Source organism: Coregonus lavaretus, assembly GCF_964263955.1.
Source record: "Coregonus lavaretus genome assembly, chromosome: 18".
In the NCBI taxonomy this organism is placed as follows: domain Eukaryota; kingdom Metazoa; phylum Chordata; class Actinopteri; order Salmoniformes; family Salmonidae; genus Coregonus; species Coregonus lavaretus.
In genome coordinates this window covers 6500277-6566503 of record NC_140005.1, presented here as the reverse complement: position 1 = coordinate 6566503, position 66227 = coordinate 6500277, and the positions used below count along the sequence as shown (strand labels likewise).

The window sequence follows — 66227 nt, the reverse complement described above, 5'->3', positions numbered from 1 at the left end:
ATGGTTTTGTATCAGGGTAAACAATTGGGTGTCATGCGTCCTGTGAATATGATAAACATTTGTCCTTTTTGTGTGATTAGGAAACATCTTGAGGATTTCAGAAATGTATAATGTTGGATAGATGACGAAAGAGGTTACCGAAAATGGATCTGCAAAAAGTGTCCCAATTATTCCGAATTCACCCTACATGTCACTCACATCACACCTATCTGAGGCTGTGGTTGACAAAAATGTGGATGCATGCATGGGAAATGTACATCTTTGTATGGATACTAAATGTATTATACTTAATGACATTTCTATAAGTCTACACACTTACCCACAAGTTATAGATGGGATTAATTGCATTTTGGTTGTTCGAGTGTGTCGAATTTGCTTTCAAATAATTAAGAGAGTTTGATTCACATATCAACCTAAAAGACAATGGTCAAACTATTCAAACAATTTTCAAAATGTCTGTTGCTGGTATAGACATGGCAATCATATATGCAGCAGCCGTTGTAGAGGTTTGAGTGGGGTAAGATGGGTCAAAGTGGCTATTTTCATTAGAGGCCCGACTTTTTTATTTTTAAAATTTATTTCACCTTTATTTCACCAGGTAAGCCAGTTGAGAACAAGTTCTCATTTACAACTGCGACCTGGCCAAGATAAAGCAAAGCAGTGCGATAAAAACAACACAGAGTTACATATGGGGTAAAAAACATAAAGTCAAAAATACAACAGAAAATATATATACAGTGTGTGCAAATGTAGCAAGTTATGGAGGTAAGGCAATAAATAGGCTATAGTGCAAAATAATTACAATAGTATTAACACTGGAATGCTAGATGTGCAAGAGATTATGTGCAAATAGAGATACTGGGGTGCAAAAGAGCAAAATAAATAACAATATAGGGATGAGGTAGTTGGGTGGGCTAATTTCAGATGGGCTGTGTACAGGTGCAGTGATCGGTAAGGTGCTCTGACAACTGATGCTTAAAGTTAGTGAGGGATATAAGACTACATACACAACCGTTCAAAAGTTTGGGTTTACTTAGAAATTCCCTTGTTTTCAAAAGAAAATGAATTTTTTTTGTCCATTAAAATAACATCAACTTGATCAGATATACAGTGTAGACATTGTTAATGTTGTACATGGCTATTGTAGCTGGAAACTGCTGATTTTTAATGGAATATCTACATAGGCGTACAGAGGCCCATTATCAGCAACCATCAGTCCTGTGTTCCAATGGCACGTTGTGTTTGCTAATCCAAGTTTATCATTTTAAAAGGCTAATTGATCATTAGAAAACCGTTTTGCAATTATGTTAGCACAGCGGAAAACGGTTGTGCTGATTAAAGAAGCAATAAAACTGGCCTTCTTGAGACTAGTTGAGTATCTGGAGCATCAGCAATTGTGGGTTCGATTACAGGCTCAAAATGGCCAGAAACAAATAACTTTCTTCTGAAACTCGTCAGTCTATTCTTGTTCTGAGAAATGAAGGCTATTCCATGTGAGAAATTGCCAAGAAACTGAAGATCTCGTACAACGCTGTGTGCTACTCCCTTCACAGAACAGCGCAAACTGGCTCTAACCAGAATAGAAAGAGGAGTGGGAGGCCCCGGTGCACAACTGAGCAAGAGGACAAATACATTAGTGTCTAGTTTGAGAAACAGACGCCTCACAGGTCCTCAACTGGCAGCTTCATTAAATAGTACCCGCAAAACACCAGTCTCAACGTCAACAGTGAAGAGGCGATTCCGGGATGCTGACCTAGGCAGAGTTGCAAAGACAAAGCCATATCTCAGACTGGCCAATAAAAAGAAAAGATTAAGATGGGCAAAAGAACACACTGGACAGAGGAAGATTGGAAAAAAGTGTTAGGGACAGACAAATCGAAGTTTGAGGTGTTCGGATCACAAAGAAGAACATTTGTGAGATGCAGACCAAATGAAAAGATGCTGGAGGAGTGCTTGATGCCATCTGTCAAGCATGGTGGAGGCAATGTGATGGTCTGGGGGTGCTTTGGTGGTGGTAAAGTGGGAGATTTGTACAGGGTAAAAGGGATCTTGAAGAAGGAAGGCTATCACTCCATTTTGCAACGCCATGCCATACCCTGTGGATGGCGCTTGATTGGAGCCAATTTCCTCCTACAACAGGACAATGACCCAAAGCACAGCTCCAAACTATGCAATAACTATTTAGGGAAGAAGCAGTCAGCTGGTATTCTGTCTATAATGGAGTGGCCAGCACAGTCACCGGATCTCAACCCTACTGAGCGGTTGTGGGAGCAGCTTGACCGTAAGAAGTGCCCATCAAGCCAATCCAACTTGTGGGAGGTGCTTCAGGAAGCATGGGGTGAAATCCCTTCAGATTACCTCAACAAATTGACAACTAGAATGCCAAGGTCTGCAAGGCTGTAATTGCTGCAAATGGAGGATTCTTTGACGAAAGCAAAGTTTGAAGGACACAATTATTATTTCAATTAAAAATAATTATTTCTAACCTTGTCAATGACTACATTCCCTATTCATTTTGCTATAGTTCCTATTCAAACTCATTTCATGTATGTTTTCATGGAAAACAAGGACATTTCTAAGTGACCCCAAACTTTTGAACGGTAGTGTATACATTTTCCATATACAGTTTGTTCGGAAAGTATTCAGACCCCTTCCCTTTTCCACATTTTGTTATGTTACAGCCTTATTCTTTTTTTTAATCCTCATCAATCTACATACAATACCCCATAACGACAAAGCAAAAACAGGTTATCAGAAATGTTTGCAAATGTATTAAAAGTAAAAAACTGAAATACCTTATTTACATAGGTATTCAGACCCTTTGCTATGAGATGGGTCAAAGTAAGGTAAAATGGGTCAAAGCGGCTTGGATGAATTGTCTTGGAAGTCTTTCAAAACATTAACGTAAAAAGTAACGGTTGATATCTGGCCTAGGGGGAGTTGGACTGTTCATTAAAGGTTGAGAGGGTAACACTTTTCCAGAGCAAATAGTGGGGTGATTCATTTTAAGACTTTTGAGATCCAAACCGCCTTCAGCCATCTGGATCAGCCAGGGCTGAGTCGTTTCACCGGAGCAGAGCTGAGAGGTCGGAAATAGGAGTTACAGGAGTAGCGGAAACAAGCTGACAGTCCATGATTCGAGCACGTGCAACTCGAGTAATGGCAGCCAGTGCACTTTCTCTGTTGCAGACTGCTGAGAGATGCACTTGGAGAAGGAGCTGGTCAAAGACTTTTGTAATATGAGAGGAGAAGCCAAGGCTCAGAGGCTCCAAAGTGTAAGAGGGAGAGGCAACAATATGTAAAATGTGAAGGTAACTAGTAATTGCTGTTTCCGCTTGACACAAACAAGATTGATACTTGTTCTATCCTCTGCCTTTGTTGTATTTATAAAGTACGTAAAATAGGTGTTTCACAATATGTTTCATTGAGCTATGATATTTAAATTGGCCCCCCAAAATCATGAACTGAATTCTTATAATTTTTTGGATAGCTGCTGGCATAGAAAAAGCCCTTGTTATGTAGCATGCACAACTAAAGTAAACTGAGTGACAAGCTAAAAGTCACCACACAGGGGCAGAGGTACACCAACTTCAGACATTTCCACACCCATAAACATAACATAGGCTACATTGTAGGGCGGCAGGTAGCTTAGTGGTTAAGAGTGTTGTGCCAGTAACCGAAAGGTCGCTGGTTCTAATCCCCAAGCCGACTAGGTGGAAAAAATCTGTCGATGTGCCCTTGAGCAAGGCACTTAACCCTAATTGCTCCTGTAAGTCGCTCTGGATAAGAGCGTCTGCTAAATGACCTATTTATTATTGTTATTTCATCTTTGTAGATGCAGGGCGTTTGCTTATTACGGTGCGGTTCTTGCTCACAGAGGGGGAAGTAGGTAGCTCAGACCAAGGTTTCCCAAACTCAGTCCTGCACATTTTGGTTTTTGCCCTAGCACTACACAGCTGATTCAAATAACCAACTCGTCAAGCTTTGATTATTTTGATCAGCTGTTTAGTGCTCGGGCAAAAAAAAATACGTGTACCCAGGAGGGGCTCCAGGACCGAGTTTGGGATATCCTAGCCTAGACAAGAGGTTAGAGAGGCTGGAAGATTACATCAACAAGAAGGTTCATTTCGTTCGCAAAATGGACAACAATCAACACTGAACCAAAATATAAACTCAACATGTAAATAGTTGTTTTATGAGCTGAAATAAAAGATACCAGAAATGTTCCCTGCGCACAAAGAGCTTATTTCTCTCAAATTTTGTGCACAAATTTGTTTACATTCCTGTTAGTGAACATTTCTCCTTTGCCAAGATAATCCATCCACCTGACAGGTGTGGCATATCAAGAAGCTGATTAAACAGTATGATCATTACACAGGTGCACCTTGTGCAGGGGACAATAAAAGGCCACTCTAAAATGTGCAGTTTTGTCACAATACAATGCCACAGATGTCTCAAGTTTTGAGGGAGGGTGCAATTGGCATGCTGACTGCAGGAATGTCTACCAGAGCTGTTGCCAAAGAATTGAATGTTCATTTCTCTACCATAAGCCCCTCCAACGTCATTTTAGAGAATTTGAAATTGTTGCATGTTGCGTTTTATATATTTGTTCAGTATATATTACCGTAAGACACTAACTGGTGGTAGATTTGCATCCTACCCATTTTCTTTATTTTGTGCTTTAAAGAGGCACCCTATTGAATCCTTGCATTTTGAAGAGAAAGCAACAAGTGCAATGATACTGTGGGAAATAGACCAATGGGACAGAGAATTTTTTTTGAATGCTGCTGAGTTGAGAATATTAGCAGCATTTCCAGAGACCAAACATCAACAGAATAATCACATTTTTGAGAATTGAATGAATGTACAGACAAAGCACTGTACTGGAAATAAAATGTGGATTGTCAGTGAAGTATGAGATACATGACACAATTAGAATTCAAGATAAATTATATTTCTGATTACACATTGTGAAAATTTATTGTGAAGCTACATCATGATGCGTAGGCCAGTTTTTTTTTTGCTATTAAATTATGCCTATGTAACTTACTTTTTTCAAGGGCCAGAGTTATGTTGTTAAATGAGGATTAAGGTTTAAGTTATCTAGTAAAGTATATCTATTGTAAAGAAACTAAAGAAATGAAAGATGTTAAAAGCCATCATTCATTTTCCTACCCCATCTAATTTTGTATTATTGTCAGTATTCTGTAATTCAGCTTTTAGCTGCAAATGTATAGCCTACAAGATCAGATCAAATAAACCTTACTAAAAACCCATGTTTAAAACTATACTTTTAGAATAACTACATTACCCATAATGCTCATCGACTGAACATTCTAAATTACCATGGCAATTTTTTGTAAACCATGGCATTTATGCATCACAATAGTTATTCTATGGTATGAGGTCAGACAGAGACTAATGGCCATACAAGGTGCCACCTGTGGTAGAGAGGGGAGAAAATGGGAAGGGTCAGCTCAGGGTTTGAACTCTGGTCTCTGGCGAGGAGTCGCATAGGTGGTGAGAGCAGGGAGTGTTATCACTCCGCCACGGCGCTGCACTCCCAGTTTTATTTGTAACCAAATGATGTCAATATTGCACATATTTGGTGACATTTTGCGTGAGCAATTGGCAGTGACAAAAATAACCATAAAACATATATAGAAGGGAAGTTCTGAATAGCTTATATTACCAGCATGAATTTGTTCTTTGCAGGGTAGAAGATGTATTAATGGAGGATTCTGTGACGGAATGGCGTTGAATCAAATTAAATAAGTTCCATTGATTTACGCTGTTTATACTTCACTATATTTCAATTTCATTACTTACAAAAATACAGGAATCTGAATTCTGAGTTTTAAATAAGACATGGCCCAATTGTGCAAATTCCAAGTCATTTTTTATTCTACACAAACAGGAAACAACCAACCAACTTGGATACTTACAGTTTGACACACTTGAGGAATTAACCAAATCTCGCTGATTTGATGAGTGAACAAATCTTTATCCCCGTCAGACAATTTTTTAGTTGATTTAACCATTGAATATGTTTGCTCTTAAACGTGAAAAATGATTTCCTATAATGGAAATATCATGGTTCAGTACAAGTACATTGGTTTTGCTGACTATCTTCACTTTACATTCATTCGAGAGGATTTTCTACACAGCTCAACACCACTGAGGTAAATGGAAAGTTGTTTACAAATACTTTGAAAAAAAGAGAGCGTGACGACACAATAAAAAGATAACGCTAATTTTAAAAGTCGTTAATTGTAGCCACTTGTGTGCATAGCTATGTACCCAGGAAACACCAATGGAAGGCAACAACTAATGGAAGGGGGATATATTAATCTGAAGTTTGTCATGTTTGAAATGCTGTTGCTTGCATCACAGAGCGTACTGTATGGTTCAGTGTCAGACACACCACTGGATCTCTCCACTATTCAGACAGACTAAGGTCATTTTACTACAGGGTAGAATCAATGAAACCCTATTCAAGGTAAAAATGCCCTAAATAAATGATACAACTGTTCCTTTTAACAACATTTCCTAATATTTTATTGTATGATAAATACAGCTTCATTGGGTTGATGCCAGACGAACTAGACTACTCATCGTATCTAAAACACCGGAGGCAGAGATCCAAGTCCACACCAGACGAATCATCAATCTTGGGACCTTGAACAATGGTGCTCCTCTGGTGCTTGTTGTCCGTGACTACATCTTTAAAGAAAGCTGATATGCTGAACCATAAAGTGTTCCTCGGCTGTCCCTGTAGGAGAACCCTTTTTTCACCAAAGGGTTCTTCACCTGGAATCAATACATGGTTCTCCTACACAAGGACAGGCGAAAAGCCCTTTTTTTCTAAGAGTGTATAGTGGTATTTTGTGTAAGGCCTTTGGGTGTCGTGATCCAGTGTGTGCTTTGCTTCTCTTCAGCTTTCAAGGCCTACTTGTACATGACGAAGCCCACTTGTTATTGACGAAGCCTACTTGTTTGTACATGACGAAGTCTACTTGTACATGGCGTTGAAGGCTCGACCAATGATGAGCCTGCGCACTTCGCTGGTGCCTGCTCCAATCTCGTACAGCTTGGCGTCCCTCAGGAAACGGCCCATGGGGTAATCATTAATGTAGCCATTGCCACCTGCAGGTGGAGAAACGCAACAATGACTTGACATAAATCAACTGACAAACAAGCCCTCCACCCCCAACCCCCTAGAGAGATTATAGTTAGGATGAACGCAAGTGTAAAACAGCGGAGCATGCAGTGATAACACTAGCTACAAAGATCAACATGTTTCTATGAAGTGCACGGTGGGCTTGGTTCTTACCCAGGCACTGAATTCCATCCAGAGCGACTTGAGTGGCATTCTCAGCACAATAAAGAATGACCCCAGCACAGTCCTGCAATGACAGCCCAAGTCACTACTGTTCCATACAATATTTATTTCTATCAAATTACATTTTCATCAACACTTTCATCCAAGACGTTTTCTATTACATTACATCTATGAATTCCACATTACAATTTTATTTATTAATTAAAATGTATTTTTTGTTGTTTTACGGAGAATGCTTACCATGGAACTGCAGTGTCCCTTGTCACAGGCTCGTGCCACGTTATACAAATACTGTCTACAGGCACCAAGCCGTGTGTACATGTCGGCCATCTTGGCTTGCATCAACTGGTAGGAAGGAAAAAAAACATCAATTCCAGAAAAGGGCAAAAAAGTGGTTATACCTCATCATCATCACACCTCTTGAATGCTTTAGCATTATTAATTCTCACACATCAAATTTAGTCATTTCAAAACGTTCAAGGAAGTGGTATATGCAAGAGAAATAAGATTTTTTTTTTTTTTAAACATGTAGGTCTGTTGTAAGTTGAATCTGATTGACATAAATGCCCTTTCTTATTTGACCGCCTGAGAATGGTTTTGGTTGATGTCCCACCTGGAAGTGTCCAATCTTCTGTCCGAAAGCTTCTCTAACGTGCAGGTAGGGAACGGAAAAGTCCATCACAGACTGCATAATGCTGAAAGAGGGGAGCATTTTCTTCACTGAAGAGCATAGATATACGTAGACAGAATATGCTCATGGGCATGTGTTATAAACCCAAAAGGACCATTAGGTCCAGAATATGTATATTTACCCGACAGGTCCTGCTGCGAGCACAAGTCTCTCCAGGTCAAGCCCACTCATCATCACATAGACACCCTTGTTGAGAGGGCCCAAGATATTCTCCTCTAATCGAAAGACGATGTTGCAATTGAAATGTAATTCAGAATGATTAAAAACTATTCTGTGCATTACTGAATATACTCACATGGATGTGCACACACGCTCAGGCACATGTATACATACAATGCATTTGGAAAGTATTCAGACCCCTTGTCTTTTTCCACTTTGTTACATTACAGCCTTATTCTAAAATTGATTAAATTGTCCGCCCCCCCCCCCCCCCCCCCCCCCTCAATCTACACACAATACCCCATACTGACAAAGCAAAAACAGGTTTTAGAAAACTGAAATCTAACATTTACATAAGTATTCAGACCCTTTACTCAGTACTTTGTTAAAGCACCTTTGGCAGCGATTACAGCCTCAAGTCTTCTTGGGTATGATGCTACAAGCTTGGCACAACTGTATTTGAGGAGTTTCTCCCATTCTTCTCTGCAGATCCTCTCAAGCTCTGTCAGGTTGTATGGGGAGTGTCGCTGCACAGCTATTTTCAGGTCTCTCCAGAGATGTACGATCGGGTTCAAGTCTGGGCTCTGGCTGGGCCACTCAGGGACATTCAGAGACTTGTCCCGAAGCAGCTGCTCCGTTGTCTTGGCTGTGTGCTTAGAGTCATTGTCCTGTTGGAAGGTGAACCTTCACCCCAGTCTGAGGTCCAGACGCTCTGGAGCAGGTTTTCATCAAGGATCTCTCTGTACTTTGCTCCGTTCATCTTTCCCCTCGATCCTGACTAGTCTCCCAGTCCCTGCCGCTGAAAAACATCCCCACAGCATGATGCTGCCACCACCATGCTTCACCGTAGGGATGGTGCCAGGTTTCCTCCAGACGTGATGCTTGGCATTCAGGCCAAAGAGATCAATCTGGGTTTCATCAGACCAGAGAATCTTGTTTCTCATAGTCTGAGAGTCCTTTAGGTGCCTTTTGGCAAACTCCAAGCGGGCTGTAATGTGCCTTTTACTGAAGAGTGGCTTCCGTCTGGCCACTCTACCATAAAGGCCTGATTGGTGGAGTGCTGCAGAGATGGTCGTCCTTCTGGAAGGTTCTCCCATCTCCACAGAGGAACTCTGGAGCTCTGTCAGTGACCATCGGGTTCTTGGTCACCTCCCTGACCAAGGCCCTTCTCCCCCGATTGGTCAGTTTGGCTGAGCAGCCAGCTCTTGGAAGAGTCTTGGTGGTTCTAAACTTCTTCCATTTAAGAATGATGGAGGCCACTGTGTTCTTGGGGACCTTCAATGCTGCAGAAATTTTTTTGTACCCTTCCCCAGATCTGTGCCTTGACACAATCCTCTATGGACAATCCCTGCGACATCATGGCTTGATTTTGCTCTGACATGCACTGTCAACTGTGGGACCTTATATAGACAGGTGTGTGCCTCTCCAAATCATGTCCAATCAATTGAATTTACAACAGGTGGACTCCAATCAAGTTGTAGAAATATCTCAAGGATGATCAACGGAAACAGGATGCACCTGAGCTCAATTTCGAGTCTCATAGCAAAGGGTCTGAATACTTATGTAAATAAGGTATTTCTGTTTTAGATTTTTCATAAATGTACCCCCCCAAAAATTGAAACTTTTTCGCTTTGTCATTATGGAGTATTGCACGTAGATTGAGGAAAACAATTGATTTAAAATCCATTTTAGAATAAGGCCGTAATGTTACAAAGTGTGGAAAAAGTGAAGGGGTCTGAATACTTTGTGAATGCACTGTACACCCACACACCTGGAATCTTGCAGTCCTCAAAGATAAGTTCACAGGTGTTGGATCCCCTCATTCCCAGTTTATCCAGCTTCTGTGCCGTACTAAACCCTGGCATACCCTGTAGGAATAAACATTGGGCACAATTTACCAACATGTTCAGAATTCGGTTGCAAAATGCTAGTATCTTTCCCAAAACTCCCAGCTTTTCCAGAAATCCTGGTTAGAAGATTCCCAGAACCAGGGGGGAATAAGCAGGATATCCAGAATCCTCCAAACACGATTACTGGAAAACCTGGGAAATTTTGGGAAAGTTACCCAAAACCCTAGTACAGACCAGGTAGAGGCTAAGACTGACAGAACCATTTCCATTATTGATCATAATAAAATAAAAGTGTAAAAAGGGGCCCAGGCCCATAACTGATGAAGTGTAAACGGGTTCAGAACAATGGCTACTGCACGGGCGCACAGTAGCCCCGAGACAGCCGCGCAGAAGAAATATCAGCCCATAGAGATAAGCCCGAGATTGAACTTCACTCAACTTTCTAGAGCAGTGGTCACCAACCGGTTGATCGCGATCGACCTCCAAAAGGCATTCCTAGTCAATCGCCAAACATTTCTGTAAAAAACCCAACGATAAAGCCTTGTGTTCCTGTTTTGTTTTATTCGTCTCGGGCTGTTGACGGTAGGTGCACCAGATTATGCTGCCCTGCGCAACGGATAGGTCGAAGTATTGCCATTTTGAACCATTTCATGTGACTGAAGGTACAAACTCTGCCTTCCCGGCGGGCCCAGAGAGCAAATCAAGTGCACTATAGGCCTACCGCTGGCCAATCGGATGGCTCCGATTACTGTGTCTGCAGTAACGTAGCAGGCATAAAAGAAAGCTAAAGCAAAGTTGACACTGTGAGATTTAAAAACATTTAAAACCATGACTAGAGAGAGACTCAACGAATACAGCTAAGAGCTGCTGTTTTTATGAGTGAGTTCATGTTTACGTTCTTACTCAGCACTGTCAACACTTTGTATTCAACACTTTTATAAGCCATAAAATGAGCGTTCTTCCTATTTCCACTCAGTGCTAGAACAAGCACTGCAGCAGTAATGAATGAGTAGGAAAAGTGTAGATAAGCTTGTGTTATTATTACCAGCTTGGGTCTTTTTTAATATTGAGGAATTATTTCACTTTCTCTGTTCATAGGAGTAACATGAATTTGTAGGCAGAAATAATGCGGTGCGACTCGAGTTTCGCCATCAGCTGGAAGACGTGTCCCTTTTTGGTCAGTGTCAGTGGAGGAAAGGGAGAGCGGAGGGATGTTGAGAGGTGGACCATCAGTCTGCTGCTCTCTCCCTCCGCTGAGACTGACCATCAGATGCAGGCACAATCAGCCCAGTAAAATAAAAATAAATAAGCAAATTATTTAAAATGTATGCTCACTCAGCTGTGCCTCACAAGTAATACAACAACGGCTCTATTACCGGTGTGATCATATAGCCTACCTTCAATTTCGAAATATAATTTTAAAAACTGTCCCGGACAACAATGCATTGGCAGGGCAATTCAAGCAAAGCCAATATGCAGTGATAATGTATTGGACCGATAGCTTACTGCACAAACCTCATTGCTACAGTACTGTTTGTAATTGGTTAATGTTGCATAGGCTTCCGTTTTTTAAGTCGTGTTAAAAAAAAAAACATTCTGAGCGGTAGATCTCGACTTGCATTTTGACTCGGAAAGGGTTGGTGACCACTGTTCTAGAGTTTTCCCTGTTAACGCGCTCAACGGTTCCCTTTGCTGTGGCAATTGTGATCGAATCAACGCAATATTAGCCACTTTCAATGCAACATACCGAAAACAAAACCGAACTATGCAAGAGATTTTGTTGTAGGCAGAACGAATCGGAGTAGGATTCTATTGCATTGACACACTACTCAGCCCGTACTCTACACATACCTGTGCGGCATAACCAATCAGAGCTATAGACCATTGCCATATATGTATCTGTGCCATTTACTTTGAACTGGACTGTGTTTACAGCATGAGCGGTCGTGAGTAGATTCACTTGTTTTGAGATCAAAGCCAGAGCTGAATGTAGCCACGTGTGCACATTTAGTTCATATTCTTTGCTAGTTAGTGAGTTTTTAGCCCAGTTATAGATCATTTGTAGTCAGCAATAGGGGAGTGATTGCTTCCTACAAGAGCACAAAACGTGTACATTCCTAGACATATTTGAAAAACTAGTCAGGTAAAGAGCTTTTTTTGTCTTAAAAGGGGCAGTGTTGTATTTTGAGCCAGGCTTGAATAAGCTAAGTAGCCAATAGGCAGAGGGTACATTAATTTGTCTGATTCTCTGTAAATGGTATGAGAATAATAATGCATTTTATTTTGTAAAGTGGTTTCTTGCATCAAACACCACAACATTTTCAGTCACCTCCGTGTCTGAAGGACAAGTGGATAAACAGGTTAATGTCAAGCCCTGCATGTGTTTCTTCCAAAAGTCTCATGGAATGTAGGCCTACATTGAACACCACACATTGGCTGCTACTATAGGCTGAACGATAGAACAGCTATTTCCATGTTTAAATGTTATGGGATGCATTTTCTCCATTGTTTTTGATGGTAGGCCACTCTGGTAGGCCTACATTATGATCAAATAGCCACAGTAGCCTTCTTGGCCACTGTTAAAACTGTAACTTAAAGCGGGTACAGCCTCAGTGTTCACAGTAAACACGCACTGGAAGTTGCACAGAATTTTCTAAATGTTTCAAGTTTGCACTCAGCAGACCTGCAATTTGCTCAGTCCCCCAAAACATTTGAGGGAACACTGGCCCAGACCCATAACTGGTGAAGATTTTGTAAGCAGAATATGGAAGGTGTTTGGTTTCATTGCCTACGATAAATACTCGCCTTCTCCACAATGAAAGCTGTGATACCCTTTTGTTGAGCCTCTGGGTCTGTCTTAGCGTACACAATGAGAACGTCGGCATCTGGCCCGTTGGTGATCCAGAACTTTCCACCGTTAAGAATGTAGTGGTCACCTTCAGCAAAATAAAACCCAGAGGAGATGGACAGCAGTATCAGCAAGGATGCCATTTAAGTGGTAAGAAACTGGCTCAGTAGTTAGTGAGCTTGTGCTAATAGGGCAAGAGGAGAGTGTCCCAGAGGGCTCACCTTCTTTCTTGGCCTTCAGTTTCATGGACACCACATCGGATCCGGCGTTGGGCTCACTCATTGCCAAGGCACCCACGTGCTCTCCTGTAATGAGCTGGGGAAATTATATTAGAAAGATAATACAGTGCTTTCGGAAAGTATTCAGAACCCTTCACTTTTTCCATTTTGTTACATTACAGCCTTATTCTAAATTGATTAAATAAATTGTTTTCCCTCAATCTACACACAATACCACCTAATGACAAAGCGAACAGGTTTAAAAATGTTTGCTAATGTATATTTAAAAATAAAACTGAAATACCTTATTTACAGTATTCAGACCCTTTGCTATGAGACTCGAAACTGAGCTCAGGTGCATCTTGTTTCTATTGATCATCCTTGAGATATTTCTACAACTTGATTGGAGTCCACCTGTTGTAAATTCAATTGATTGGACATGATTTGGAGAGGCACACACCTGTCTATATTAGGTCCCACAGTTTACAGTGCATGTCAGAGCAAAAAACATGCCATGAGGTCAAAGGAATTGTCTGTAGTGCTCCGAGACAGGATTGTGTTGAGGCACAGATCTGGGGAAGGGTACCAAAACATTTCTGCAACATTGAAGGTCCCCAAGAACACCGTGGCCTCCATCATTCTTAAAATGGAAGAAGTTTGGAACCACCAAGACTCTTCCTAGAGCTGGCCGCCCAAACTGAGCAATCGGGGGAGTAGGGCCTTGGTCAGGGAGGTGACCAAGAACCCGATGGTCACTCTGACAGAGCTCCTCTGAAGCGATGGGAGAACCTTCCAGAAGGACAACCATTTCTGCAGCACTCCACCGTTCAGGCCTTTATGGTAGAGTGGCCAAATGGAAGCCACTCCTCAGTAAAAGGCACATGACAGCCCGCTTGGAGTTTTCCAAAAGGATGAGAAATAAGATTCTCTGGTCTGATGAAACCAAAATTGAACTATTTGGCCTGAATTCCAAGCGTCACGTCTGGAGGAAAGCAGGCGCCACTCATCACCTGGCCAATACCATCCATACAGTGAAGCATGGTGGTGGCAGCATCATGCTGTGGGGATGTTTTGCAGTGGCAGGGACTGGGAGACTAGTCAGGATTGAGGGAAAGATTAACAGAGAGATCCTTGATTAAAACCTGCTCCAGGGTGCTCAGGACCTCAGACTGGGGCGAAGGTTCACCTTCCAACAGGACAACGACCCTACGCACACAGCCAAGACAACGCAGAAGTGGCTTTGGGACAAGTCTCTCTCTGAATGTCCGTGAGTGGCCCAGCCAGAGCCCGGACTTAAACCTGATTGAACATCTCTGGAGAGACCTGAAAATAGCTGTGCAGTGACGCTCCCCATCCAACCTGACAGAGATTGAGAGGATCTGCAGAGAAGATTGGGAGAAACTCCCCAAATACAGGTGTGCCAAGCTTGTAACGTCATAACCAAGAAGACTCGAGGCTGTAATTGCTGCCAAAAGGGTCTGAATACTTACGTAAATGTGACATTTCCATTTTGCCAAAAATCTCTAAAAACGTGGTTTTGCTTTGTCATTATGGGGTATTGTGTGTAGATTGATGAGGAAAAAAATAGATTATCAATTTTAGAATAAGGTTGTAACGTAACAAAAAGTGAAGGGTCTGAATACTTTCTGAATGCACTGTAACATGGCTATTTCAATTTGAGACTGCCTGTATAGATCAGACACAAACATGCTCTCCTGTCATGAGCTGGGAAAAGACAACAACTGTATACATTTCATATTGGATAAATAAAAAGAACACATGGCTATTGCACTTTGAGGCTGCCTTTATACTTCAGGGTGCATTAAGCATGTATGGGACAACAAATATGATCCACACCTTGGCCATGTACTTGTCCTTCTGCTTCGTGTTGCCATGGCGCACCATCTGATTGACACAGAGGTTTGAGTGTGCCCCGTAGCTGAGGGCGACAGCTGCTGACACTCGCGACATTTCCTCCATCACAATCACATGATCTAGGTAACCCAATCCTGAACCGCCATAATCCACTGGGGGGGAGGGAAGAGTTACCATAATTATGATGCTACTTCTACATCAGAGAAACTAAACTATTTTACACCTGGCAAAATAGCAAAGAAAACAGACATGGTAATACATAAACCGAAAACAATATCCATCTCTTACACGGGGCAGTGATACCCAGAAGTCCCATGTCACCCATGTCCTTCCAGAAGTCCTGCATGAAAAAAAACAATAGGTTACCAGGTGTAAACCAGGGGTCTTACAAAGTGCCTTTTTTTAGTCGCAAAATACACACTCAATGTAGACCTACATGAGAAGAAAAAAAACGAGGTGTTAGCTCTTTATTGTAATACTGTGGTTATACAATGTCCAGTCTTTTTATGATTTAGGTCATTGTATTCTAATGATGTCTTGATATTCATTTGGGGTGGATTATCATGTTAGCAGTGCAGCCCACAGTAAGATATGCAAGTGTATGAAAATTATTCAAGAAGAATACCACACACACACTACATCCTATTATGGTAGGGCTGTCCTAGCTTACCAGCTGTTATTAGAATAGTAAAGTATATTTCATCATCTCACCCGCATCCCAACAAATTCGTTGCTCTTGTCAATCTCATTGGCAACGGGTGCCAGCTTCTCTGCTAGGAACCTCCGGATTGTCTGTCGGAGCTGGACAAAATAGGGAATGACAGAAATAACATCAAGAAAAATGAATCAACATGAATTTCAAACGGAATATGTTCACATGTATACTGTTAAAAAAAACAAATGTATCAATACAATAACTACGAGATAGTATCAACATATTGTGTTATTGTTATGCAAAAAGTCGTTTCTTCCCTTTCTGAACGGAGCAGCGTCACATGCATGCACTAACTTTCACCCAATCAAAAACTGCCCAAGAAACCCACCCCTCGTCCACACCGACGTTAGCATGTAACCTTTTTCTAGGAACATACCAGTAGCTACCAGAAGTCTGAAAGCATTGTTTGCCCCGTGCATACGTTTACACTGAACCGACTAGTAGTGAGTTACAGCTGGTAGCCTAACAACGAGCGTCTCGATGTCCAGACAACATAGGTAGCTACAACCAGAGCCATCTAAATACGACTCTCGCCACAACAGTTGTCATAACAGTCAGTCATTTTGGCCGCTAACACTAGCTAGCTATGCGTCCTTGACACCTTTCTGTTTCGTACCTTCATAAAAATCCACAATGCAGACTTTCAACTGAGCTTGTTGACTGTATGTCAGCTGTCTTTGGCCGTTAGCTAGCTAGGTAAAAGTTCACTGAAGTAGCTATCTAACGTTACCTGTATCTGCTCCTCAGTAAGGCCGTTGACGACATCATCCACTGGAAGACCCGCAGCGCATCCTCGTCTTGAAACCGCAGTGATTCTTGCTCCCAGGCGGAATGCACTCCTGACTGCAAACATTGTTAAACTGCGGTACTAGACTGTATGCTCCTAAACAGTCAAGATCAGAGCAAGGTCGGATAATTATACAATTACTGCGTAATGTCCGACGTGCTACTGCAATCCACAAACCAGGGATGTATTCATCACGTCTTCTTCTTCTTCAGTGGGGTTTATCGGCGGTTGGCATCCAACGTTATGGTGCATTACCGCCACCTACCGTACCGGAATGTGGGCCAGAGACAGGGAGAAACTAAATCCTACCTGCCAACCCAGTTTCTCTTAAAAAAGATAAAATATTTGAGACTATATCTAATGACGTTCTGCTCAATATACTCTTTAAAATAATTTCCTGTATCCCCTTCTCCCTCATACTAGATCTCATCCTCTCTCTTTCCCTCTGATACTGCCCACACTGTAGCAATACATGCTCCACAGTCTCTATTTCCTGACAATAATCACACTTTCCTGTTGGATGCTTTCCTATCACGTTTACTGTCTTATTCAACTGGCTGTGTCCCACCCTTAATCTTGTAAAAATAGCCTCCTCTCTTCTGTCCCTTCCTGCCGTCCTCCCCTCCCCGACTTCCCTCTGTACTTGAAATAAATGCCTTCCCTTATTATCTCTATTCCACTGCAACTGCCATCTCTGCACCATCACTGTATATATCAGTCTTTTTGCCTCTGCCTTGCTCATTGACACTTCAACATCAACATCCCCACTACTAAGTGCTTGTTTAGCCTGTTCATCTACTGCCTCGTTCCCCTCCACCCCCACATGGGCTGGGACCCAAGTAAATCTTATCTGAATACCCATCTGTTTAATCCTGCCATGGGTTTGTAGCACCTCATAAAGCAGGTATTGTCTGCTACGTGAGCTAAAGGACTGGAGACTCATTAACACTGCACATGAATCAGAGCAAATAGCTACTCTTGTCTTGTTTGACTTCCTCCACCCACTGCAAGGCCAACAGTATGGCCATCAGCTCCACCGTATATACAGCCAGATGATCTGTAATAGGTTTCCTGACTTCCACCCCACATTCCTGCACTACAAATGCTGACCCAGTACGTCCTGTCCTTGGATCTTTTGAACCATCTGTGTAAATGGCCACAAAATCCTGATACACATTCTCCAGACGTCTCTTAAAGAAATCAGCTGGATCAACCCCCTCCCTATCTTCCTGTAGTCTCTCCAATTCATCACATCTTGCAACGGAAACCGTTTAAGAACCAAACGGGGCGGGACCTTCCTGAATTTGTCCAATAGAAACTCTTGTTTTCGTTGCAAAACGTTTTCCATTTGGAGTAAACGGTTCCTGTTGCAAAAGACGAAACGTTTTGCAACAATTGTTTTTAATTAATACACCTCATGTTTGGAAGGGAATGCCCTCTATCATGCACGAGAGTTCTCTGTCAGCTGTTAACGGAATAACGGGGCGCTAGCGCCACCCTCTGTGCTGGAGCACATTATATGAGCTACTTGCAGCAGAGACTGTACATATTATTTCAATACAAATCCATCGAAGATAAAAGTGGGCAAATGTCTAAAGAAAACAAACAATTGTCTTTTGATTTTCAAAGGTAACATCTCGAAGGGTAAATGATAAAACAGTGACAAAACATTTATTTTTTATTTCACAGTCCAGTTTCTTATCAGTACAAAGAAAAAGTGAGATTAAAGCATGTCTCTGGCGCCACCAGGACCGGGACTGTCTCTCATCATGGTTGCATAGACAGATCTGTACACGCTCAGGACGTCCATTGCAGAGGGGCGAAGATGGGGGTCTCTCCTCTTACACTCCCCGTTGATCTTAAAGAGGTGGAAGTGGGCTATGTCACCTCCTGCTACCCTCCCCATCAGGAAACGTGTCACATCTGGAATCTTCCAAATGTCTGTTTTTTCATCGTACCCCGGCATCAGCTCATCGGCAAAAGGCTGGCCTTCACCGTGGGGCCACAGCTGCTCTGGGGCCACAAATCCCCCGGTGAGCTCCCGGTGGCCGCATTTCACTAATGAGCCCGCAGGGGCCCCGACCTCTGGCAGGGCATCCAGGTCATTGACCACCAGGTGGAAGTCGCTGGTCAGCAGGAACTGTGACAGGGTTTTCTCCAGGTCATTGGAGTCACACATGACTCTGGTCCCGGCGGGGCTGGTGTGGAGGTAATGGAGAATGGCGACGTAGTCCAGTGCCAGCCGCAGGCGGGTCTGCCAGGTGTCCCGTACACGGTGCCTCTCCTGGGCCAGCACTGCAACCAGGCTGAGCAGAGAGCCCAGCGGATGGTACTCTGTGACCAGGGTGTTGTCCTCTGAACACATGCCTACCAGTACCACCACGTGGGACCCCTGGAGGGCCTGGAGCATGGACAGCCCATGGAGGAAGTCCTCCTGGTACTCCGGGGAGGAGAGCTTGGACAGGGCTACTTTGTGACCCTTCCACTCGGACAGGAAAACCTATGGGAGAGGGGAGGAGGACATTGAATAAACACTTCAGGTTTCGTTATGTATTCAGGTTCCGTTATGTATTCAGGTTTGCTTACGTCAGACGAAATTGGGCATAGGTTTCAATGTTCTCTGTTGTTGAGTGGCTAACCTGCTTAACGGCTCCCTGGCCGATCATCTTCAACTTGCGCACCTCTGTGCGCACCTGTGGACACTCCAGCCACGGCGAACAGTTCTTCATGTTGGCCATCCTAAAGTGACGGGGCGGGCACGCGCCATGAGGAGTCAGGTGGGGTTCGCCGTCGTCGCTCTGCTGCAGTGAGTCCAGGTACAAGTAGATCACCACATTGCCCAATAGCAGAGCACCAAGGCACACCAGCACCACTGGAACACCGCGGGAGGTAGTGCTGTTGTGCCTGTCCATGCTGCTGTCCTGAGCCTGCTCACAAAGGGAGAGAAGTAACATAGGCAACTTTTGGAAACCCACAGACCTAAAATTGGCTTAGCTACTGTAGCTATGACGTGTGTTCCAGCCTTCTCTGGTGTACAGTATGTGTATTTTCTGTTTGTGAAATTATTTTGATGTGCTATGAACATACTAGTAGAGGAATTTATGTTGAGAATCGATTCTCGTTTAAACGGAGTATTTGGCTGTTCCAATTCGCCTTTTATCCAGAGCCAATTCGCCTTTAAACATAACATGTAAAGGTCCTTGGACAGGAATAACGTTAGGCTCCTTTAGTCCATTATTGGGCTACATGCTAGCTAGCTAGCTAACGTTAGAAACCTAGTGGAAACGGGAAATACTGGTTATTAGCAGCTAGCGAACTAACTTACCTCTTACTTTACATGACGAGAGAAGACACTCTGCCTTCGTTTCACCTCGTTTCTTATCTATTTAGGACTTGTTCATTATCTAAAGTATGTTGTTGTCATTCATTTCTCCAACGTTGAAAAATTACATCCGGGTAAAACTTCATAATAAAAGTCCCCGCGTAGCAATTCAAATCACATTTTATTTGTCACATGCACCGAATACAACAGGTGTACACTTTACCGTCAAATGCTTACTTACGAGCCTTTACCCAAACAATGCAGAATTAAAAAGTAACACAATTGGCTAATAAAAGTAGAAAAATAGTAACAGAATAAGACAATAACAAGGCTATACACGGAGTACCGGTACCGAGTCCAGAGAGTGTCCACTGTGTATAGTCAGTGTAAGAGAGTCAGGTAGCCATGCAGTTAGAGCGTTGGGCCAGTAACCGAAAGGTCGCTGGTTCAAAGACCCGAGCCGACAAGGTGAAAAATCTTTCAATGTGCCCTTGAACAAGGTACTTAACCCTAATTAGCTCCAGGGGCATTGTACTACTATGGCTGACCCTGTAAAACAACACATTTCACTGCACCTATCCAGTGTATGTGACAATAAAAACATCAGATTTTTTTGTCCGGGTAGCCATTTGATTAACTGTTCAACAGTCTTATAGCTTGGGGGTAGAAGCTGTTTAGTTGCCTTTTGGTCCCAGACTTGGCGCTCCGGTACCGCTTGCCGTGCGGTAGCAGAGTGAATAGTCTATGGCTTGGATGGCAGGGGTCTTTGAAAAAATGTCGGTCCTTCCTCTGACACCGCCTGGTATAGAGGTCCTGGATGGCAGGGAACTCGGCCCCAGTGATAAATAAATAATAAATAATTGGTCATTTAGCAGACGCTCTTATCCAGAGCGACTTACAGGAGCAATTAGGGTTAAGTGCCTTGCTCAAGGGCACATCGACAGATTTTTCACCTAGTCGGCTCTGGGATTAGAACCAGCGACCTTTCGGTTACTGGCACAACGCTCTTAACCACTAAGTACTGGGCCGTCCGCACCACCCTCTGTAGCAGCCAGCGATCGAGGGCGCTGCAATTGCCATACCAAGCGGTGATGCAGCCAGTCAAGATGCTTTCAATGGGGAACCTGTAGAACCTTTTGAGGATCTGAGGGGCCATGCCAAATCTTTTCAACCTCCTGAGGGGGAAGAGGCGTTGTCGTGCCCTTCTTCACGACTGTTCTGGTATGAGAGGACCATGTTAAGTCCTTGGTGATGTGGACACCGAGGAACTTGAAGCTCTCGACCTGCTCCACTTCAGCCCCGTAGATGTGGATGGGGGCGTGCTCGCCCCTCCGTTTCCTGTAGTCCACGATCAGCTCTTGTTGATGTTGAGAGTGCGGTTGTTGTCCTGGCACCACACTGCCAGGTCTCTGACCTCCTCCCTGTAGGCTGTCTCATCGTCGTCGGTGATCAGGCCTACCACCGTCGTGTGTCGTCAGCAAACTTGATGATGGTTTGGAGTGGTATGTGGCCACAAAGTCGTGGGTGAACAGGGAGTACAGGAGGGGACTAAGTACACACTTTTATTTATTTTTTACAATAAACAAATTATTTACAGAACTCAGTCAAGTTTAATCACTCCCACCCGCTCCCCACCCACCCACACAAATCCACATACATTAATTCTCACAGAGAGATTCACAAGCAAAACACTAATACAAAAAAATCAATCCAAAACAAACTGACATTCACAAACAAAACAATAATATGCCAATTAGCAGACGCTTTTATCCAAAGCGACTTACAGTCACGTGCACATACATTTTTACATATGGGTGGTCCCGGGGATCGAACCCACTACCCTGGCATTACAAGCGCAATGCTCTACCAATTGAGCTACAGAGGACCACAACAAAAATCAAAACGCCCACTATACAGCACTATGGTCAACATACGGTTTCCAAATTCTGTCAAATATGTCTGGTTTATGTTTGATTTTACAATATATAGAGTCTAATGGGATGTAGTTAGATAGTTCAGTCCTCTAGTTTGTTATTGAGGGTGGATATGAGGCTTTCCGATTGATGGCTATACATCGTTTTGCAGCTATTTGACCTAGATTACAAAACCTTCTCTGATATTGATCACCAATATTTACATTTCCTAACATATATAATCGTGGCAATGGTGGATATAAATTCCTAAACACAATGAAATGATAGCACATACAGTATCCCAACATGGTGTCAGTTTGTCACAGGACCACAGCATACAGTTGAAGTCGGAAGTTTACATACACTTAGGTTGGAGTCATTAAAACTCGTTTTTCAACCACACCACACATTTCTTGTTAACAAACTATAGTTTTGGCAAGTCGGTTAGGACATCTACTTTGTGCATGACACAAGTAATTTTTCCAGCAATTGTTTACAGACAGATTATTTCACTTATAATTCACTGTATCACAATTCCAGTGGGTCAGAAGTTTACATACACTAAGTTGACTGTGCCTTTAAACAGCTTGGAAAATTCCAGAAAATGATGTCATGGCTTTAGAAGCTTCTGATAGGCTAATTGACATAATTTGAGTCAATTGGAGGTGTACCTGTGGATGTATTTCAAGGCCTACCTTCAAACTCAGTGCCTCTTTGCTTGACATCATGGGAAAATCAAAAGAAATCAGCCAAAACCTCAGGAAAACAATTGTAGACCTCCACAAGTCTGGTTAATCCTTGGGAGCAATTTCCAAACGCCTGAAGGTACCACGTTCATCTGTACAAACAATAGTACGCAAGTATATACACCATGGGACCACGCAGCCGTCATACCGTTCAGAAAGGAGACGCGTTCTGTCTCCTAGAGATTAATGTACTTTGGTGCGAAAAGTGCAAATCAATCCCAGAACCTCAGCAAAGGACCTTGTGAAGATGCTGGAGGAAACAGGTACAAAAGTATCTATATCCACAGTAAAACGAGTCCTATATCGACATAACCTGAAAGGCAGCTCAGCAAGGAAGAAGCCACTGCTCCAAAACCGCCATAAAAAAGCCAGACTATGGTTTGCAACTGCACATGGGGACAAAGATCGTACTTTTTGGAGAAATGTCCTCTGGTCTGATGCAACAAAAATAGAACTGTTTGGCCATAATGACCATCGTTATGTTTGGACGAAAAAGGGGGGACGATTGCAAGCCGAAGAACACCATCCCAATCGTGAAGCACGGGGGTAGCAGCATCATGCTGTGGGGGTGCTTTGCTGCAGGAGGGACTGGTGCACTTCACAAAATAGATGGCATCATGAGGAAGGAAAATTATGTGGATATATTGAAGCAACATCTCAAGACATCAGTCAGGAAGTTAAAGCTTGGTCGCAAATGGGTCTTCCAAATGGACAATGATCCCAAGCATACTTCCAAAGTTGTGGTCAAGTCAAGGTATTGGAGTGGCCATCACAAAGCCCTGACCTCAATCCTATAGAACATTTGTGGGCAGAACTGAAAAAGCATGTGCGAGCAAGGAGGCCTACAAACCTGACTCAGTTACACCAGCTCTGTCAGAAGGAATGGGCCAAAATTCACCCAACTTATTGTGGGAAGCTTGTGGAAGGCTACCTGAAACGTTTGACCCAAGTTAAACAATTGAAAGGCAATGCTACCAAATATTAAATTAAGTGTATGTAAACTTCAGACCCACTAGGAATGTGATGAAAGAAATAAAAGCTGAAATAAATCATTCTATCTACTATTATTCTGACATTTCACATTCTTAAAATAAAGCGGTGATCCTGACCTAAGACAGAGAATTTATACTAGGATTAAATGTCAGGAATTGTGAAAAACTGAGTTTAAATGTGTTTGGCTAAGGTGTATGTAAACTTCCGACTTCAAATGTATGTAATACGGTTCCTTTATGCTTTCTGCATCTCCAACAGAGATGTGACATTTCTGGGTGCATTACATGCATTCTGGCAGGAGTTTAGTAAGTACTATGAATGATCTTAATAGAGATCATAAAAGCTTTGAAACAATGCCAGCCAAAGGTAACCTAGACTAATTTACAGGCTAACTACAGTGAATTGGATGAAGCTAGTGCTCCAGTACTCCCTCTTTCACTCTCTCTCAGCTTTGTTTGACAGTACAGTCTGTCACCACTATAGGCCATATCAAGATGCATTGTGACAGCATTGATATCAATCGTAGATATGTGTCAAATGGTGCTTTGCCATCATCTGTTATGACTAATACATACTGTATGTTTCCAATGCAGGTTTAGAGATAAACCTCTCTCTCACTCTCTCTCTCATAAGGTCATCCAATTCTGGTGTTATATTTTACATGTAGCTTGTAAATTGCTCTGTGTTCATATTTACTTTTACAAAACCGGAGGATGTGTTGCACGGTCCTCTGTAGCTCAGCTGGTAGAGCATGGCGCTTGTAACGCCAAGGTAGTGGGTTCGATCCCCGGGACCACCCATACACAAAAAAAATAACATGTATGCACGCATGACTGTAAGTCGCTTTGGATAAAAGCATCTGCTAAATGGCTTATTATTATTATTACTTTAGGTTGAGTATAGTGAGCAGATCACAGCAGGTAAAACGTTTCAGAAATGTGGATGTGGGTTTAATGACTTCAACACTGGGTGATGGAACTCAAGCTGATTGATTTGGATTATAGGCACATTTTGTGTGAATTCTAAACCGTTGAATCTCAAGCCTAAACCTCCTGCACCCTGCTCTGTGCCCCTACTCATTATCGAAGATGGATTACTGCCATCTGCTTGGTGAAAATACTGCCACTTCATTACATTACCACTCTTACATTTATACTGTTCATCACAACCAGTCAAATGTCATATCCGTCAAAGCAACATTTGCAATGCAAATTAAGGGCATTTAATTAATTTGGACATTTGCTCAGTACTTGAAGGGTGTCATTTCCAATGCTACCGAGTTGCCAAACACTGATTGGCTGGTGAGTGTTGAGCCAATATCTCCTCTGTATCTATCTGCAGATCCAGAGGCATCAGGCAGTAGGTCCTCTGTTAACCTGGTGAAAATAATTGTGGTAGAAAATTCCCATGACATTCTGATTCATAATCTAGCTTTATTGTGGACCTGGAACCTTTGGGCCAGCATAGTATCCATCAAAATTCTAATGACAAACACCATACGAGAGCTTTTAAACCCAAGGTCTACTTTCAGCGTTGTACACTTTTGTAATGACTATATCCTGGGAGCAGCCACAACATTGTGGTACTGAAGTTGAAAATAGCTCTAAAAATATGACTGAGATTTACTACTAAAAATACCTGTTATACCACATTGGTACACATTGTTGAAATTAGGACAGGGATTGGTGTGTATTACTTTGTTTTACTCTGAGCCAAAACCAACAGGAAAATGGGCATTATGCTTCTAGTTACCCTTTGAAATGTCTAACTGTCATTTGTCAACTTTCAGTAAAAAAACACACTTGAAGCAAATGTAAACATTTAATTAAACTGATTTAATCAAAGAGTAGTTGAACAAGAGTGAGAAGGATGAGAAGGATAAAGTCGTTGATGTTGTCTGGCAGCCTGGGATTGGTGCCAACAGAAAAACAACTTTCCCCAAAGATTATGGATGTACTGACAAGATACATGTCTCTCCTTTCTTTGGATTTGTGATTACATCTCATTATTGTAATCCTTTTTTGAATATTCAATGAGGGTTGTTGACGTCAACCGCCTGTATTCAATGGAGAGAGATGCTATGCTACCAGCCTCATACCATAAATATGAATAGCCATCCCGAGACAACTCCGATATAAAGTGTTTTTTCTCAAAGTTGCCAGGATGTCACGTGTTCTACTTATATCAGTAAACTCTTAAGAACTTAAACATCACAAAACTTTTATTCTATAAAAAAAAAAAAAACGTAGCAAATAAGCCCATTAGTTTCTTTGTGGACCAAATTCGACACTCATTGATCTCCATACAAAAACTCCTTGCTTGGTAGGAGAAACAACGAAAAAACGCCACCTGCTGGAGGGAGACAGAATTTCAGCCGAGTTGGACCTGTCTTTTCCTCTTCCTCTCTGCTTCCCGTAATGTAGGCTTTATCCTGGAGAGAGAGACACGTTTCCCTCAGATTACACAGACCCACAAAGAATTCGAAAACAAATCCAATTTTGATAAACTCCCATATCTATTGGGTGAAATACCACAGTGTGCAATCACAGCAGCAAGATTTGTGACCTGTTGCCACAAGAAAAGGGCAACCAGTGAAGAACATTTTAAGTAATTTAGCAGACACTCTTATCCAGAGCAACTTACAGGAGCAATTAGGGTTAAGTGCCTTGCTCAAGGGCACATCGACAGATTTTTCACCTAGTTGGCTCGGGGATTAGAACCAGCGACCTGTCGGTTACTGGCACAACGCTCTTACCCTCTAAACTACCTGCCGCCCAAGAACGAACACCATTGTAAATGCTACCCATATTTATGTTTATTTATTTTCCCTTTTGTACTTTAACAATTTGCACATTGTTACAACACTGTATATAGACATAATATGACATTTGAAATGTCTTTATTATTTTGGAACTTGTGTGAGTGTAATATTTATCCATTTCACTTGCTTTGGCAATGTAAACATATGTTTCCCATGCCAATAAAGCCCCTTGAATTGAACTGAATTGAGAGAGCAGGTGGCAGTGGAGGGATCATTCAAATTATTTGAAAGGGACGAAGTATTCTAACACACAGGTAACAAGTAAATAGCCTGATGTGGACTATGTGGTCTCCTGAGTGGCGCATTGGTCTAAGGCACTGCATCGCAGTGCTAGCTGTGCCACTAGAGATCCTGGTTCGAATCCAGGCTCTGTCGCAGCCGGCCGCGACCGGGAGACTCATGGGCAGCGCACAGTTGTCCAGGGTAGGGGAGGGAATGGCCGGCAGGGATGTAGTTCAGTTGATAGAGCATGGCGTTTGCAACGCCAGGGTTGTGGGTTCGATTCCCACGGGGGACCAGTATGAAAAAAATAATTTAAAAAATGTATTCACTAACTGTAAGTCGCTCTGGATAAGTGCGTCTGCTAAATGACTAAGAAAGAAAAAAGTGTCTAGGAGTCATCTACAGGGAATAGCACACAATATGAGAAAGAGACACACCTTGAGGGCATCATGCCAAACAGGACGTGTAAAGAAGGGTCTTCCCTTGAAAGACAGGGAAGGAGAGGAGGGTCCAAGCATTCTGATATGTTCTGTCCAGTTGTCCCTGAAACAGGCCTATAGGTGTCATCAACCAGACGACATGCCATCTGAGTGAGTGAACTGTGAGGATGGCCGAGAGAGAGAGATCAATAATCACTGTTGAGCATTCCATTTAAAGATAGTATAATACTGTTATAGAGTCCGACTGTCTCAGCACGGTAGGGTACAGCAGGGTTATAGAGATACTGTCTCAGCACGGTAGGGTACAGCAGGGTTAGAGAGATACTGTCTCAGCACGGTAGGGTACAGCAGGGTTAGAGAGATACTGTCTCAGCACGGTAGGGTACAGCAGGGTTACAGAGATACTGTCTCAGCACGGTAGGGTACAGCAGGGTTAGAGAGATACTGTCTCAGCACGGTAGGGTACAGCAGGGTTAGAGAGATACTGTCTCAGCACGGTAGGGTACAGCAGGGTTAGAGAGATACTGACTCAGCACGGTAGGGTACAGCAGGGTTAGAGAGATACTGTCTCAGCACGGTAGGGTACAGCAGGGTTAGAGAGATACTGTCTCGGTAGGGTACAGCAGGGTTAGAGAGATACTGTCTCATTACGGTAGGGTACAGCAGGGTTAGAGAGATATTGTCTCAGCACGGTAGGGTACAGCAGGGTTAGAGAGATATTGACTCAGCACGGTAGGGTACAGCAGGGTTAGAGAGATACTGTCTCAGCACGGTAGGGTACAGCAGGGTTAGAGAGATACTGTCTCAGCACGGTAGGGTACAGCAGGGTTAGAGAGATACTGTCTCAGCACGGTAGGGTACAGCAGGGTTAGAGAGATACTGTCTCAGCACGGTAGGGTACAGCAGGGTTAGAGAGATACTGTCTCAGCACGGTAGGGTACAGCAGGGTTAGAGAGATACTGTCTCAGCACGGTAGGGTACAGCAGGGTTAGAGAGATACTGTCTCATTACGGTAGGGTACAGCAGGGTTAGAGAGATATTGTCTCAGCACGGTAGGGTACAGCAGGGTTAGAGAGATACTGTCTCAGCACGGTAGGGTACAGCAGGGTTAGAGAGATACTGTCTCAGCACGGTAGGGTACAGCAGGGTTATAGAGATACTGTCTCAGCACGGTAGGGTACAGCAGGGTTAGAGAGATACTGTCTCAGCACGGTAGGGTACAGCAGGGTTAGAGAGATACTGTCTCAGCACGGTAGGGTACAGCAGGGTTAGAGAGATACTGTCTCAGCACGGTAGGGTACAGCAGGGTTAGAGAGATACTGTCTCAGCACGGTAGGGTACAGCAGTTAGAGAGATACTGACTCAGCACGGTAGGGTACAGCAGGGTTAGAGAGATACTGTCTCAGCACGGTAGGGTACAGCAGGGTTAGAGAGATACTGTCTCAGCACGGTAGGGTACAGCAGGGTTAGAGAGATATTGTCTCAGCACGGTAGGGTACAGCAGGGTTATAGAGATACTGTCTCAGCAAGGTAGGGTACAGCAGGGTTATAGAGATACTGTCTCAGCACGGTAGGGTACAGCAGGGTTATAGAGATACTGTCTCAGCACGGTAGGGTACAGCAGGGTTAGAGAGATACTGTCTCAGCACGGTAGGGTACAGCAGGGTTAGAGAGATACTGTCTCAGCACGGTAGGGTACAGCAGGGTTAGAGAGATACTGTCTCAGCAAGGTAGGGTACAGCAGGGTTAGAGAGATACTGTCTCGGTAGGGTACAGCAGGGTTAGAGAGATATTGTCTCAGCACGGTAGGGTACAGCAGGGTTAGAGAGATACTGTCTCGGTAGGGTACAGCAGGGTTATACAGATACTGTCTCAGCACGGTAGGGTACAGCAGGGTTAGAGAGATACTGTCTCAGCACGGTAGGGTACAGCAGGGTTAGAGAGATACTGTCTCAGCACGGTAGGGTACAGCAGGGTTAGAGAGATACTGTCTCAGCACGGTAGGGTACAGCAGGGTTAGAGAGATATTGTCTCAGCACGGTAGGGTACAGCAGGGTTATAGAGATACTGTCTCAGCAGGGTAGGGTACAGCAGGGTTAGAGAGATACTGTCTCAGCACGGTAGGGTACAGCAGGGTTAGAGAGATACTGTCACAGCACGGTAGGGTACAGCAGGGTTACAGAGATACTGTCTCAGCACGGTAGGGTACAGCAGGGTTAGAGAGATACTGTCTCAGCACGGTAGGGTACAGCAGGGTTAGAGAGATACTGTCTCAGCACGGTAGGGTACAGCAGGGTTAGAGAGATACTGTCTCAGCACGGTAGGGTACAGCAGGGTTAGAGAGATACTGTCTCAGCACGGTAGGGTACAGCAGGGTTAGAGAGATACTGACTCAGCACGGTAGGGTACAGCAGGGTTAGGGAGATACTGTCTCAGCACGGTAGGGTACAGCAGGGTTAGAGAGATACTGTCTCAGCACGGTAGGGTACAGCAGGGTTAGAGAGATACTGACTCAGCACGGTAGGGTACAGCAGGGTTAGAGAGATACTGTCTCAGCACGGTAGGGTACAGCAGGGTTATACAGATATTGTCTCAGCACGGTAGGGTACAGCAGGGTTATAGAGATACTGTCTCAGCACGGTAGGGTACAGCAGGGTTAGAGAGATACTGTCTCAGCACGGTAGGGTACAGCAGGGTTAGAGAGATACTGTCTCAGCACGGTAGGGTACAGCAGGGTTATACAGATACTGTCTCAGCACGGTAGGGTACAGCAGGGTTAGAGAGATACTGTCTCAGCACGGTAGGGTACAGCAGAGTTAGAGAGATACTGTCTCAGCAAGGTAGGGTACAGCAGGGTTAGAGATATACTGTCTCAGCACGGTAGGGTACAGCAGGGTTAGAGAGATACTGTCTCAGCACGGTAGGGTACAGCAGGGTTAGAGAGATACTGTCTCAGCACGGTAGGGTACAGCAGGTTTAGAGAGATACTGTCTCAGCACGGTAGGGTACAGCAGGGTTAGAGAGATACTGTCTCAGCACGGTAGGGTACAGCAGGGTTAGAGAGATACTGTCTCAGCACGGTAGGGTACAGCAGGGTTAGAGAGATACTGTCTCAGCACGGTAGGGTACAGCAGGTTTAGAGAGATACTGTCTCAGCACGGTAGGGTACAGCAGGGTTAGAGAGATACTGTCTCAGCACGGTAGGGTACAGCAGGGTTAGAGAGATACTGTCTCAGCACGGTAGGGTACAGCAGGGTTAGAGAGATACTGTCTCAGCACGGTAGGGTACAGCAGGGTTATAGAGATACTGTCTCAGCACGGTAGGGTACAGCAGGGTTAGAGAGATACTGTCTCAGCACGGTAGGGTACAGCAGGGTTAGAGAGATACTGTCTCAGCACGGTAGGGTACAGCAGGGTTAGAGAGATACTGTCTCAGCACGGTAGGGTACAGCAGGGTTAGAGAGATACTGTCTCAGCACGGTAGGGTACAGCAGGGTTAGAGAGATACTGTCTCAGCACGGTAGGGTACAGCAGGGTTAGAGAGATACTGTCTCAGCACGGTAGGGTACAGCAGGGTTAGAGAGATACTGTCTCATTACGGTAGGGTACAGCAGGGTTAGAGAGATATTGTCTCAGCACGGTAGGGTACAGCAGGGTTAGAGAGATACTGTCTCAGCACGGTAGGGTACAGCAGGGTTAGAGAGATACTGTCTCAGCACGGTAGGGTACAGCAGGGTTATAGAGATACTGTCTCAGCACGGTAGGGTACAGCAGGGTTAGAGAGATACTGTCTCAGCACGGTAGGGTACAGCAGGGTTAGAGAGATACTGTCTCAGCACGGTAGGGTACAGCAGGGTTAGAGAGATACTGTCTCAGCACGGTAGGGTACAGCAGGGTTAGAGAGATACTGTCTCAGCACGGTAGGGTACAGCAGTTAGAGAGATACTGACTCAGCACGGTAGGGTACAGCAGGGTTAGAGAGATACTGTCTCAGCACGGTAGGGTACAGCAGGGTTAGAGAGATACTGTCTCAGCACGGTAGGGTACAGCAGGGTTAGAGAGATACTGTCTCAGCACGGTAGGGTACAGCAGGTTTAGAAAGATACTGTCTCAGCACGGTAGGGTACAGCAGGGTTAGAGAGATACTGTCTCAGCACGGTAGGGTACAGCAGGGTTAGAGAGATACTGTCTCAGCACGGTAGGGTACAGCAGGGTTAGAGAGATACTGTCTCAGCACGGTAGGGTACAGCAGGGTTAGAGAGATACTGTCTCAGCACGGTAGGGTACAGCAGGGTTAGAGAGATACTGTCTCAGCAAGATAGGGTACAGCAGGGTTAGAGAGATACTGTCTCAGCACGGTAGGGTACAGCAGGGTTAGAGAGATACTGTCTCAGCACGGTAGGGTACAGCAGGGTTAGAGAGATACTGTCTCAGCACGGTAGGGTACAGCAGGGTTATAGAGATACTGTCTCAGCACGGTAGGGTACAGCAGGGTTATACAGATACTGTCTCAGCACGGTAGGGTACAGCAGGGTTAGAGAGATACTGTCTCAGCACGGTAGGGTACAGCAGGGTTAGAGAGATATTGTCTCAGCACGGTAGGGTACAGCAGGGTTATAGAGATACTGTCTCAGCAAGGTAGGGTACAGCAGGGTTATAGAGATACTGTCTCAGCACGGTAGGGTACAGCAGGGTTATAGAGATACTGTCTCAGCACGGTAGGGTACAGCAGGGTTAGAGAGATACTGTCTCAGCACGGTAGGGTACAGCAGGGTTAGAGAGATACTGTCTCAGCACGGTAGGGTACAGCAGGGTTAGAGAGATACTGTCTCAGCAAGGTAGGGTACAGCAGGGTTAGAGAGATACTGTCTCGGTAGGGTACAGCAGGGTTAGAGAGATATTGTCTCAGCACGGTAGGGTACAGCAGGGTTAGAGAGATACTGTCTCGGTAGGGTACAGCAGGGTTATACAGATACTGTCTCAGCATGGTAGGGTACAGCAGGGTTAGAGAGATACTGTCTCAGCACGGTAGGGTACAGCAGGGTTAGAGAGATACTGTCTCAGCACGGTAGGGTACAGCAGGGTTAGAGAGATACTGTCTCAGCACGGTAGGGTACAGCAGGGTTAGAGAGATATTGTCTCAGCACGGTAGGGTACAGCAGGGTTATAGAGATACTGTCTCAGCAGGGTAGGGTACAGCAGGGTTAGAGAGATACTGTCTCAGCACGGTAGGGTACAGCAGGGTTAGAGAGATACTGTCACAGCACGGTAGGGTACAGCAGGGTTACAGAGATACTGTCTCAGCACGGTAGGGTACAGCAGGGTTAGAGAGATACTGTCTCAGCACGGTAGGGTACAGCAGGGTTAGAGAGATACTGTCTCAGCACGGTAGGGTACAGCAGGGTTAGAGAGATACTGTCTCAGCACGGTAGGGTACAGCAGGGTTAGAGAGATACTGTCTCAGCACGGTAGGGTACAGCAGGGTTAGAGAGATACTGACTCAGCACGGTAGGGTACAGCAGGGTTAGGGAGATACTGTCTCAGCACGGTAGGGTACAGCAGGGTTAGAGAGATACTGTCTCAGCACGGTAGGGTACAGCAGGGTTAGAGAGATACTGACTCAGCACGGTAGGGTACAGCAGGGTTAGAGAGATACTGTCTCAGCACGGTAGGGTACAGCAGGGTTATACAGATATTGTCTCAGCACGGTAGGGTACAGCAGGGTTATAGAGATACTGTCTCAGCACGGTAGGGTACAGCAGGGTTAGAGAGATACTGTCTCAGCACGGTAGGGTACAGCAGGGTTAGAGAGATACTGTCTCAGCACGGTAGGGTACAGCAGGGTTATACAGATACTGTCTCAGCACGGTAGGGTACAGCAGGGTTAGAGAGATACTGTCTCAGCACGGTAGGGTACAGCAGAGTTAGAGAGATACTGTCTCAGCAAGGTAGGGTACAGCAGGGTTAGAGATATACTGTCTCAGCACGGTAGGGTACAGCAGGGTTAGAGAGATACTGTCTCAGCACGGTAGGGTACAGCAGGGTTAGAGAGATACTGTCTCAGCACGGTAGGGTACAGCAGGTTTAGAGAGATACTGTCTCAGCACGGTAGGGTACAGCAGGGTTAGAGAGATACTGTCTCAGCACGGTAGGGTACAGCAGGGTTAGAGAGATACTGTCTCAGCACGGTAGGGTACAGCAGGGTTAGAGAGATACTGTCTCAGCACGGTAGGGTACAGCAGGTTTAGAGAGATACTGTCTCAGCACGGTAGGGTACAGCAGGGTTAGAGAGATACTGTCTCAGCACGGTAGGGTACAGCAGGGTTAGAGAGATACTGTCTCAGCACGGTAGGGTACAGCAGGGTTAGAGAGATACTGTCTCAGCACGGTAGGGTACAGCAGGGTTATAGAGATACTGTCTCAGCACGGTAGGGTACAGCAGGGTTAGAGAGATACTGTCTCAGCACGGTAGGGTACAGCAGGGTTAGAGAGATACTGTCTCAGCACGGTAGGGTACAGCAGGGTTAGAGAGATACTGTCTCAGCACGGTAGGGTACAGCAGGGTTAGAGAGATACTGTCTCAGCACGGTAGGGTACAGCAGGGTTAGAGAGATACTGTCTCAGCACGGTAGGGTACAGCAGGGTTAGAGAGATACTGTCTCAGCACGGTAGGGTACAGCAGGGTTAGAGAGATACTGTCTCAGCACGGTAGGGTACAGCAGGGTTAGAGAGATACTGTCTCAGCACGGTAGGGTACAGCAGGGTTAGAGAGATACTGTCTCAGCACGGTAGGGTACAGCAGGGTTAGAGAGACACTGTCTCAGCACGGTAGGGTACAGCAGGGTTAGAGAGATACTGTCTCAGCACGGTAGGGTACAGCAGGGTTAGAGAGATACTGTCTCAGCACGGTAGGGTACAGCAGGGTTAGAGAGATACTGTCTAATCACGGTAGGGTACAGCAGGGTTAGAGATATACTGTCTCAGCACGGTAGGGTACAGCAGGGTTAGAGAGATACTGTCTCAGCACGGTAGGGTACAGCAGGGTTATAGAGATACTGTCTCAGCACGGTAGGGTACAGCAGGGTTATAGAGATACTGTCTCAGCACGGTAGGGTACAGCAGGGTTAGAGAGATACTGTCTCAGCACGGTAGGGTACAGCAGGGTTAGAGAGATACTGTCTCAGCACGGTAGGGTACAGCAGGGTTAGAGAGATACTGTCTCAGCACGGTAGGGTACAGCAGGGTTAGAGAGATACTGTCTCAGCACGGTAGGGTACAGCAGGGTTAGAGAGATACTGTCTCAGCACGGTAGGGTACAGCAGGGTTAGAGAGATACTGTCTCAGCACGGTAGGGTACAGCAGGGTTAGAGAGATATTGACTCAGCACGGTAGGGTACAGCAGGGTTAGAGAGATACTGTCTCAGCACGGTAGGGTACAGCAGGGTTAGAGAGATATTGTCTCAGCACGGTAGGGTACAGCAGGGTTAGAGAGATACTGTCTCAGCACGGTAGGGTACAGCAGGGTTATAGAGATACTGTCTCAGCACGGTAGGGTACAGCAGGGTTAGAGAGATACTGTCTCAGCACGGTAGGGTACAGCAGGGTTAGAGAGATACTGTCTCAGCACGGTAGGGTACAGCAGGGTTAGAGAGATACTGTCTCAGCACGGTAGGGTACAGCAGGGTTAGAGAGATACTGTCTCAGCACGGTAGGGTACAGCAGGGTTAGAGAGATACTGTCTCAGCACGGTAGGGTACAGCAGGGTTAGAGAGATACTGTCTCAGCACGGTAGGGTACAGCAGGGTTAGAGAGATACTGTCTCGGTAGGGTACAGCAGGGTTAGAGAGATATTGTCTCAGCACGGTAGGGTACAGCAGGGTTAGAGAGATACTGTCTCGGTAGGGTACAGCAGGGTTATACAGATACTGTCTCAGCACGGTAGGGTACAGCAGGGTTAGAGAGATACTGTCTCAGCACGGTAGGGTACAGCAGGGTTAGAGAGATACTGTCTCAGCACGGTAGGGTATAGCAGGGTTAGAGAGATACTGTCTCAGCACGGTAGGGTACAGCAGGGTTAGAGAGATACTGTCTCAGCACGGTAGGGTACAGCAGGTTTAGAGAGATACTGTCTCAGCACGGTAGGGTACAGCAGGGTTAGAGAGATACTGTCTAATCACGGTAGGGTACAGCAGGGTTAGAGAGATACTGTCTCAGCACGGTAGGGTACAGCAGGGTTAGAGAGATACTGTCTCAGCACGGTAGGGTAAAGCAGGGTTAGAGAGATATTGTCTCAGCACGGTAGGGTACAGCAGGGTTAGAGAGATACTGTCTCAGCACGGTAGGGTACAGCAGGGTTATACAGATACTGTCTCAGCACGGTAGGGTACAGCAGGGTTAGAGAGATACTGTCTCAGCACGGTAGGGTACAGCAGAGTTAGAGAGATACTGTCTCAGCAAGGTAGGGTACAGCAGGGTTAGAGATATACTGTCTCAGCACGGTAGGGTACAGCAGGGTTAGAGAGATACTGTCTCAGCACGGTAGGGTACAGCAGGGTTAGAGAGATACTGTCTCAGCACGGTAGGGTACAGCAGGGTTAGAGAGATACTGTCTCAGCACGGTAGGGTACAGCAGGGTTAGAGAGATACTGTCTCAGCACGGTAGGGTACAGCAGGGTTAGAGAGATACTGTCTCAGCACGGTAGGGTACAGCAGGGTTAGAGAGATACTGTCTCAGCATGGTAGGGTACAGCAGGGTTATAGAGATACTGTCTCAGCACGGTAGGGTACAGCAGGGTTAGAGAGATACTGTCTCAGCACGGTAGGGTACAGCAGGGTTAGAGAGATACTGTCTCAGCACGGTAGGGTACAGCAGGGTTAGAGAGATACTGTCTCAGCACGGTAGGGTACAGCAGGGTTAGAGAGATACTGTCTCAGCACGGTAGGGTACAGCAGGGTTAGAGAGATACTGTCTCAGCACGGTAGGGTACAGCAGGGTTAGAGAGATACTGTCTCAGCACGGTAGGGTACAGCAGGGTTAGAGAGATACTGTCTCAGCACGGTAGGGTACAGCAGGGTTAGAGAGATACTGTCTCAGCACGGTAGGGTACAGCAGGGTTAGAGAGATACTGTCTCAGCACGGTAGGGTACAGCAGGGTTAGAGAGATACTGTCTCAGCACGGTAGGGTACAGCAGGGTTAGAGAGACACTGTCTCAGCACGGTAGGGTACAGCAGGGTTAGAGAGATACTGTCTCAGCACGGTAGGGTACAGCAGGGTTAGAGAGATACTGTCTCAGCACGGTAGGGTACAGCAGGGTTAGAGAGATACTGTCTAATCACGGTAGGGTACAGCAGGGTTAGAGAGATACTGTCTCAGCACGGTAGGGTACAGCAGGGTTAGAGAGATACTGTCTCAGCACGGTAGGGTACAGCAGGGTTATAGAGATACTGTCTCAGCACGGTAGGGTACAGCAGGGTTATAGAGATACTGTCTCAGCACGGTAGGGTACAGCAGGGTTAGAGAGATACTGTCTCAGCACGGTAGGGTACAGCAGGGTTAGAGAGATACTGTCTCAGCACGGTAGGGTACAGCAGGGTTAGAGAGACACTGTCTCAGCACGGTAGGGTACAGCAGGGTTAGAGAGATACTGTCTCAGCACGGTAGGGTACAGCAGGGTTAGAGAGATACTGTCTCAGCACGGTAGGGTACAGCAGGGTTAGAGAGATACTGTCTAATCACGGTAGGGTACAGCAGGGTTAGAGAGATACTGTCTCAGCACGGTAGGGTACAGCAGGGTTAGAGAGATACTGTCTCAGCACGGTAGGGTACAGCAGGGTTATAGAGATACTGTCTCAGCACGGTAGGGTACAGCAGGGTTATAGAGATACTGTCTCAGCACGGTAGGGTACAGCAGGGTTAGAGAGATACTGTCTCAGCACGGTAGGGCACAGCAGGGTTAGAGAGATACTGTCTCAGCACGGTAGGGTACAGCAGGGTTAGAGAGATACTGTCTCAGCACGGTAGGGTACAGCAGGGTTAGAGAGATACTGTCTCAGCACGGTAGGGTACAGCAGGGTTAGAGAGATACTGTCTCAGCACGGTAGGGTACAGCAGGGTTAGAGAGATACTGTCTCAGCACGGTAGGGTACAGCAGGGTTAGAGAGATATTGACTCAGCACGGTAGGGTACAGCAGGGTTAGAGAGATACTGTCTCAGCACGGTAGGGTACAGCAGGGTTATAGAGATACTGTCTCAGCACGGTAGGGTACAGCAGGGTTAGAGAGATACTGTCTCAGCACGGTAGGGTACAGCAGGGTTAGAGAGATACTGTCTCAGCACGGTAGGGTACAGCAGGGTTAGAGAGATACTGTCTCAGCACGGTAGGGTACAGCAGGGTTAGAGAGATACTGTCTCAGCACGGTAGGGTACAGCAGGGTTAGAGAGATACTGTCTCAGCACGGTAGGGTACAGCAGGGTTAGAGAGATACTGTCTCAGCACGGTAGGGTACAGCAGGGTTAGAGAGATACTGTCTCGGTAGGGTACAGCAGGGTTAGAGAGATATTGTCTCAGCACGGTAGGGTACAGCAGGGTTAGAGAGATACTGTCTCGGTAGGGTACAGCAGGGTTATACAGATACTGTCTCAGCACGGTAGGGTACAGCAGGGTTAGAGAGATACTGTCTCAGCACGGTAGGGTACAGCAGGGTTAGAGAGATACTGTCTCAGCACGGTAGGGTATAGCAGGGTTAGAGAGATACTGTCTCAGCACGGTAGGGTACAGCAGGGTTAGAGAGATACTGTCTCAGCACGGTAGGGTACAGCAGGTTTAGAGAGATACTGTCTCAGCACGGTAGGGTACAGCAGGGTTAGAGAGATACTGTCTAATCACGGTAGGGTACAGCAGGGTTAGAGAGATACTGTCTCAGCATGGTAGGGTACAGCAGGGTTAGAGAGATACTGTCTCAGCACGGTAGGGTAAAGCAGGGTTAGAGAGATATTGTCTCAGCACGGTAGGGTACAGCAGGGTTAGAGAGATACTGTCTCAGCACGGTAGGGTACAGCAGGGTTATACAGATACTGTCTCAGCACGGTAGGGTACAGCAGGGTTAGAGAGATACTGTCTCAGCACGGTAGGGTACAGCAGAGTTAGAGAGATACTGTCTCAGCAAGGTAGGGTACAGCAGGGTTAGAGATATACTGTCTCAGCACGGTAGGGTACAGCAGGGTTAGAGAGATACTGTCTCAGCACGGTAGGGTACAGCAGGGTTAGAGAGATACTGTCTCAGCACGGTAGGGTACAGCAGGGTTAGAGAGATACTGTCTCAGCACGGTAGGGTACAGCAGGGTTAGAGAGATACTGTCTCAGCACGGTAGGGTACAGCAGGGTTAGAGAGATACTGTCTCAGCACGGTAGGGTACAGCAGGGTTAGAGAGATACTGTCTCAGCACGCTAGGGTACAGCAGGGTTATAGAGATACTGTCTCAGCACGGTAGGGTACAGCAGGGTTAGAGAGATACTGTCTCAGCACGGTAGGGTACAGCAGGGTTAGAGAGATACTGTCTCAGCACGGTAGGGTACAGCAGGGTTAGAGAGATACTGTCTCAGCACGGTAGGGTACAGCAGGGTTAGAGAGATACTGTCTCAGCACGGTAGGGTACAGCAGGGTTAGAGAGATACTGTCTCAGCACGGTAGGGTACAGCAGGGTTAGAGAGATACTGTCTCAGCACGGTAGGGTACAGCAGGGTTAGAGAGATACTGTCTCAGCACGGTAGGGTACAGCAGGGTTAGAGAGATACTGTCTCAGCACGGTAGGGTACAACAGGGTTAGAGAGATACTGTCTCAGCACGGTAGGGTACAGCAGGGTTAGAGAGATACTGTCTCAGCACGGTAGGGTACAGCAGGGTTAGAGAGACACTGTCTCAGCACGGTAGGGTACAGCAGGGTTAGAGAGATACTGTCTCAGCACGGTAGGGTACAGCAGGGTTAGAGAGATACTGTCTCAGCACGGTAGGGTACAGCAGGGTTAGAGAGATACTGTCTAATCACGGTAGGGTACAGCAGGGTTAGAGAGATACTGTCTCAGCACGGTAGGGTACAGCAGGGTTAGAGAGATACTGTCTCAGCACGGTAGGGTACAGCAGGGTTATAGAGATACTGTCTCAGCACGGTAGGGTACAGCAGGGTTATAGAGATACTGTCTCAGCACGGTAGGGTACAGCAGGGTTAGAGAGATACTGTCTCAGCACGGTAGGGTACAGCAGGGTTAGAGAGATACTGTCTCAGCACGGTAGGGTACAGCAGGGTTAGAGAGATACTGTCTCAGCACGGTAGGGTACAGCAGGGTTAGAGAGATACTGTCTCAGCACGGTAGGGTACAGCAGGGTTAGAGAGATACTGTCTCAGCACGGTAGGGTACAGCAGGGTTAGAGAGATACTGTCTCAGCACGGTAGGGTACAGCAGGGTTAGAGAGATATTGACTCAGCACGGTAGGGTACAGCAGGGTTAGAGAGATACTGTCTCAGCACGGTAGGGTACAGCAGGGTTAGAGAGATACTGTCTCAGCACGGTAGGGTACAGCAGGGTTAGAGAGATACTGTCTCAGCACGGTAGGGTACAGCAGGGTTAGAGAGATACTGTCTCAGCACGGTAGGGTACAGCAGGGTTAGAGAGATACTGTCTCAGCACGGTAGGGTACAGCAGGGTTAGAGAGACACTGTCTCAGCACGGTAGGGTACAGCAGGGTTAGAGAGATACTGTCTCAGCACGGTAGGGTACAGCAGGGTTATAGAGATACTGTCTCAGCACGGTAGGGTACAGCAGGGTTAGAGAGATACTGTCTCAGCACGGTAGGGTACAGCAGGGTTAGAGAGATACTGTCTCAGCACGGTAGGGTACAGCAGGGTTAGAGAGATACTGTCTCAGCACGGTAGGGTACAGCAGGGTTAGAGAGATACTGTCTCAGCACGGTAGGGTACATTAGGGTTAGAGAGATACTGTCTCAGCACGGTAGGGTACAGCAGGGTTAGAGAGATACTGTCTCAGCACGGTAGGGTACAGCAGGGTTAGAGAGATACTGTCTCAGCACGGTAGGGTACAGCAGGGTTAGAGAGATACTGTCTCAGCACGGTAGGGTACAGCAGGGTTAGAGAGATACTGTCTCAGCACGGTAGGGTACAGCAGGGTTAGAGAGATACTGTCTCAGCACGGTAGGGTACAGCAGGGTTAGAGAGATACTGTCTCAGCACGGTAGGGTACAGCAGGGTTAGAGAGACACTGTCTCAGCACGGTAGGGTACAGCAGGGTTAGAGAGATACTGTCTCAGCACGGTAGGGTACAGCAGGTTTAGAGAGATACTGTCTCAGCACGGTAGGGTACAGCAGGGTTAGAGAGATACTGTCTAATCACGGTAGGGTACAGCAGGGTTAGAGAGATACTGTCTCAGCACGGTAGGGTAAAGCAGGGTTAGAGAGATACTGTCTCAGCACGGTAGGGTACAGCAGGGTTATAGAGATACTGTCTCAGCACGGTAGGGTACAGCAGGGTTATAGAGATACTGTCTCAGCACGGTAGGGTACAGCAGGGTTAGAGAGATACTGTCTCAGCACGGTAGGGTACAGCAGGGTTAGAGAGATACTGTCTCAGCACGGTAGGGTACAGCAGGGTTAGAGAGATACTGTCTCAGCACGGTAGGGTACAGCAGGGTTAGAGAGATACTGTCTCAGCACGGTAGGGTACAGCAGGGTTAGAGAGATACTGTCTCAGCACGGTAGGGTACAGCAGGGTTAGAGAGATACTGTCTCAGCACGGTAGGGTACAGCAGGGTTAGAGAGATATTGACTCAGCACGGTAGGGTACAGCAGGGTTAGAGAGATACTGTCTCAGCACGGTAGGGTACAGCAGGGTTAGAGAGATATTGTCTCAGCACGGTAGGGTACAGCAGGGTTAGAGAGATACTGTCTCAGCACGGTAGGGTACAGCAGGGTTATAGAGATACTGTCTCAGCACGGTAGGGTACAGCAGGGTTAGAGAGATACTGTCTCAGCACGGTAGGGTACAGCAGGGTTAGAGAGATACTGTCTCAGCACGGTAGGGTACAGCAGGGTTAGAGAGATACTGTCTCAGCACGGTAGGGTACAGCAGGGTTAGAGAGATACTGTCTCAGCACGGTAGGGTACAGCAGGGTTAGAGAGATACTGTCTCAGCACGGTAGGGTACAGCAGGGTTAGAGAGATACTGTCTCAGCACGGTAGGGTACAGCAGGGTTAGAGAGATATTGTCTCAGCACGGTAGGGTACAGCAGGGTTAGAGAGATACTGTCTCAGCACGGTAGGGTACAGCAGGGTTATAGAGATACTGTCTCAGCACGGTAGGGTACAGCAGGGTTAGAGAGATACTGTCTCAGCACGGTAGGGTACAGCAGGGTTAGAGAGATACTGTCTCAGCACGGTAGGGTACAGCAGGGTTAGAGAGATACTGTCTCAGCACGGTAGGGTACAGCAGGGTTATAGAGATACTGTCTCAGCACGGTAAGGTACAGCAGGGTTAGAGAGATACTGTCTCAGCACGGTAGGGTACAGCAGGGTTAGAGAGATACTGTCTCAGCACGGTAGGGTACAGCAGGGTTAGAGAGATACTGTCTCAGCACGGTAGGGTACAGCAGGGTTAGAGAGATACTGTCTCAGCACGGTAGGGTACAGCAGGGTTAGAGAGATACTGTCTCAGCACGGTAGGGTACAGCAGGGTTAGAGAGATACTGTCTCAGCACGGTAGGGTACAGCAGGGTTAGAGAGATACTGTCTCAGCACGGTAGGGTACATCAGGGTTAGAGAGATACTGTCTCGGTAGGGTACAGCAGGGTTAGAGAGATACTGTCTCAGCACGGTAGGGTACAGCAGGGTTATAGAGATACTGTCTCAGCACGGTAGGGTACAGCAGGGTTATAGAGATACTGTCTCAGCACGGTAGGGTACAGCAGGGTTAGAGAGATACTGTCTCAGCACGGTAGGGTACAGCAGGGTTAGAGAGATACTGTCTCAGCACGGTAGGGTACAGCAGGGTTAGAGAGATACTGTCTCAGCACGGTAGGGTACAGCAGGGTTAGAGAGATACTGTCTCAGCACGGTAGGGTACAGCAGGGTTAGAGAGATACTGTCTCAGCACGGTAGGGTACAGCAGGGTTAGAGAGATATTGACTCAGCACGGTAGGGTACAGCAGGGTTAGAGAGATACTGTCTCAGCACGGTAGGGTACAGCAGGGTTAGAGAGATATTGTCTCAGCACGGTAGGGTACAGCAGGGTTAGAGAGATACTGTCTCAGCACGGTAGGGTACAGCAGGGTTATAGAGATACTGTCTCAGCACGGTAGGGTACAGCAGGGTTAGAGAGATACTGTCTCAGCACGGTAGGGTACAGCAGGGTTAGAGAGATACTGTCTCAGCACGGTAGGGTACAGCAGGGTTAGAGAGATACTGTCTCAGCACGGTAGGGTACAGCAGGGTTAGAGAGATACTGTCTCAGCACGGTAGGGTACAGCAGGGTTAGAGAGATACTGTCTCAGCACGGTAGGGTACAGCAGGGTTAGAGAGATACTGTCTCAGCACGGTAGGGTACAGCAGGGTTAGAGAGATACTGTCTCAGCACGGTAGGGTACAGCAGGGTTAGAGAGATACTGTCTCAGCACGGTAGGGTACAGCAGGGTTAGAGAGATACTGTCTCAGCACGGTAGGGTACAGCAGGGTTAGAGAGATATTGACTCAGCACGGTAGGGTACAGCAGGGTTAGAGAGATACTGTCTCAGCACGGTAGGGTACAGCAGGGTTAGAGAGATATTGTCTCAGCACGGTAGGGTACAGCAGGGTTAGAGAGATACTGTCTCAGCACGGTAGGGTACAGCAGGGTTATAGAGATACTGTCTCAGCACGGTAGGGTACAGCAGGGTTAGAGAGATACTGTCTCAGCACGGTAGGGTACAGCAGGGTTAGAGAGATACTGTCTCAGCACGGTAGGGTACAGCAGGGTTAGAGAGATACTGTCTCAGCACGGTAGGGTACAGCAGGGTTATAGAGATACTGTCTCAGCACGGTAGGGTACAGCAGGGTTAGAGAGATACTGTCTCAGCACGGTAGGGTACAGCAGGGTTAGAGAGATACTGTCTCAGCACGGTAGGGTACAGCAGGGTTAGAGAGATACTGTCTCAGCACGGTAGGGTACAGCAGGGTTAGAGAGATACTGTCTCAGCACGGTAGGGTACAGCAGGGTTAGAGAGATACTGTCTCAGCACGGTAGGGTACAGCAGGGTTAGAGAGATACTGTCTCAGCACGGTAGGGTACAGCAGGGTTAGAGAGATACTGTCTCAGCACGGTAGGGTACAGCAGGGTTAGAGAGATACTGTCTCGGTAGGGTACAGCAGGGTTAGAGAGATATTGTCTCAGCACGGTAGGGTACAGCAGGGTTAGAGAGATACTGTCTCGGTAGGGTACAGCAGGGTTATACAGATACTGTCTCAGCACGGTAGGGTACAGCAGGGTTAGAGAGATACTGTCTCAGCACGGTAGGGTACAGCAGGGTTAGAGAGATACTGTCTCAGCACGGTAGGGTACAGCAGGGTTAGAGAGATACTGTCTCAGCACGGTAGGGTACAGCAGGGTTAGAGAGATACTGTCTCAGCACGGTAGGGTACAGCAGGGTTAGAGAGATACTGTCTCAGCACGGTAGGGTACAGCAGGGTTAGAGAGATACTGTCTAATCACGGTAGGGTACAGCAGGGTTAGAGAGATACTGTCTCAGCACGGTAGGGTACAGCAGGGTTAGAGAGATACTGTCTCAGCACGGTAGGGTAAAGCAGGGTTAGAGAGATATTGTCTCAGCACGGTAGGGTACAGCAGGGTTATAGAGATACTGTCTCAGCAGGGTAGGGTACAGCAGGGTTAGAGAGATACTGTCTCAGCACGGTAGGGTACAGCAGGGTTAGAGAGATACTGTCTCAGCACGGTAGGGTACAGCAGGGTTATACAGATATTGTCTCAGCACGGTAGGGTACAGCAGGGTTATAGAGATACTGTCTCAGCACGGTAGGGTACAGCAGGGTTAGAGAGATACTGTCTCAGCACGGTAGGGTACAGCAGGGTTATACAGATACTGTCTCAGCACGGTATTGTACAGCAGGGTTAGAGAGATACTGTCTCAGCACGGTAGGGTACAGCAGAGTGAGAGAGATACTGTCTCAGCAAGGTAGGGTACAGCAGGGTTAGAGAGATACTGTCTCAGCACGGTAGGGTACAGCAGGGTTATTAGAGATACTGTCTCAGCACGGTAGGGTACAGCAGGGTTAGAGAGATACTGTCTCAGCACGGTAGGGTACAGCAGGGTTAGAGAGATACTGTCTCAGCACGGTAGGGTACAGCAGGGTTAGAGAGATACTGTCTCAGCAAGGTAGGGTACAGCAGGGTTATAGATATACTGTCTCAGCACGGTAGGGTACAGCAGGGTTATAGAGATATTGTCTCAGCACGGTAGGGTACAGCAGGGTTAGAGAGATACTGTCTCAGCACGGTAGGGTACAGCAGGGTTAGAGAGATACTGTCTCAGCACGGTAGGGTACAGCAGGGTTAGAGAGATACTGTCTCAGCACGGTAGGGTACAGCAGGGTTAGAGAGATACTGTCTCAGCACGGTAGGGTACAGCAGGGTTATAGAGATACTGTCTCAGCACGGTAGGGTACAGCAGGGTTAGAGAGATACTGTCTCAGCACGGTAGGGTACAGCAGGGTTAGAGAGATACTGTCTCAGCACGGTAGGGTACAGCAGGGTTAGAGAGATACTGTCTCAGCACGGTAGGGTACAGCAGGGTTAGAGAGATACTGTCTCAGCACGGTAGGGTACAGCAGGGTTAGAGAGATACTGTCTCAGCACGGTAGGGTACAGCAGGGTTAGAGAGATACTGTCTCAGCACGGTAGGGTACAGCAGGGTTAGAGAGACACTGTCTCAGCACGGTAGGGTACAGCAGGGTTAGAGAGATACTGTCTCAGCACGGTAGGGTACAGCAGGGTTAGAGAGATACTGTCTCAGCACGGTAGGGTACAGCAGGGTTAGAGAGATACTGTCTAATCACGGTAGGGTACAGCAGGGTTAGAGAGATACTGTCTCAGCACGGTAGGGTACAGCAGGGTTAGAGAGATACTGTCTCAGCACGGTAGGGTACAGCAGGGTTAGAGAGATACTGTCTCAGCACGGTAGGGTACAGCAGGGTTAGAGAGATACTGTCTCAGCACGGTAGGGTACAGCAGGGTTAGAGAGATACTGTCTAATCACGGTAGGGTACAGCAGGGTTAGAGAGATACTGTCTCAGCACGGTAGGGTACAGCAGGGTTACAGAGATACTGTCTCAGCACGGTAGGGTACAGCAGGGTTAGAGAGATACTGTCTCAGCACGGTAGGGTACAGCAGGGTTAGAGAGATACTGTCTCAGCACGGTAGGGTACAGCAGGGTTATAGAGATACTGTCTCAGCACGGTAGGGTACAGCAGGGTTAGAGAGATACTGTCTCAGCACGGTAGGGTACAGCAGGGTTAGAGAGATACTGTCTCAGCACGGTAGGGTACAGCAGGGTTAGAGAGATACTGTCTCAGCACGGTAGGGTACAGCAGGGTTAGAGAGATACTGTCTCAGCACGGTAGGGTACAGCAGGGTTAGAGAGATACTGTCTCAGCACGGTAGGGTACAGCAGGGTTAGAGAGATACTGTCTCAGCACGGTAGGGTACAGCAGGGTTAGAGAGATACTGTCTCAGCACGGTAGGGTACAGCAGGGTTAGAGAGATACTGTCTCAGCACGGTAGGGTACAGCAGGGTTAGAGAGATATTGACTCAGCACGGTAGGGTACAGCAGGGTTAGAGAGATACTGTCTCAGCACGGTAGGGTACAGCAGGGTTAGAGAGATACTGTCTCAGCACGGTAGGGTACAGCAGGGTTAGAGAGATATTGACTCAGCACGGTAGGGTACAGCAGGGTTAGAGAGATACTGTCTCAGCACGGTAGGGTACAGCAGGGTTAGAGAGATATTGTCTCAGCACGGTAGGGTACAGCAGGGTTAGAGAGATACTGTCTCAGCACGGTAGGGTACAGCAGGGTTATAGAGATACTGTCTCAGCACGGTAGGGTACAGCAGGGTTAGAGAGATACTGTCTCAGCACGGTAGGGTACAGCAGGGTTAGAGAGATACTGTCTCAGCACGGTAGGGTACAGCAGGGTTAGAGAGATACTGTCTCAGCACGGTAGGGTACAGCAGGGTTATAGAGATACTGTCTCAGCACGGTAGGGTACAGCAGGGTTAGAGAGATACTGTCTCAGCACGGTAGGGTACAGCAGGGTTAGAGAGATACTGTCTCAGCACGGTAGGGTACAGCAGGGTTAGAGAGATACTGTCTCAGCACGGTAGGGTACAGCAGGGTTAGAGAGATACTGTCTCAGCACGGTAGGGTACAGCAGGGTTAGAGAGATACTGTCTCAGCACGGTAGGGTACAGCAGGGTTAGAGAGATACTGTCTCAGCACGGTAGGGTACAGCAGGGTTAGAGAGATACTGTCTCAGCACGGTAGGGTACAGCAGGGTTAGAGAGATACTGTCTCGGTAGGGTACAGCAGGGTTAGAGAGATATTGTCTCAGCACGGTAGGGTACAGCAGGGTTAGAGAGATACTGTCTCGGTAGGGTACAGCAGGGTTATACAGATACTGTCTCAGCACGGTAGGGTACAGCAGGGTTAGAGAGATACTGTCTCAGCACGGTAGGGTACAGCAGGGTTAGAGAGATACTGTCTCAGCACGGTAGGGTACAGCAGGGTTAGAGAGATACTGTCTCAGCACGGTAGGGTACAGCAGGGTTAGAGAGATACTGTCTCAGCACGGTAGGGTACAGCAGGGTTAGAGAGATACTGTCTCAGCACGGTAGGGTACAGCAGGGTTAGAGAGATACTGTCTAATCACGGTAGGGTACAGCAGGGTTAGAGAGATACTGTCTCAGCACGGTAGGGTACAGCAGGGTTAGAGAGATACTGTCTCAGCACGGTAGGGTAAAGCAGGGTTAGAGAGATATTGTCTCAGCACGGTAGGGTACAGCAGGGTTATAGAGATACTGTCTCAGCAGGGTAGGGTACAGCAGGGTTAGAGAGATACTGTCTCAGCACGGTAGGGTACAGCAGGGTTAGAGAGATACTGTCTCAGCACGGTAGGGTACAGCAGGGTTATACAGATATTGTCTCAGCACGGTAGGGTACAGCAGGGTTATAGAGATACTGTCTCAGCACGGTAGGGTACAGCAGGGTTAGAGAGATACTGTCTCAGCACGGTAGGGTACAGCAGGGTTATACAGATACTGTCTCAGCACGGTATTGTACAGCAGGGTTAGAGAGATACTGTCTCAGCACGGTAGGGTACAGCAGAGTGAGAGAGATACTGTCTCAGCAAGGTAGGGTACAGCAGGGTTAGAGAGATACTGTCTCAGCACGGTAGGGTACAGCAGGGTTATTAGAGATACTGTCTCAGCACGGTAGGGTACAGCAGGGTTAGAGAGATACTGTCTCAGCACGGTAGGGTACAGCAGGGTTAGAGAGATACTGTCTCAGCACGGTAGGGTACAGCAGGGTTAGAGAGATACTGTCTCAGCAAGGTAGGGTACAGCAGGGTTATAGATATACTGTCTCAGCACGGTAGGGTACAGCAGGGTTATAGAGATATTGTCTCAGCACGGTAGGGTACAGCAGGGTTAGAGAGATACTGTCTCAGCACGGTAGGGTACAGCAGGGTTAGAGAGATACTGTCTCAGCACGGTAGGGTACAGCAGGGTTAGAGAGATACTGTCTCAGCACGGTAGGGTACAGCAGGGTTAGAGAGATACTGTCTCAGCACGGTAGGGTACAGCAGGGTTATAGAGATACTGTCTCAGCACGGTAGGGTACAGCAGGGTTAGAGAGATACTGTCTCAGCACGGTAGGGTACAGCAGGGTTAGAGAGATACTGTCTCAGCACGGTAGGGTACAGCAGGGTTAGAGAGATACTGTCTCAGCACGGTAGGGTACAGCAGGGTTAGAGAGATACTGTCTCAGCACGGTAGGGTACAGCAGGGTTAGAGAGATACTGTCTCAGCACGGTAGGGTACAGCAGGGTTAGAGAGATACTGTCTCAGCACGGTAGGGTACAGCAGGGTTAGAGAGACACTGTCTCAGCACGGTAGGGTACAGCAGGGTTAGAGAGATACTGTCTCAGCACGGTAGGGTACAGCAGGGTTAGAGAGATACTGTCTCAGCACGGTAGGGTACAGCAGGGTTAGAGAGATACTGTCTAATCACGGTAGGGTACAGCAGGGTTAGAGAGATACTGTCTCAGCACGGTAGGGTACAGCAGGGTTAGAGAGATACTGTCTCAGCACGGTAGGGTACAGCAGGGTTAGAGAGATACTGTCTCAGCACGGTAGGGTACAGCAGGGTTAGAGAGATACTGTCTCAGCACGGTAGGGTACAGCAGGGTTAGAGAGATACTGTCTAATCACGGTAGGGTACAGCAGGGTTAGAGAGATACTGTCTCAGCACGGTAGGGTACAGCAGGGTTACAGAGATACTGTCTCAGCACGGTAGGGTACAGCAGGGTTAGAGAGATACTGTCTCAGCACGGTAGGGTACAGCAGGGTTAGAGAGATACTGTCTCAGCACGGTAGGGTACAGCAGGGTTATAGAGATACTGTCTCAGCACGGTAGGGTACAGCAGGGTTAGAGAGATACTGTCTCAGCACGGTAGGGTACAGCAGGGTTAGAGAGATACTGTCTCAGCACGGTAGGGTACAGCAGGGTTAGAGAGATACTGTCTCAGCACGGTAGGGTACAGCAGGGTTAGAGAGATACTGTCTCAGCACGGTAGGGTACAGCAGGGTTAGAGAGATACTGTCTCAGCACGGTAGGGTACAGCAGGGTTAGAGAGATACTGTCTCAGCACGGTAGGGTACAGCAGGGTTAGAGAGATACTGTCTCAGCACGGTAGGGTACAGCAGGGTTAGAGAGATACTGTCTCAGCACGGTAGGGTACAGCAGGGTTAGAGAGATATTGACTCAGCACGGTAGGGTACAGCAGGGTTAGAGAGATACTGTCTCAGCACGGTAGGGTACAGCAGGGTTAGAGAGATACTGTCTCAGCACGGTAGGGTACAGCAGGGTTAGAGAGATACTGTCTCAGCACGGTAGGGTACAGCAGGGTTAGAGAGATACTGTCTCAGCACGGTAGGGTACAGCAGGGTTAGAGAGATACTGTCACAGCACGGTAGGGTACAGCAGGGTTACAGAGATACTGTCTCAGCAGGGTTAGAGAGATACTGTCTCAGCACGGTAGGGTACAGCAGGTTTAGAGAGATACTGTCTCAGCACGGTAGGGTACAGCAGGGTTAGAGAGATACTGTCTCAGCACGGTAGGGTACAGCAGGGTTAGAGAGATATTGTCTCAGCACGGTAGGGTACAGCAGGGTTAGAGAGATACTGTCTCAGCACGGTAGGGTACAGCAGGGTTAGAGAGATACTGTCTCAGCACGGTAGGGTACAGCAGGGTTAGAGAGATACTGTCTCAGCACGGTAGGGTACAGCAGGGTTAGAGAGATACTGTCTCAGCACGGTAGGGTACAGCAGGGTTAGAGAGATACTGTCTCAGCACGGTAGGGTACAGCAGGGTTAGAGAGATATTGTCTCAGCACGGTAGGGTACAGCAGGGTTAGAGAGATATTGTCTCAGCACGGTAGGGTACAGCAGGGTTAGAGAGATACTGTCTCAGCACGGTAGGGTACAGCAGAGTTAGAGAGATACTGTCTCAGCACGGTAGGGTACAGCAGAGTTAGAGAGATACTGTCTCAGCACGGTAGGGTACAGCAGGGTTAGAGAGATATTGTCTCAGCACGGTAGGGTACAGCAGGGTTAGAGAGATACTGTCTCAGCACGGTAGGGTACAGCAGGGTTAGAGAGATACTGTCTCAGCACGGTAGGGTACAGCAGGGTTAGAGAGATACTGTCTCATCACGGTAGGGTACAGCAGGGTTAGAGAGATATTGACTCAGCACGGTAGGGTACAGCAGGGTTAGAGAGATACTGTCTCAGCACGGTAGGGTACAGCAGGGTTAGAGAGATACTGTCTCAGCACGGTAGGGTACAGCAGGGTTAGAGAGATACTGTCTCAGCACGGTAGGGTACAGCAGGGTTAGAGAGATACTGTCTCAGCACGGTACGGTACAGCAGGGTTAGAGAGATATTGACTCAGCACGGTAGGGTACAGCAGGGTTAGAGAGATACTGTCTCAGCACGGTAGGGTACAGCAGGGTTAGAGAGATACTGTCTCAGCACGGTAGGGTACAGCAGGGTTAGAGAGATACTGTCTCAGCACGGTAGGGTACAGCAGGGTTAGAGAGATACTGTCTCAGCACAGTAGGGTACAGCAGGGTTAGAGAGATATTGACTCAGCACGGTAGGGTACAGCAGGGTTAGAGAGATACTGTCTCAGCACGGTAGGGTACAGCAGGGTTAGAGAGATACTGTCTCAGCACGGTAGGGTACAGCAGGGTTAGAGAGATACTGTCTCAGCACGGTAGGGTACAGCAGGGTTAGAGAGATATTGTCTCAGCACGGTAGGGTACAGCAGGGTTAGAGAGATATTGTCTCAGCACGGTAGGGTACAGCAGGGTTAGAGATATATTGTCTCAGCACGGTAGGGTACAGCAGGGTTAGAGAGATACTGTCTCATTACGGTAGGGTACAGCAGGGTTAGAGAGATATTGTCTCAGCACGGTAGGGTACAGCAGGGTTAGAGAGATACTGTCTCAGCACGATAGGGTACAGCAGGGTTAGAGAGATACTGTCTCAGCACGGTAGGGTACAGCAGGGTTAGAGAGATACTGTCTCAGCACGGTAGGGTACAGCAGGGTTAGAGAGATACTGTCTCAGCACGGTAGGGTACAGCAGGGTTAGAGAGATACTGTCTCAGCACGGTAGGGTACAGCAGGGTTAGAGAGATATTGACTCAGCACGGTAGGGTACAGCAGGGTTAGAGAGATACTGTCTCAGCACGGTAGGGTACAGCAGGGTTAGAGAGATACTGTCTCAGCACGGTAGGGTACAGCAGGGTTAGAGAGATACTGTCTCAGCACGGTAGGGTACAGCAGGGTTAGAGAGATACTGTCTCAGCACGGTAGGGAACAGCAGGGTTACAGAGATACTGTCTCAGCACGGTAGGGTACAGCAGGGTTAGAGAGATACTGTCTCAGCACGGTAGGGTACAGCAGGGTTAGAGAGATACTGTCTCAGCACGGTAGGGTACAGCAGGGTTAGAGAGATACTGTCTCAGCACGGTAGGGTACAGCAGGGTTAGAGAGATACTGTCTCAGCACGGTAGGGTACAGCAGGGTTAGAGAGATACTGTCTCAGCACGGTAGGGTACAGCAGGGTTAGAGAGATACTGTCTCAGCACGGTAGGGTACAGCAGAGTTAGAGAGATACTGTCTCAGCACGGTAGGGTACAGCAGGGTTAGAGAGATACTGTCTCATTACGGTAAGGTACAGCAGGGTTAGAGAGATACTGTCTCAGCACGGTAGGGTACAGCAGGGTTAGGGAGATACTGTCTCAGCACGGTAGGGTACAGCAGGGTTAGAGAGATACTGTCTCAGCACGGTAGGGTACAGCAGGGTTATACAGATATTGTCTCAGCACGGTAGGTTACAGCAGGGTTAGAGAGAGATGCAAACGTACAGTTATGGGGCCAGGCTTTATAGCGGAGCATGTGCTTAATGTAAGCAGCTGAGAAATAAATATAGTAGCAGGTGGGATCCTTCTCTTTTTAGTGGCAACCATCAAAACTCTGCTTTCACACAGGATTGCATATAGAAATGGCTGGGCTTATAAGAACACTTATTTCACGCTGTTATGGCAAAAAATCTGCCAGAATCAGGAAGAACTGTTAAGAGATTGTGATGACTCTCCTGCAGTGGATCAAAGGAGCCATCAGCTAGGCAAATGTTTGAAGATAGCCAGACCTCCTCTCTCCCACAGAAGAGGGGAAGGGGTGCTGTGCCGGTCTTGACACCTTAACGCTGGGTCGTACATTTAAGCAGGAGGGAACTTTCTCTCTCTGCCTTTCAGTACCCACCAAATAAATATCTTTGCTACAGAGAGGCTCTTGCTGCCTAAAAACTCTAACGTTAAAAAGATTGGACATTGGAACATTATTCCTGACATCCAAATGTTTGGAATGGTTGGTGGGGATCTAAAGAATAATCATGTCATATTATTTACTATTTTGTGATGTCATTAAGGATGTTATAATGAAATAACTGTGGCTCTGAGGGTGTACACATTCTAGTTGTCAGGTTTGCATCTAAATGTCGTATAAAATATATGATTAAGTATGAGAATACTTTTGTGAAGATCGCAATGTGATTTTAGCCTTCTAAATTAGATAATTGTTTTTCATATAAACTTGTGCCCAGTCAGTAACCACGCTCAAGTGAGCACAGACATTGTGTCGGCGTGAAGGAACACCCCCTTTTTTACCAGAGTATAAAAACCTTTGAAACTAAATTTACATTTAGACCAGAAAACGTGAGAGTGGGGACTACACGTTTAGAATGGTTGGAACTTTGAATCAGAGACCAGGAAGCGTGGAGCTGTGGCTACACGGCTTTAAAATGGTTAGACCAGAAAGACCAGCCGACGTGAAGCGCGAGCTCACGTTACAAATGGTTGAACCTCTACAGACCGGCCGACGTGCAGCGGGAGCTGAACGTTACAAATAGTTGACACTCTAAGACCAGGAAACGTGAGACGTTAGTCCACACGTTTGAAATGGTGAGAAACTCTGAAACTCTCAATCTCTACACAAGAAGAAGAAACTCACTGGACCGTAGCGTTACCAGTCTGCAGCTGGCATGTAAAATAGTCTAGAACTTTCACTAAAGACACGAGTTGGGAAGGACAATCCCATCTCAGACAACCGTTGGTATATCTGAAGCTTCACTACCAGAGAAGCTCTACAAAGAAGAAGGACATTGTGATCTCTTGTGGACAATCAGAGGCTTACAAGTGAGCTGAGCGAAGACCCAGCCTTTCCAAGAGGGCTTGGGTCAACAGAGATAGACAAGCGGCAAACACGTATATACATTCATTGGATTCTTACTCCGAAAGGGCGGTGGTTAGGGTGCTAAGTATTCTGGTTACTGTGAGCATAGTTTCCAAATGTATGTACGACAAATTTGACTCTCTTTGTCCCTCTCTCCTTCCTTCTATTGACCCCTCCCTTTTTGATAACCAAGCAGTCATGCTGTTGTAAGTCCGCTAGCGACTTTTCTCATGTATTAAGTATGTATGTATTCTGTGTTATTATTTACTTAGCTAGTAAATAAATAATTAAGCAAATTTGTGTATTGCTTTATTCATCAATAAGGTTAGGGTTCTTGCAGGTTCAAGGATTTTGCGACGTTCAGAATGAGACTGATGAGGGAATGATTAGTTTTGTGACTGTTATCAATATATATATATATCTTTATATCTTCTAAGAGTTGAATTCAGGAGATGGTAACTCGTTAAACAACTTATTCCGTGGTGCCCCAAAATCCTAATGAGTTAAGTGTTACATTATTAATTGAATCGAGTGACAATTAAACATGGTTAGTTGATTTGATAAATAACAGTCATCAGATTAATGAAAGTCATGTCACGACAAGATGTACTTCTTCATTACGAGCTGCAGCAAGAGAGACCCACTCCAGAGACAGCTGGAGTAGGACTCAATAAACCTTTGTTCACACACCATAGTTATAGGGATTGCCTCTATCTCTTGCAGAAACGGTTGGTGTTGTTCCCACAGCACCTGCTCTCAGTCAAACACACACTATTCTGGGCGTTCTGCCAATCGCCTGATTCTGCCTGGGAAGACAGAGTGTCACAAACCCTCCCCTACATCCTGTTATCTCGTGGTTCCTCTGATACAAGTTATGCAAAGCTGGTTACCCTCAAGTTACCAAACACAGGCATTTTACTATTCAGCAACAGTTCCTTCATTGTTCACATAAATAATTAACATAGCATAAATATATGATTTAACATAAGCATATAGTAAATATTCCTCAACAACACCATGCGTCAACCACTATTTGAGGAGCATGCAGCCACTTGCTGAGCGACATTTGAAAACTACTGTGCACCATGCAGGAATACTGTGTTTGAGAGACAAGTTGTGGGCACACAAGTTCAATGAACAGGCAGGTATTGACAAGTTTATAACCGAACTGAGACTGAGAGCAACTGTGAGTTCAAAGACACTGAGGATCTAAGGGACAACATTGTGTTTAGCATCACAGATACTGTAGCTAGTGGGCTAAGAGAGAAACTACTCTCCATTTCAGATTTAACCCTAGATAAGGCCATAGCCATACATCTGCATTGCTTGCTGTTTGTGGTTTTAGGCTGGGTTTCAGCAAAGTAACAAAACCAACAGTGTGGGTGAGCAGTCTAGTCATAACTGAAACAAAAATGTTTCTCCTAAGGACCTGAACAAGGCCATACAGCACCAACACTTCTCCATACCCACCCCAGAGGACGTGCAATGCAAACTTGCAGGCAAGAAGATCTTCACTATCCTAGATGAGAAGGATGGGTATTGGCAAATCAAGCTGGATGAGAAATCCACTGATATCTGCACATTCAATACCCCATGGTGGAGGTACTGGTTTAATCGCTTACCTTTTGGCATAAAAAGTTTCAGCAGATGAACTCAGAGAGTTTTGGTGAAATTGATAGTGTCTATGTAATTGCAGCAGCCACCAATGAAGAGCATGACAGATCTATCCGTCTAAATGTGAAGTTCAATGCTGACAAGATACAGTACGTGGTAAGTGAAGCGAAGTACATGGGGCACATCATCAGCGTTGATGAGGTTAAAGCAGACCACTCCAAGGTGACAGCAGACACACGGATGACAGTTGTCTACATAGGCTACTGGGCATGATTCGTTTCCTAACCCAGTATATCCCAGATGAAGCCACACTCATTGCACCAATCAAAATCCTCCTCACGAAGGACATGGCATGGCAGTGGCACCCCAGAACAACAAGAAGCACTGGATAGACTGAAAAAAGCCATCTCCACTGTGCCGACGCTGAATTTCTTCAATCCACAGGAAGAGATTGAAATACAAGCTGATGCATCCAAAAATGGACTGGTAAATGGCATATAGCCTTTGCATCCAGAGCTCTGTCTGGGGCAGAACAAAATCATTCCCAGATAGAAAAATAAGTCCTGGCAATAGTGTTCGCACTAGAGGTTTCACCAGTATGTCTATGGTTTCCAGGTCAGAGTTCAATCCGACCACAAACCCCTTGAGGCTATAATCACCAAGCCCATTGAAAAGGCGCCTGCACGTCTTCAAAGGATGCTGCTTCAAATACAGAAATATGACATTCACATCGTCTACACCCAAGGTAAAGACATGTTAATAACAGACACGCTATCCAGGGCTGTACCCCAGACTGCCACACGCTGAAGTGTGTGACGTCAGTGATGAGAAAGTCATTTATACGGTATCCACATATGAGCCACTGGAGGGCGCTGTTATGCAACAGCTGAGAGCAGCCACAGACAGCGAGATGCAGTTGCTGAGGAACCTGCACAGAGGTGGATGGCCAGACAAGAAGAAAAGTGCACTAATCAAAGCACTGCCCTACTGGCATACCATATACTCTCTTTACATTGAAGATGGACTACTCATGGTAAACAAATGCATTATCATTCCCAGAGACTCTGCATATCAGGGCATTCAACGCTTGTTAGCGCATGCGAGAGCTCTCATGTACTGGCCAGGCCTCACTGATGATGTATGTATGATGGTAGAAGTCGTGCACTTCTTGTCAAGAAAAACTGCCCAGCAACCAAAAGGAAACCACTCCTACCACACACAGTGCCTGACACTCCATGGCAGAAAATCGCTGCTGATATCTTTGAGTTCTAAGGACACTAATTATTTTTAATAGTGGACCACTACTCCAAATATCCAGAGGTGTTGAGGCTGTCGGACAAGACATCAGATACTATCATAGCAAAGTGGAAAGCTGCGTTTGCTAGACATGGTATTGCAGATCATGTACGCAATGCAAGTGCCGAGATGGCTCAGTTTGCAGAAAGAATAGGGTTTCAAAATCACAAATTCAAGTCCAGGATTTTCCCAGTCAAACGGAATGGCTAAGAAGACCATTCAGTCAGTGAAAAACATGCTTAAATCCACAGCACAAACAGGTGTTGACCCTCACATAGCTCTCCCGAACCTGAGAAACACACCTGTCCTGCGCTCCCCTGCTCAGCTACCCATGGGACGTGTCCTACGCTCCAACCTACCTGCAAGTAAAGCAGCCCTTCAGCCAGTGACTCCCAAAAATGTCCAGCATGGCCTGAAAACACAGACAGCTGCAGCAGAAGAAATGTTACTACAAAATGCGCTCTGTTATTTTACCATGCTTCGGTATTGATATAAAGTTAAAAGTAATAGTACTTCAGTCTCCATTGTCAAGTTAATTCTACCGTGCACAATCAATGAACCAACAGCATCGCCTAGGCCTATACGTTCTCTCCCCCAGACTCATGGATAGGAAGTGTGGAGCGTAGCACAAGGTAACCAGTCCATTCAGTATGCATTATGCATAATAGTTTTTCGGGCTTGGGCTCATACAGTGGGGAGAACAAGTATTTGATACACTGCCGATTTTGCAGGTTTTCCTACTTACAAAGCATGTAGAGGTCTGTAATTTTTATCATAGGTACACTTCAACTGTGAGAGACGGAATCTAAAACAAAAATCCAGAAAATCACATTGTATGATTTTTAAGTAATTAATTTGCATTTTATTGCATGACATAAGTATTTGATCACCTACCAACCAGTAAGAATTCCGGCTCTCACAGACCTGTTAGTTTTTCTTTAAGAAGCCCTCCTGTTCTCCACTCATTACCTGTATTAACTGCACCTGTTTGAACTCGTTACCTGTATAAAAGACACCTGTCCACACACTCAATCAAACAGACTCCAACCTCTCCACAATGGCCAAGACCAGAGAGCTGTGTAAGGACATCAGGGATCAAATTGTAGACCAGCACAAGGCTGGGATGGGCTACAGGACAATAGGCAAGCAGCTTGGTGAGAAGGCAACAACTGTTGGCACAATTATTAGAAAATGGAAGAAGTTCAAGATGACAGTCAATCACCTGAAGAGAGCTGGGACCACATTCTCAAAGAAAACCATTAGAAACACACTACGCCGTCATGGATTAAAATCCTGCAGCGCACGCAAGGTCCCCCTGCTCAAGCCAGCGCATGTCCAGGCCCGTCTGAAGTTTGCCAATGACCATCTGGATGATCCAGAGGAGGAATGGGAGAAGGCCATGTGGTCTGATGAGACAAAAATAGAGCTTTTTGGTCTAAACTCCACTAGCCGTGTTTGGAGGAAGAAGAAGGATGAGTACAACCCCAAGAACACCATCCCAACCGTGAAGCATGGAGGTGGAAACATCATTCTTTGGGGATGCTTTTCTGCAAAGGGGACAGGACGACTGCACCGTATTGAGGGGAGGATGGATGGGACCATGTAACGCGAGATCTTGGCCAACAACCTCCTTCCCTCAGTAAGAGCATTGAAGATGGGTCGTGGCTGGTCTTCCAGCATGACAACGACCCGAAACACACAGCCAGGGCAACTAAGGAGTGGCTCCGTAAGAAGCATCTCAAGGTCTTGGAGTGGCGTAGCCAGTCTCCAGACCTGAACCCAATAGAAAATCTTTGGAGGGAGCTGAAAGTCCGTATTGCCCAGCGACAGCCCCGAAACCTGAAGGATCTGGAGAAGGTCTGTATGGAGGAGTGGGCCAAAATCCCTGCTGCAGTGTGTGCAAACCTGGTCAAGACCTACAGGAAACATATGATCTCTGTAATTGCAAACAAAGGTTTCTGTACCAAATATAAAGTTCTGCTTTTCTGATGAATCAAATACTTATGTCATGCAATAAAATGCAAATTAATTACTTAAAAATCATACAATGTGATTTTCTGGATTTTTGTTTTAGATTCCGTCTCTCACAGTTGAAGTGTACCTATGATAAAACATTACAGACCTCTACATGCTTTGTAAGTAGGAAAACCTGCAAAATCGGCAGTGTATCAAATACTTGTTCTCCCCACTTATGCGTATGAATAAGCTCTAATATGCATATGGGTCTTTTCAATTAATCATCACCTTAGAAAGTGCTGTCCATTTCCTTGTGTTTGGCGTTGAAACAACATTCACAACCACCATGGTTTACACTCAGTTTCAACCTGTTGTTGAACTTCTTTCTTCTAATTGATCATCACAGTGAGGTGAGTTTTAAAAGCATGATACTGTAGTGATTTTAAGTGATGGATGTGATTTTCAATTGCTTTGATGTCAGAGTGGTTAGAGGGACAATAGAGCGCTGAGTACCAGGCCATTAGCGGCCTGATTGTCGTTATCGAGTTAACTCATGTCCAGAGTGCATAAATGGAGATTACCGTGACGTGGAATTTGACTGCGGTCAAGACTCATCGGTAATACGGTCACCGCAAGTAGCCAATCGACACCCACACATTACTGTACTGTACCTACCCACGGTCGCCGCAAGTAGCCCCATGGCGACTCCCAGGATGCAGGAAGCTGATTGGTGGAGTCAGGAGACCACAGCCCAATAGGCACGTCATAATTACAGATGGCCCTAAAACCAGGCCTTCTCCGGATCCAATTCATAATGGGCAGTATCCCTCACGTTCAGGCCTCAACCACTAGTAGTTAAACAGACCCAAGTCCCCAAACACAGGGCCTCTTTCCAGACCAGGAGCCTCCAGTGAGGAAAGAGCAGTCCATCTATCCCCCCTGTTAGACCTCGTAGCATGTTATCTACTGAGGCTCAGTTCACGACCTCACCACTGGAATGGAATGTAGCACACCTAGTCGAAGACAGTGAGGCAGGGGTCCAGTAGGTTCCAAGGTTGAAGACGGACGAGGACTGTGGGATGGGGTGGCCACCAAGGGTACGGGTGGTGACGGGACTGGTTTAGGTGTGACAGGGAGTGCCGATAACTATTGCCTCTGTTTGATTATTATTTTGTTGGAGGAAGTTGTTTGACATTCAGGCCTTGATGTCATCCAGGCAGCTGGTGAGGGTGTTTATGGAGGAGAGGGAGATGGTGGTTTGGCTTACAAGCAGGAAGTACCAGTGACTCGCTCAATACGGAAGTGGTCAGATGACGCGGATGCTACGCTACAGGACTGTTTTGCTAGCACAGACTGGAATTTGTTCTGGGATTCATCCAATGGCATTGAGGAGTATACCACCTCAGTCACCGGCTTCATCAATAAGTGCATCGATGACGTCGTCCCCACAGTGACTGTACATACTTATCCCAACCAGAAGCCATGGATTACAGGCAACATCCGCATCGAGCTAAAGGCTAGAGCTGCCGCTTGCAAGGAGCGGGACACTAATCTGGACACTTTTAAGAAATCCCGCTATGCCCTCAGACGAACCTTCAAACAGACAAAGCGTCAATACCGGACTAAGATTGTGGCAGGGCTTGCAAACTATTATGGACTACAAAGGGAAACCCAGCCGCGAGCTTCCCAGTGACGAGAGCCTACCAGACGAGCTAAATGCCTCTTATGCTCGCTTTGAGGCAAGCAACACTGAAGCATGCATGAGAGAACCAGCTGTTCTGGATGAATGTGTGATCATGCTCTCCGTAGCCAATGTTAGTAAGACCTTTAAACAGGTCAACATTCACAAGGCCGCGGGGCCAGACGGATTACCAGGATGTGTACTCAGAGCATGCGCGGACCAACTGGCAAGTGTCTTCACTGACATTTTCAATCTCTCCCTGACCGACTCTGTAATACCTACATGTTTCAAGAAGACCACCATAGTCCCTGTGCCCAAGAAAGCAAAGATAACCTGCCTAAATGACTCCTGACCCGTAGCACTCACGTCGGTAGCCATGAAGTGCTTTGAAAGGCTGGTCATGGCTCACATCAACACCATCATCCCAGAAACCCTAGACCCACTCCAATTCACATACCGCCCCAACAGATCCACAGATGACGCAATCTCAATTGCACTCCACACTGCCCTTTCCCACCTGGACAAAAGGAACACCTATGTGAGAATGCTGTTCATTGACAACAGCTCAGAGTTCAACACCATAGTGCCCACAAAGCTCATCACTAATCTAAGGACCCTGGGACTAACTGGATCCTGGACTTGCTGACGGGCCGCCCCCAGTTGGTAAGGGTAGGCAACAACACATCTGCCACGCTGATTCTCAACATGGGGGCCCTTCAGGGGTGTGTGCTTAGTCCCCTCCTTTACTCCCTGTTCACCCATGACTGCGTGGCCAAGCACAACTCTAACACCATCATTAAGTTTGCTGACGACACAACAGTGGTAGGCCTGATCACCGACAATGATGAGACAGCCTAGGGAGGAGGTCAGAGACCTAGCAATGTGGTGCCAGGACAACAACCTCTCCCTCAACATGAGCAAGACAAAGGAGCTGATCATGGACTACCCGGAAAAGGAGGCCATCCAGGACCTATATACTAGGCTTGTCAGAGGAAGGCCCAAACATTTTTCAAAGACTCCAGTCACCCAAGTCATAGACTGTTCTCTCTGCTACCGCATGGCAAGCGGTACCAGAGTGCCAAGTCTAGGTCCAAAAGGCTCCTTAACAGTTTCTACCCCCAAGCCATAAGACTGCTGAACAATTAATCAAATGGCCACCCGGGCTATTTACATTGACCCCCCCGCCCCCTTTGTTTTTACACTGCTGCTACTCGCTGTTTATTATCTATGCATAGTCACTTTACCCCTACCTACATGTACAAATTACCTTGACTATCCTGTACCCCCGCACATTGACTCGGTACCGGTACCCCCTGTATATAGCCTTGTTATTGTTATTTTATTGTGTTACTTTTTATTACATTTTTTACTTTAGTTTATTTAGTAAATATTTTCTTCACTCTATTTATTGAACTGCATTGTTGGTTAAGGGCTTGTAAGTAAGCATTTCATGGTAAAGTGTACACCTGTTGTATTCGGCACGTGACAAATAAAAATTGATTTGATATGCAGAAAATAACCTCATACCTACTGTAAAATATGGGGGATTGAGCTTTGATGTTATAGGTTTGTTTTGCTTCCACTTGTCCTGGGGCCCTTGTTAAGGTCAACAGCATTGTGAACTTTACCAAGTACCAGGACATTTTAGCCAAAAACCGGATTGCCTCTGCCAGGAGGCTGAAACTTGGATGCAAGTGGATCTTCCAGCTAGACAATGACCCCAAGCACACATCAACATCCAAAAATAAATGGTTAACTGCCATTAAACCCCTACAACTCATCCAGAATGCCGCAGCCCGTCTGGTGTTCAACCTTCCCAAGTTCTCTCACGTCACCCCCCTCCTCCGCACACTCCACTGGCTTCCAGTTGAAGCTCGCATCCGCTACAAGACCATGGTGCTTGCCTATGGAGCAGTGAGGGGAACGGCACCTCTGTACCTTCAGGCTCTGATCAGTCCCTACACCCAAACGAGGGCATTGCGCTCATCCACCTCTGGCCTGCTGGCTCCCCTTCCTCTGCGGAAGCATAGTTCCCGCTCAGCCCAGTCAAAACTGTTCGCTGCTCTGGCACCCCAATGGTGGAACAAGCTCCCTCACGACGCCAGGACAGCGGAGTCACTCACCACCTTCCGGAGACATTTGAAACCCCACCTCTTTAAGGAATACCTGGGATAGGATAAAGGAATCCTTCTACCCCCCCCCCCCCCCAATTGTAAAGTGGTTATCCCACTGGCTATAGGGTGAACGCACCAATTTGTGAGTCGCTCTGGCTAAGAGCGTCTGCTAAATGACGTTAATGTGCCCTTGAGCAAGGCACTTAACCCTAATTGCTCCTGTAAGTCGCTCTGGATAAGAGCGTCTGCTAAATGACTAAAATGTAAATGTAAATGTAACTGACCACAAAATCAACATTTTGCAATAGCTATCTCAGCCTCCGGACTTGTGGTTTGAATTAAGGAGGGCAGTCCATAAGCACAGACCGAAGGATATCAAGGATCAGGAAAGATTCTGTATCATGGAATTGTCTAAAATCCCTCCCAATGTGTTCTTCAATCTCATTAAACGTTATAGAAAAAGGCTAAATTCCGTTATCCTTGCAAGGGGAGGGTGCAGAAAGTATTGAAAACGGGGGTGGCAATTGACACCATTTCTTTTTGAGAGACATTTTTATTACTTGTTAAAAAATATATTTTTCTCAGAGCAATTGTATTTCCTATTTTATTGCATTACAACCTGTAATTTAAATGGATTTCAATTTGGATTTCATGTAACGGACATACACAAAATAGTCCAAATTGGTGAAGTGAAATGAAAGAAATAACTTGTTTATTTTTTATTTTTTTATTTTTAATAACGGAAAAGTGGTGCGTGCATATGTATTCACCCCCTTTGCTATGAAGCCCCTAAATAAGATCTGGTGCAACCAATTCCCTTCAGAAGTCACACAATTAGTTAAATAAAGTCCACCTGTGTGCAATCTAAGTGTCACATTATCTGACACATCTGAGCCTTCACAGTTCTAACAGTCAGTTTCTTAACAGGTGCATATTTATTAATAATAGGAAGAAGCAATTTCAGAAATTCATCAAGTTCAGCGTCTGGATGCTCCTTACTAAATCACATCAGACCAACATTTTTTTTTTTTTTTTTACATCATCCACATAAGAGTCACAGCAAAATCTTTTGTATGATGTCTTATACACTATTTTAGACCCAACTTTTGGAACTTTGGCTTTCCTGGATATAGCCACTACATTGTGATCACTGCATCCAATGGGTACGGATACAGCTTTAGAACAAAGTTCTACAGTATTACTAAAAATGTGATCGATACATGTGGATGATCTTGTTCCTGTAGTGTTTGTAAACACCCTAGTAGGTTGATTAATAACCTGAACCAGATTACAGGCACTGGTTACAGTGAGAAGCTTCCTCTTGAGCAGACAGCTTGATGAAAACTAGTCAAAATTCAGGTCCCCAAGAAAGTAGACCTCTCTGTTTACATCACCTACACTATGATGCATTTCACACATACTATTTAGATACTGACTGTTTGCACAAGGTGGCCTATAGCAACACCCCAAAATAAAAGGCTTTAGATGTGCCAAGTACAGTGAATTAAGAAAATATTCACCCCCCTTGGCATTTTTCCTATTTTGTTGCCTTACAACCTGGAATTAAAATAGATTTTTGGGGGGTTTGTATCATTTGATTTACACAACATGCCTACCACTTTGAAGATGCAAAATATTTTTTATTGTGAAACAAACAAGAAATAAGACAAAAAAACAGAAAACTTGAGCGTGCATAACTATTCATCCCCCCCAAAGTCAATACTTTGTAGAGCCACCTTTTGCAGCAATTACAGCTGCAAGTCTTTTGGGGTATGTCTCTATAAGCTTGGCACATCTAGCCACTGGGATTTTTGCCCATTCTTCAAGGCAAAACTGCTCCAGCTCCTTCAAGTTGATTGGGTTCCGCTGGTGTACAGCAATCTTGAAGTCAAACCACCGATTCTCAATTGGATTGAGGTCTGGGCTTTGACTAGGCCATTCCAAGACATTTAAATGTTTCCCCTTAAACCACTCAAGTGTTGCTTTAGCAGTATTCTTAGGGTCATTGTCCTGCTGGAAGGTGAACCTCCATCCCAGTCTGAAATCTCTGGAAGACTGAAACAGGTTTCTCTCAAGAATTTCCCTGTATTTAGCGCCATCCATCATTCCTTCAATTCTGACCAGTTTCCACCACCATGCTTCGCTGTGGGGATGGTGTTCTCAGGGTGATGAGAGGTGTTGGGTTTGCGCCAGACATAACGTTTTCCTTGATGTCCAAAAAGCTCAATTGTAGTCTCATCTGACCAGAGTACCTTCTTCCATATGTTTGGGGAGTCTCCCACATGCCTTTTGGCGAACACCAAACGTGTTTACTTATTTCTTTCTGTAAGCAATGCCTATTTTCTGGCCACTCTTCCGTGAAGCCCAGCTCTGTGGAATGTACGGCTTAAAGTGGTCCTATGGACAGATACTCCAATCTCCGCTTGGGAGCTTTGCAGCTCCTTCAGGGTTATGTTTGGTCTCTTTGTTGCCTGTCTGATTAATGCCCTCCTTGCCTGGTCCGTTAGTTTTGGTGGGCGACCCTCTCTTGGCAGGTTTGTTGTGGTGCCATATTCTTTCCATTTTTTTATAATGGATTTAATGGTGCTCTGTGGGATGTTCAAAGTTTCTGATATGTTTTTATAACCCAACCCTGATCTGTACTTCTCCACAACTTTGTCTCTGACCTGTTTGGAGAGCTCCTTGGTCTTCGTGGTGCCGCTTGCTTGATGGTGCCCCTTGCTTAGTGGTGTTGCAGACTCTGGGGCCTTTGAGAACAGGTGTATATATACTGAGATCATATGACAGATCATGTGACACTTAGATTGCTCACAGGTGGACTTTATTTAACTAATTATGTGACTTCTGAAGGTTATTGCTCCAGATCTTACTTAGGGGCTTCATAGCAAAGGGGGTGAATACATATGCACACACCACTTTTCCATTATTTATTTTTTTCATTTCACTTCACCAATTTGGACTATTTTGTGTATGTCCATGACATGAAATCCCAATAAAAATCCATTTAAATTACAGGTTTTAATGCAACAAAATAGGAAAAACGCCAAGGGGGATGAATACTTTTGCAAGGCACTGTACCTGCAGATTCATGCAGGGTAGTAACGTTATGAGTTGGGATTATGATTAATTGTCAGGTGTCAGGACACAGAACTGAGTAATAGACTAACTTTACTCGGAAAACAACAAATCTCAGGGAAATACATCAGCTCACAGCAGTACAAACACCAAACAAAGAACAATCACGCACAACACCATGAGGGAACCAGAGGGTTAAATAGGAAACTAATCATACGTGATGGGAACTAGGTGTGTACAATAAAGACAAGACAAATGGAACACAGAAACGTAGATCAGTGGAAAGCCGGTGACGACGACCACCGATAGCCGCCCGCACAAGGAGAGGCACCAACTTCGGCGGAAGTCGTGACATTAATTGTTTAGCTAGATGGCTACATGTCTAAACAAAAGACTCCACTATGCAAGTAACTATTTCAATAGAATGTTTATTATGTCACTGCGACAACTGTTGTTAGATGTAGCTGGTAAATTTGCTCTGGCAATCTACTCCGATTTCAGAGCACTCTTGTCTGGGTGTCCCAGAGCGCAGAATAAATGACGAATTTACGAACGCTCAACACCCGTTGAATATGGCCGGTGTCAGTAAAAGTTGGCAAAAAAAGTGTAATTAAATTGTTGCCAACAGCACAATTGCAGTCACCAATGCTCTGGATAACATAAAAATAGCCTAACCAGCTCTTCTATGGCGAGTAAAATGGTCAGAGTGAGCTGTTTTCTCATTTGTGTCTGGAAGTAGCTAGCAAGCTAGCCAACGTTAGCCAGTTAGCTTGAGTGCTTGACTGCTGTTGTTAGGTCAGAATGCTCGGATCAACCCTACTTTTCGGCCAGAGAGTCCAGTGTGCGCTCCGAGAGCGAAATGCTCTGAATTTACGAACCGCCAATCTGACAACGCTCTGAGTTTACGAACGCCCAGAGCACACTCTGGCAACTCCAGATTAAATGTACAAACCAGCCTTTAGTCTTGAAATCTTTAGTTGTTTAGTACATGGCCTCACATGTGAATCCTTAAAGAGATGGGTGGGGCTAAAGCTTAAAAGGGTGTGAACGATGCTGAATGGGTGTAGACAAAGAAGAGCTATCCAGTAGGTACCAAAACATTCAAGGGCCATTTTCTCAAAGGTGACGTTACAAGTTTATCAACTTTCAAAGCAGAATGACTTTCCCATTGTTCCTAAACTGTAGTGTATGACATACAATTTTCTAGCTCTGAGTCTCTACTTTTATCCAATGTAAAAAAAAAACAATTTCAAATTTTGCTACATAACACCGAATCGAGCCGGTTGGTCACATACACGCATCAGCAACCACAGCTAATTAAGTTACTGAAACCATTAACAAAGAGTTGCAGTCTGTTTTGGAATGAGTGGCCAGTAATAAACTGGTCCTGAACATCTCTAAAACTAAGAGCATTG

At 46.2% G+C, this 66227-nt stretch overlaps 2 protein-coding genes across 2 annotated transcripts; both read right to left on the bottom strand.

Moving 5' to 3' along the window:
• Positions 1–5882: 5882 nt before the first annotated feature.
• On the bottom strand, positions 5883–16698 carry ivd (isovaleryl-CoA dehydrogenase). Its single transcript, XM_084182376.1, has 12 exons — positions 16429–16698; positions 15695–15784; positions 15272–15323; positions 14966–15135; positions 13112–13205; positions 12848–12978; positions 9964–10060; positions 8155–8248; positions 7956–8037; positions 7583–7687; positions 7334–7406; positions 5883–7146 (listed from the first exon to the last, which is right to left on the bottom strand). The coding sequence occupies exons 1-12, from the start codon at positions 16549–16551 to the stop codon at positions 7013–7015; spliced, it is 1245 nt and encodes a 414-aa protein (XP_084038502.1). The 5' UTR covers positions 16552–16698; the 3' UTR covers positions 5883–7012.
• A 1452-nt stretch (positions 16699–18150) lies between these two features.
• On the bottom strand, positions 18151–19943 carry pomk (protein O-mannose kinase). Its single transcript, XM_084182379.1, has 3 exons — positions 19811–19943; positions 19125–19412; positions 18151–18985 (listed from the first exon to the last, which is right to left on the bottom strand). Exons 2-3 carry the CDS (start codon positions 19395–19397, stop codon positions 18209–18211), a joined length of 1050 nt encoding a protein of 349 aa, XP_084038505.1. The 5' UTR covers positions 19398–19412; positions 19811–19943; the 3' UTR covers positions 18151–18208.
• Between the last annotated feature and the right edge of the window lie 46284 nt (positions 19944–66227).

Bases quoted from the DNA above. Each gene is read 5' to 3' on its own strand.
- ivd (XM_084182376.1), bottom strand. From the start codon at position 16,551: ATGTTTGCAGTCAGGAGTGCATTCCGCCTGGGAGCAAGAATCACTGCG. The intron at 15,136-15,271 runs GTAAGAGATGGA...CCTCCCCCCCAG, and splicing joins TCTGGGTATCACTGCCCCGT to TGGATTATGGCGGTTCAGGA. The intron at 7,147-7,333 runs GTAAGAACCAAG...CTCCACCTGCAG, and splicing joins GGATGGAATTCAGTGCCTGG to GTGGCAATGGCTACATTAAT.
- pomk (XM_084182379.1), bottom strand. From the start codon at position 19,397: ATGGACAGGCACAACAGCACTACCTCCCGCGGTGTTCCAGTGGTGCTG. The intron at 18,986-19,124 runs GTTAGCCACTCA...CCTCTCCCATAG, and splicing joins GCCAGGGAGCCGTTAAGCAG to GTTTTCCTGTCCGAGTGGAA.